Source organism: Cyprinodon tularosa, unplaced genomic scaffold (assembly GCF_016077235.1).
Source record: "Cyprinodon tularosa strain WSP-4 unplaced genomic scaffold, ASM1607723v1 ctg1074, whole genome shotgun sequence".
Lineage (NCBI taxonomy): Eukaryota > Metazoa > Chordata > Actinopteri > Cyprinodontiformes > Cyprinodontidae > Cyprinodon > Cyprinodon tularosa.
The window spans coordinates 295,488-358,584 of NW_024037865.1; the positions used below are offsets into that span (position 1 = coordinate 295,488).

At 39.6% G+C, this 63,097-nt stretch overlaps 2 protein-coding genes and 1 non-coding gene across 3 annotated transcripts; 2 read left to right on the forward strand and 1 right to left on the reverse strand.

Annotated features, from left to right (window-relative positions):
• The first annotated feature begins 5,700 nt into the window (after positions 1-5,700).
• LOC119786708 (gastrula zinc finger protein XlCGF8.2DB-like) lies at positions 5,701-7,304 on the forward strand. Its single transcript, XM_038290197.1, has one exon. The coding sequence runs from the start codon at positions 5,784-5,786 to the stop codon at positions 6,954-6,956; it is 1,173 nt and encodes a 390-aa protein (XP_038146125.1). The 5' UTR covers positions 5,701-5,783; the 3' UTR covers positions 6,957-7,304.
• Positions 7,305-29,291: 21,987 nt separating this feature from the next.
• On the forward strand, positions 29,292-48,831 carry LOC119786692 (gastrula zinc finger protein XlCGF57.1-like). Its single transcript, XM_038290170.1, has 3 exons — positions 29,292-29,347; positions 41,860-42,099; positions 46,601-48,831. The coding sequence occupies exons 2-3, from the start codon at positions 42,018-42,020 to the stop codon at positions 47,932-47,934; spliced, it is 1,416 nt and encodes a 471-aa protein (XP_038146098.1). The 5' UTR covers positions 29,292-29,347; positions 41,860-42,017; the 3' UTR covers positions 47,935-48,831.
• An 8,650-nt stretch (positions 48,832-57,481) lies between these two features.
• Positions 57,482-57,554, reverse strand: trnar-ccu. Its single transcript has one exon. It is a non-coding gene; the product is annotated as a tRNA-Arg (tRNA).
• Positions 57,555-63,097: the final 5,543 nt, after the last annotated feature.

A 63,097-nucleotide genomic window follows, 5' to 3' on the forward strand; every position in this document is an offset into this window, starting at 1 on the left:
ACTCATGTGAGAAATATTTTTTACCATGACACATGAAACTAATTACCTTGAAAAGAGAGATTTGTTGCTTCACGTAGGAAGTCCCAACAGTGAGAAACCACATGAATTAACAGTAGAGGCCTTTTCCATGTTTGACTTGTGATAAAATGTTGGATCTAGAAACTCCTTCACCTCATTACATGAGAACCTGACTGATTAAAGCCTTTTTTCAAGTTTTCAGGAAAACTTTTTCATTAACAGCAGAAACTATTGTCTACTTAATACAGATGTTTTTTTTGTTTTTTTTTTTCCATTATTTTCTGTGTTGGATGTTTCCCTTTCATGTAATTACTTTTAGATGGATGTGGTGATTGGCAATATCAAACCTCCTGGAGTCTAAAAATGTATATGATTTCTCTGATATTTTCAGAGAACCTAAAGCTGTACTATAAATTGTTTCATGGTATTAAAATGTTCAGATGACGATTTAGGGAATGTGTCTTCCTTTTTTGTTCAGTTCCAACCAAACATTTACCCCATTTACACCACCCTTGGAAAAACTGTGCCGAGACCGAGCTCAGTAACTGAGATAACTTATCGTGTGTAAATGGAAAGCAAACTGACACAACCGAACCGCGCTAACTGAAGACCAGTTCCAGAGGTGGGCTCGGCTCAGTTTTTCCCTGGCTCAGTTCTGTGATAACAAGAGCGAATTCGAGCAGAACGCGTCATCTCCGTCTGGCTGCACATCCCGATTCACACTCCATTCCAGTAGTTGGCGGTAATGCTCCTCCAGAAACAGAAGAAGAACAACTTCTTCTTCAACTATAAACAACAATCAAAATCTTCACCACGCAACATTTTAAATAATGGCATTTTAAATAATAACACCGAAGTACAGCAATAATATTCAAGCATAACTTTCTGAATGTGACGGGCGCCGCCATTTTGATTTTCTTGATTCTCTGCTTCTTCGTCTTCTTCGTCTTCTTGTGTTTTATGGTGGTTGGCAAACAACTTTGGGTGCATTACCGCCACCAACTGCTTGATTTCCTCCTTCAATACTGGCAGTAATACCGCAGATCGTCACTAGGAGGCGAGGAACCGAGATAGCGTGATGTGTAAACGGTCGTCAGAACCGAGCTCGGCCTGGTTAACTGATCAGAGCTCGGACCGGTTTGGCCTGGATCGGTTTTTCAAGGGTAGTGTAAATGGGGTAATTCCATGAGCGGGATCATATTTGGTATAATCTAATAATCTTTATTTAGAGCAGTGCTTAGCTGGATATGTCTAAATGAACGCAAGGGTGTAAGTTTGTGATGAAAGTTGGTGGGGACACTTGGGTGTGGGCTCATGGAGCTACAGTTACACTTTCATTAGGCTAATTTCCAACAATTAGCCCAAACATATTTATTGAATGCTTTCCCATTCAATAAATATGAGAACACAAGACCACACCACACTCATATATTTATAGATGTTAGAGAGATGTATTTTAGTTCATTACAAATATAGGGCCCAAAAACATCAATGCAAGAAAAAATAATTGATAAGAGCTTATTCCAATGCTAAAATTGATATATCATGCATCCCTAGAAGTAAAATTTCAATTCCGTCCAGAAATAAAAGTGGATATGCTGCATTTTAAATGTAGAATAGCATATTTTTTTGTTGTAAACTTTGTGGTTGGAGATATATTTTATTGCGTATTGCATATCCCAGTAAATGTGTTTCACCTTTAAATCTGCAGCTCTCCCTACTTCTCTCTGTGCTCTGTTTAAAAAGATTTATGAACTTATTTACTAATATAATGATGCCAGAAACACAATTTCAAGATATATAGAAGCTCTGCAGTCTGAAAACATGTTAACCTGTACCTGTGAGTCATGGTCTTTTGAGAACCCAAGATTCAGAGAAGGGAGGATGAAGCAGGAAACCGTAGAACACAGGCTACAAATCGCTAACCCTGTTACCACTATACGCATAAAAGCTGACACACTCCGTTTGCTGTAGGTTTGTTTACCTATACGGCAGGTGTACAAAACGTGCGAACAATCACGATGCGCAGGTTATCTTTCAACGTGTGACTTGCACCTCGTTTCAGGTTTAGATAGATACAAATGTTTTCTTTAACTTCTAAAAGCTCCTGATGGATGATTAGATCACTAACCTTTCAGAAGGTTGAATTAGCTGAATGCAATAATGCTTGTGTATGGAACAACTGTCAAACAAACACACAAAAGACAAATGCAGTGTTTGGATATCTGCTCAGAAGTGGCAAAACTGGCAGATAGGCTGTATGATTAACGCAGGTTTGACAGCTAAAGTTTAAAACTACCACTCTAAAATTATCTCTTAAACACAGTTTATCAACAAAGAAAAGACTCAGACAAAATATAGCTGTAATTCAAAGAGCATCCACCAGGGGGAGACAGAGGGCCTTAACCTGGTAAATTAAAAGTGTGCTGACACATTCACGCCACCAAGTGGCATAAATGGGCATTACAAAGATTATCATTACCTGAGAACAGATTGGCTGATTGGGTTCCTGTCTGGAGGCTACCTGTAGCAGAAAAGTACACTGAACACCAGATGGGGTTTTGTTCTCTAAGAAATCTGTGCTGCAATCAATTCACACTTAGTTCTACAGTTCTATCAGAATAACAGCAACTACAGAAACAAACAACCTGCTGAAGTTAAGATGATCAATACCTGGATCGGTGGGTGCCAAAAATTAATTAACAGGCCATTAATTTTCAATAAAGGCAACTACATTCAGGGGCTGCAACAACCACTCAGTTTAGGTGGAAAATGACTAGTGACTCAGGAATGCATTAAACTATGATGAGGCTGAAAGACCTGTTAGCTTAGCTGGCCCCAAGGGTTCTGGTTCTGGTCGGGTCATACTGAAACAAACAAAAGGTTAGCTCATGACGTAGAATTTAGCTTCAGCAACACATGACTCTCATCTGTGATGAGCATTAGCATTCAGTTAAACCTGTAACCATCAGCAGTTGAATCAGAAAGATTATTTCAAATAAAATCACCAACACGACTATCTATTCTACCTAGTTCACCTAAGCACAGGACTTATTAAGCATCAGATGGAAAGGAGGGGGAAATGCCGTTACTGTTTTTGGTACGGTAGCGTGAAGGCCTTCGACTCGGCCCGGTTTCTGCAGTCCATTCTTTGGTCCAGTCCGTTCGTCCAACAGCAACTCAAAGAGATTTGGATCAATCCGATGCAATAATAAGAGGTGATTTGCAAGGGGGTTAATTTTATAACTCACAGTAGCACGGACGTCTCCCTTTTAGCTACGGTGGTAAGCTTGTAGCCTCAGCTTTTAGTAGCACTGCTTTGGCACTGCTCCGTTCCAGGCAGTCACGGTCTGGCAGCTTCTAACAGCTTCTTCGGCGAACAGCGAATAGCTCTTCTCTGTCTCTGCTGCAGCCGGATTCAGGATACACTGCGTTCACTCGGCTTGAATCGCTGGAAGAATAAAAACACTGCGTTCAGCTCCTTCTGAATCGCAGGAAAAAGGCATTCTGACTCGGCCCAACAAGCGCAGACTTCTCCGGAGGGATTTGGTTGCTATGTAGCGTAGCCTTCAGCTGGGAGCGCGTTGCCTAGCCTTTTAGCGGCACAATGCCACTGGCAAAATAGGAAGCTAATATGGGAAGTTAGTGTTTTAAAAACCTATGCCGGAGGGATGTGTCTTCAGAGAAGTAGTTCTAGTTTCATCGACAATGTATCGCAACAAAGCTCTCACACTGCATAAAAAACCCACTGTTTGTGCACTTAGACTTAAAACAAGACAACTTTGTTCTCCTTTTGTATATGTACTGTGTATACAAAACAAAATTTGGTTTTATGCAGCTTTCAGACAGTAAATATGCAGCAGCTTGGTAGTGACATGAACATTTCCATTTCATAAAGTGCAGCTGTGATCTGATGTAAACAGTGTGGGAGAGAAAATATGGTGTAAAAACGCATTGATATGGAAGCAAATGGTGGTATATGGTGCAAAAATGCAGTAGAAAAACATTTTTGAGTTGAGTTATATTTGGAGTCCTGGTTTGTGACTTGATTCACAGTTTTTTTCAACAGTTCATTAGTGTGATGGCAGTGGTGGAAAAGCTGTTACAGAACCTGCTGGCCCTGCAGCGAATGCTACAAAAAAATCAACTGGGCACACACATCGTTCAACCAGATATAATAAACCTATACACATATTTTGTTTTCAAACTCCACTGAAGTTTATTTCACACTTCAGGTTGCAACAAAACAAACTACACCATCTTTCCAGTGGAACACTTTTGTGTAACTGTATTTTTTTCATAGTTCTATACTGTAGATTAGAAGAGGATTCTTTGTTGTCTGTGTTAGTTTAAAAAAATAATATATATTTTTTAATTTGTAACTATATTTAACTTTGCTATCATCAATACATTAAGAAAGCCTCTGTGCAAAATGGAGTGAAAACATTGAACAGCTCCCTGAGTTTTTTCTTTGTACTTGAGGCCCCGTCCACACGAAGTCAAACCCTGGCCTAAACGCACACATTTTTCACCAAACCAGCCTCTTATCCATACGAAGCTGGGGTTTCGGGGGTCTGTAAACGATCTTTTTTTTATTCAGCCTTCAGAGTGGGAAGATTTTGAAACGCCGTTTTCGCGTTTCCATCTTTAAGCTCTAACCGCATTTTTTTTTTTACTCGCATGCGTCATAGCGTCGCCTCTAAACACGCATTCGCGACACAGTATCACAACAACAATGGTGCCGTACTGTGTTGAATGGTTGCTGCTCATGCTACTCACCCTGCTGTCGGGCTTACAACAGAATCTTCTTCTTCTGGAATATCTCCAGGAAGAACAGAGCAATATCGACCACATAGTTCAGCACCTGAATTTAACTGAACCACGAAAATGGACCCGCAGGTCAACCATGTATAAATATTAGTGCGCATGCCCAACATTTCGTCGCCTATTTTTGCTTTGGCACCACAGCGCCACTTATAGGCCTGGCATACATTTTGCAGCGTTTTCATGGATTCGTGTGGACGATCACATTTATTTTACGTCTCCGTCTTTACGACAAACGTTCTGGAAAATATTAGCGTTTCGTGTTCGTTTTGACTTCGTGTGGACGGGGCCTTAATCCTCCCATCTTTTCAGTGGCTGTAGTGAGCCTGCTTGTTGCTGCAGATCTTCTCAAATCTGGGTTGCAGTGTCACAACTGTCCATTATGCTCAGTCAAGCAAGCACTGTTTTTTTTTTTTCTTCATTCATCCATACCGCTTCCCGCGCCCCCCCTGCAATGGCATTGCGCCCCCCCTAGGGGGCACGCCCCATACTTTGGGAACCACTGCCCAAAGGACTAAATCATGATAATCTAATAAAAACAAAAATAACTCCAATTGGGGGAAAAGTTAAAAAGATTAAATGTGGTTCATTTAATATAAGATCTCTTTCTTCAAAAATTATAAATACTTGATTTGTGATAATCACATTGATTTATGTTGCCTTACAGAAAAATTTATTTCCAGGGTGTTTTTATCTAGATAGATCAACACAATGATGATTAAAGTGAAGTGTCCTTTATTTAACCACCTATACAAATTCTTTCTGCTGTCTTTGTCTTTTCAGACCCCCTTCAGGATTATGTTGGAAAAGATGAGGATTTCTCTGACCAGCAGCTCTGTAGACAGGAGAGGAATTCCAGTTTGGACCAAGAGGAACCAGAACCTCTGCAGATAAAAGAAGAGCAGCAAGAACCAGAACATTCCTGGACAAAAGAGGAAACCATGGAGCTCCCCATAAGTGAGCAGGAAGAGCAGCTTGTTCTGAAGCAAGAGACAGAAGATACATGCAAGGAAAATTTACCATGTTTGACATGTGGAGAAAACTTTCCAAAAAAAGAGCATTTAATGATTCACATGAGGTCTCACACAGGTCAAAAGATTTATGAATGTTTCTCCTGTGAAAAAATTTTCACAACAAAATCTATTCTTGATAGACACATTAGAACTCACACTGGTGAGAAGCCTTTTTCCTGCACGATTTGTGTTAAAAGTTTTTCTCTAAAAGGTCATTTGACTGGACACATGAGAATTCACACAGGTGAGAAGCCCTTTGAATGTCCGTCCTGTGGAAGGAGCTTCACTCAGAAATCTAATCTTGATGCACACCTCAAAATACACACTGGTGAGAAGCCTTTTGAATGTCTGTTCTGTGGAAAAAGCTTCACTAAGAAATCTAATCTGGATACACACACCAGAATTCACAAAGGTGAGAAGCCTTTTACTTGTACCGTTTGTAACAAGAATTTTACTGTAAAAAGTAGTTTGACAACTCACATGAGAATTCACACCGGCGAGAACCCTTTTGAATGTCTGTTTTGTGGAAAAGGCTTCACCCAGAAATCTAATCTAGATACACACATCAGAATTCACACAGGTGAGAAACCTTTTGAATGTCTGTCCTGTGGAAAAATATTCACTAACAAATCTACTCTTGATACACACAATAGAATTCACAAAGGTGAGAAGCCTTTTTCTTGTACCATTTGTAACAAAAATTTTACTGTCAAAAGTTGTTTGACAACTCACATGAGAATTCACATAGATGAGAAGCCTTTTAAATGCCTGTCCTGTGGAAAAAGCTTCACTCAGAAATCTGATCTTGATAAACACATCAGAATCCACACAGGTGAGAAACCTTTTACTTGTACTATTTGTAACAAGAATTTTACGGTAAAATATAGCTTAACTACTCACATGAAAATTCATACTGGTGAAAACCCTTTTGAATGTCTGTCCTGTGGAAAAAGCTTCAATCAGAAATCTGATCTTGATAAACACATCAGAACTCACACAGGTGAGAAGCCTTTTTCCTGCACGATTTGTGTTAAAAGTTTTACTCAAAAACATCATTTGACTGGACACATGAGAATTCACACAGATGAGAAGCTGTTTTAGGTTTTAGATGAGAAGGTAATATGAATATTCAGATGACATTTATTCATGCATGACGTGGAATGATTTATATATAAGAAGAACATTTGTTTCACTGAAGTGGCAGCAGTTAGACGCCACAGAAATGAACAGTAGAAGCGTTTTCCATGTTTGACTGGTGATAAAATATCCATTTAGAAACCCCTTTGCTTCATTGCATGAGAAACCTTTTACATACAAACTAAATGGCCTGTACTTATATAGCGCTTTTTTTTTTCCAAGTCAGGAGACTTGACCAAAGCACTTTACACTACATTAAGTCATTCACACATTCATGCACACACTCAAGGTGGTAAGCTGCCACAGCTGCCCTGGGGCTCACTGACAGAAGCGGGGCTGCCGTACACTGGCGCCACCGGGCCCTCTGACCACCATCAGTAGACAATGCAGGTGAAGTGTCTTGCCTAGGGACACAATGACACTGAAAGTCGGAGCCGGGGCTTGAACTGTGAATCCTCCTACACCCGACGCCACTATTGCCCTTTTGTTTCTAAGAGCATTAAAAAGCATAAATTAGTGTTACTCATTCCTGTATAAACCCTGCCTAACAAAACAAAGTTTATATTCACAACTTCTTGCTTTTTCTGTAATAAAGCAAGTTTGCTGGCCATACAACAAGTAATTGAGAACTTATAGAAGTTTAATTTGAGAAAGAATCCAGACCAACCCCTACTGTGACAGTTTGGCACATTTTTTTCTAAATGAATTTATAATAAAAAAAACAAAAACCTAAAGTTTTATTTTTGGGACTAAGAAACCTTTAGCTGAATGATAAGCTATATATATATATCTATATATATATCTATATATCTATATCTATATATATATATATATATATATATATATTTATATATATATATATATATATATATATATATATATATATATATATATATATATATATATATATATATACTGTAGATATATATATATATATATATATATAGATATATATAGATATAGATATATAAGTGCTGTCAATCAATTAAATTTTTTTAATCGCGATTAATCGCATCAATGCCTGAGTTAGCTCGCGATTAATCGCATTTTAATCGCAAATTTTTTTTATGATTGAAAATCATTTAAATACTCTCGATGACATACAAAAAATACATACAGGCTAGGTTTGTGCCAATGTTCTTTTTTTTAATGAAAACAGGTCACAGACACTGATTTATGCCATAGAAACATATGGCAAGAAGATGGGGAGGCATGTAGCAAAAAATAACAAATATGTAGCCAAAAAAAGGCCCTGAAAACAGGCTGATGTAAAAGACAGTCTTTACAGTCAATACAGTCTTTTGAACAAAGACAAGCATTTTACCCTACTGCTATAAAATGTAGTACAGTTAACATTAGATGTTAATTAACCAAGGTAATAATGAACAATTTTCAATCAATACATCAAAATCAATAGACCGACATCACTAGATGGAGGTAGTCTATGCTCTAGAAAGTTACTTTTCAGCCTCTTAACAAAAATGAGAACACACACACACCCACCCACCCACACACAGACACACCCACCCACACACACACACACACACACACACACCCACATGATACCGACCTGTGGCGTACACAGACAGCAAGAGTGCCGTAGCAGATTCCATTTCACCTCAGTAATCTGTTTTCTCAGCATATTTCAGGTTGCTACTAGTTACCAGACACTCAACTTGTTTGTTGGTGGTGGGGCTTAAAGAAAAGGCACTAGCGTCACCCAGTGTATGAGCGTCTTTTTTCCTTGAGGAGCTCCGCTCTCGAAGCCTATGAGAAATGCATAGACTGGGGGAAAATAGCCCCGCCTTCCCGCAGGCTGCAGCGGGATGTACTTGGAAAATTGTACCATAAAACCACATAGCGTTAATCTCATGTTAAAAAAATTATCGCCGTTAAAATGGCCTTGCGTTAACATGATAATTTTGACAGCACTAATATATATATACAGGTATAGATATATATATATAGATATAGATTTTTTTTTCTTTTTTTTCTCTTTTTTTTAAGAGATCAGCTGCAAATGATCAGAGTTTTGCTAATGCATTGTCTTGTTGGCTTTTTATTAGCAATGCATTAATCAGCCCTGCTATGTGTGTTGTTGAGCCATGCCCACAAAAAAATATGCTCAATGCCAATATTAAATGAAGTATATCATCTGTAGAGGAGTCTCAGATGAAGATTTGGGACATATATAAGTGTGTGTCAGTCTCAGAGTTAGTCAGCTACAAGCTAATTAATGTTTCAAAGTAGCTCCAGCCACCTTGAAAGGGGGTGCTGGGATTATGGGGTTAAACTACGGGACATCAAAGAACTCAGTTTAGAGGCTGGAGTCTGTAGTTCAGGTAAATTGAAGTCCTAAAACAATGAAACATATTTTTGTGAAAAGATAAACAAGATTAATGTTATTTTTACTGATCAGTTTGAACCTGCTTTCATTTGGTAAAAAGCCTTTGTCTTAATAATGTATTAAAGAAATCTGTCTCTCCTCTAGACATGTAAGTTTTTTCTTTTTAAAGATTTTTTTAAAGCATAATTTTCCTTTAAACTAACTAATAAATTTGTTCTTGATTGCTGTAGATGTTCTATTTACCTGCTATGACTGAAAGTAACTGTCACCCAGTTTTTACAACAGATTTTATGTATTATATTCTGCTGTGGATGTTTTAATTATTGTAATCACTTCTAAATTGATGAACGAGCAGCAATAAAAACCTCATGGATTGTAACAATTTGCTTCTTCAAATGGTTTGATATTCGTTAGAAACAATCTTTTTCCATGTTTTTTCTGATATTTTCAGACAAACTAAAGTAAAAGTAAATAGTTCTGGCCAAACTGGCCATTGGATAAATCCTCCTTTGCTTGTTGGAGAACTTAGATTAGGAAATAATGTAGGTACGTATTCTGGCCCAGTTGGTTTGGCACCTGATAAAACAAGTGTTTCAAAAGGCAAGGTGGCCAAAGTTTGATGGTAGGGCTGAAGAATATGGACTCTGGGAAGAACGGATGCTGTGTTGTATGCAACGTGTCGGATTAAAAGAGACTATTCTGAACGAGCCTGGTGGACTGCTGACAGTTGAGCAACGAGGCGAGAATGAGAAGCTGAATGCTCATGCTTACTGCGCGTTAGGTCCATTACTGGACAAAGTTAGTTTGGGACTGATATTCAGAGACTGTAAAAGCAAGGGGCACAAGAGCCTCCATGTGCTGAGAGAGCACTACATTGGCAAAGGTAGGCCATGGATTGTTTCATCATACTTTAACTGACCTCGCTGAAGAAAGCGGAAACAGAGACTGTGACACAGTACATTATCCTGGCAGAGCAGATCTTCACAGCGCTGTAGGCGAGGCATTGAGTGAGGGGCTGATGATGGCAATGATTATGAGGGGACTTCTAGAGAAATATTAACCATTTAGGCTGATGGTAACCCATGGTTCAGCGGAGATGAAACTGGCAGAGTTCAAGGCGAAGCTGCGAAACTTTGAGGCATCTGAGGATGCAGAGCTGGTAGCCGAGATAGCGGGAGAAAACGTGCTGAAAGCACTGAAGAAAATGACATCGCCAACACAGCGGTGTCGTTTTCTTGTCGTTGGCAGTATGAAGAAGAGGGACATCGAAAAGATAAATGCACAAGGACAGTTTAGTGCAGTTCCTGCAAAAGCACAAACCACAGCAACAAAGCCTACAGGAAGAAAGAGTGTACACAAATGTCCAAGTGTGTTCACTCTGAAGACAGCGGCGGTGGCAGCGACAGCAGAAGGGGCGGTAACAGCAGCAGAGGCTGTGGTGGTACCAGTGGCGGTCGGGCAGCGAGTGCTGGCGGACGGATCGAGCAGGGGCGTGCATACATAGACACTAGGTGGTGCTAAAGCACTAGGAAGTTTGCCCTTTATCAAAGAAAACGCCCTTTTGAAACTCGTTGTTTTATTTATTTATTTTTTTTATTACTAATATTATTAAGATTTTACTGAGGTCGGTTTTGAAATGATCTTTTGAAAACCTGAGCCATTAAAAACGACTGAAACAATGCCCCGAAATGACCCACCTCCTTGCGCACACCCGACCAGCCTCTCTCTCTTCCTTTGTCACGTGAACTCGCGCGGTCGCCCGCAGGGCATGCCAGATGCGCAGCATCATAGCAGTTTTCAGATAGCAGGAACGGTCGCTGACAGGCTGCTTCTCCTGTGCACCATTAGCCAGGTAATATACAGATCAAGCTCAATCATTTTGTTGTGCATTAAAATGTCTCATTCAGCAGCACCAAACAAGCATTTTTGCCGACTGGTCACCTGATAAACTAGTTGTGTCCTTGTAAGATGCTATTTTACTTTTTATATTTTGTATCCATATTTTTTATCTTAGGTGTATACATTAGTCTATTTTATTGCATGACGTATACCCACAGTTTTTAGATATTTTTATAATTTTATATACGTATTCCATATTATATGTTTCATGTTGCACGATTGTACCACAAAAAATTCCTAGTTTGTGAACTCCTTCACTAACAATGGCAATAAACCTGATTCTGATTCTGAAGGTTTTACACTGTAGCCCAAGTCAATGACAGATAACGTGAGGACGAACACATAGGCTACAAATAATTTTGGTAGAGTTTGCAATTGCAAATCTACAGTATGGAAGAGGATTAGGGCCACTGAAAAAAAAAAAATAAGTTAACTGATTTTTAAATTTTATTTCAGTTTAGTATGGGAAAAAACTCAGAATTCTGACTTTAATCTCATAATTCTAACTTTTTTCTCATAATTCTGACTTTTTGCTGAGAATTCTGACTTTTTGCTCAGTATTCTGACTTTAATCTCAGAATTCTGACTGAATTCTGACAATAAAAAAGTCAGAATTCTGACTTTTTTCCCATGTTAAACTGAAATAAAATTTAAAAATCAGTTAACTTTTTTTTTTTTCAGTGGCCCTAATCCTCTTCTGTACAAATCTATGTGTTAAGAAAAACGTTTTCTGTTGTATAGGTTTTGTTAGGCAACATAAATTAACACATTTTGGTCTCTTTACTGTCTTAATTGTATATTGATTTAGTAATTGCAGCACAATGCCAAGAAAGGAGGGTTAATCGTATTGAAAAATCTTAAAAGCTGTTCACATTTTATTTTTAAGTGGTTTGTAGGCTACCATAAGTCATATCCACGTGACAAGACTTCCAGTCATGTTGCCCTAATAGCCCATTATTTAAACTAATGTGGCATATTTGTTAAAGCTATTATTATTATTATTATTATTATTATTATTATTATTATTATTATCATTATTATCATTATTATTGTCATGATGGTTGTTATTATTATATTGTAGCCAGTCACAGCAGGGAAGTTCTATACCATCAACATCTACCAGGACAGGAGATGAGGAAGAGTTCAGGGAAGACACAGAGACAGAAAAAGACCAGGATGAGGGAGACCAGATGGATGAGGGAGAGCAGATGGATGAGGGAGAACAGCAGGATGAGGGAGAGCAGATGGATGAGGGAGAGCAGATGGATGAGGGAGAACAGCAGGGTGAGGGAGAACAGCAGGGTGAGGGAGAGCAGATGGATGAGGGAAAACAGGGAGATGAGCCAGATGAAAGAAGTACGCTTTAGTCTGTTCTGTTGGTGATGTGACTTTTTTCCATTGAAAACTCACGTTTAGAGAATGTTACAAATAAAAGTCAAATTTCATTCAACATGCGTTTATTTTTTTTTTTATAATTAAGTGTTCCACGTGCGCTAAAAAGTGCCCTTCCCCCTCCTCCTGAGCACCTGCCCCCCAAAATGTCTGTGCACGCCTCTGGGATCGAGGCGCGGGGGCCCGCAACAGACAACTTTACATTCCAGGTAGAGACCAAGGACACCTGCAGGCCAGTGCAGCGGCGGCAGATTGAGGGAAAAGGGCTGATCATTGACACAGGCGCAACATCCCACATGTTGAATGACAGAAGCTGGTTCAAGATCTTCGACAGCTCATTCAAGCCAGAGGGCCACAGCGTGGAGCTGGCTGACAGGAGGCGGACATTCGGGTTGGTGGAAGGCAGAGGAGACGCATGGGTGTGTCTTGTTGACAGCGACGGACGAAGATGTACTGTGACTCTCAATAATGCCCTGTACATCCACTGCAAACGGTGCCAAGGTACTCTTCGAGGAAGGTAACAATGTTCTTGTAGCACCTGATGGTGCAAGATTTAACATTCAATTGTGTGACAGAATGTACTGCTTACAAACCTAGTATAATTAAAAGGATGTGTGCAATGTTAGCCATGATATCCAAACCTAGCACGAGGTTATGGGGCATTGTAACTATGAGGACAAACTGAAATTACAGGATTTAACCAAAGGCATGCACATTAAAGGTGCAAAACACAAGTCTGATAAGGAATGTCATGTGTGCATAGAGGGGAAGTTTACTCAAAAGAGAAAAAGAAATGCAACTGAAAAGGTGAAAACACAACTTGAGTTGGTAAGCACTGATCTAGCTAGTCCAGTGACCAAAGGTTCAATCGATGGTTATAAATACATGCAATCTGTCACAGATGTGTGCACAGGAGTAGTTTTCGCATACTTCCTTAAAGCAAAGAGTGATATCATACAGGCTACTGAAAAGTTCCTGGCTGATGTAGCGCCTTATGGCAGCATGAACTGCATCCGGTCAGACAACGGGGCCGAGTTTACCAATAGAGAGTTTAATAAACTCCTAAAAAAGAACAAAATCAGACATGAGACGTCCTGTCCTTACTCTCCATACCAGAATGGGATAGCTGAGAGGGAAGGGCGCACTGTTTTTGAGATGCATTGTGTAAGCTTATTGGCAGTAACGTACCTAAGACCTATGACATTATGCTATACAGGAAGCAGCCTACACCAGAAACAGATTCTTTAACAAGCAAATTGGCACAACACTGTACACAGCACTGACGGGGAAAACGTGTGATCTAGCCAAGATGCACAAATTCGGGTTAGAGTGTTATGCGTACATACAGTACAAGGGTAAACTAAATCCCAGGTGTGAGAAGGGTCTTTCGTAGGGCATGACAAGGGCAGCCCCGCCTTTCTAGTTTACTACCCCAATAAGGGAAAAGTGCAGAAACACAGACTGGTTAAATGTATCCCTAAGAACACATGTGACAGCGAGACTCAGACACAGGAATTAGGATTTGACCTCATTGAAAATACTGAGAAGACAGACACATCACATCCCAGCACTCAGAGCATAGACGTATAGACTGACATTTCCAAGCCCCAGAGAATGATGGCGAGGAGCACCACAGGGTGACACCACAGGCCCCAAGCAGTGGGAGATACCCCACTAGACAGCATAAGCCCCTGAGTTATCTCAGTGATTCATACATTCACCAGTGTTGACTATTGCTACCAAGCAGTGGGTGGTGTGCCATTGACCTTTAAACAGTCTATGGCATCACCACAGGCAGGTAAATGGAAAAGGGCAATGGATAAGGAGATGCAGTCTTTAGAGGAGAACCAGACCTTAACCAAATTGCCAGAAGGGAGAAAGAAAGTCAAAGGTAGGTGGGTATATGCTATTAATGGGGGCTGCGATGGACAGGAGCAGTATAAGGCCAGATTTGCTGCAAAGGGGTATAGCCAGAGAGCGGGAATAGATTATGGCGAGAAATTGTCCCCCATGGCCAAAATGACAAGTGTTTCCTTAGTCATGCAAAAAGGCAGCTCAAGAGAACTTGCTGCAACACCAAATGGACGTAAAGACAGCGTATATACACGCACACATAGACCGAGACATTTACATGGACCAACCTGAAATTATGGAAAAGTGGGATACAACCTAGTGTGTACTGTCCTACAGATGAGAAGATAGCATATGCTATGTAAGCGTCTGATGGATTATAAATATGTTAAGTACTGTATGTACTGTACAATTTTTCAATTTAATTCTATGTTTGTTTATTCTGATTGGTAAAAGCTGTACAGGATACAAGTCACTCATAAGTGGGAGTGTTAATATGTGTAATATAATATATGTGTATGACTGACTGAATGTATTCTGTACTGTGCCTGTGTCTGTTCCACACCACAAGGGGGTTCTGTTGAGTTGCATGAGACCCCGCTGCCAAATCTGATGATGAGAAGCTGGAAGAGCAGTTTGTCTGTTTGCCCTCAAGGCTGAAGAGAGAAGTTGTGCCGTCTACCTTTCTGGTGTTGCACTATAGGACTCCTGCTGTGTGTTAGTAGTACTCCTGCTGACAACGGACTATGTGTTTTCACCCCTCAATTCTTACTTTTCATGGCTAAAAAATTACCTTTGGTGGATTTTTATGACACGTACATTTATTTTATGGGAAATACATCTGGAGGTTATTTTTCTGTGGAATCTTATGGAGAAAAAAAAAAAAAGAATGTTTTTACCATGATTAGTCAACACCCAAGCCGGTAGAAGAGGTAAACAAGTAAGAGCTGGAAGTTATGAATCATAAATTGATGACAGAAACACGTCAGCATCAAGACCAGATTCTAATATCTCTGCAGTGGGACTATAAATCTGATACAGTACTGCTGTTGAAGCTCTTCGAAAATGTTATTAGCTCCCAGGACAGCAGTGAGAAGTGATGGAGGGTTATTGTCACTGGCTGATTTAAATTATAAATATAATGCCTGATTCTCAACGATCAATTTAGTTCATGGTAGCCTCAGTAATCCTCCAGTTCCTAAACTTAAAAATGCATTTATTGAAGGAATCAATATAATAGACGAAAAATGCAAAAACATATTTTTTAAGAAAAGTATTAAAAAATATCTTATATCATAATTCAATTTAAATCCTTTTGCTTTTAAAAGAATACTCAAAAAAAAAAAAAAAAAAAACGTGCATTGAGAAATAAATATCTTAAGTTTGCTATTCTGCCTAAATATAAATAAATTCATTTTTAGAACTTAAATGTTGTAGTAAAACCCAAACAATTTTATTCTCAGTTCATAACTGGTTACTCTATAAATCCTTAAATATGATTTTATTGCCCAAGATAAACAAATAGAATTTATAATTAATAATATAATTATTAAGGTCATTTTTTTCATATACAATTCCAAAAAAGTAAAGAAAAAAAAAAACAATCCACTGGACTTTACTAAGATTCTAAGTTTGAAGGCAAACTTAGAAACGTTTCTAAGTTTTTATTTATTTGTTTTTTATTATTATTATTATTATTTATTTTCTTTTTTTTTTTGTCCTGTCCAGCATCATAGTAAGCAGAATGGTAGTCTGGTTGCTTTATTGTGTTGAACAGATTTTGCTTTGCCAAGGGGAGCTTGGGGGTTCCCCTTGAGAACCTATTTATAATTTTATTAATTAATTTTATTTCTTTAATTACACATTTTTATAGCAACATTTTACATCATATCGCTGGGCTTGACAAAACGAAACTGAAAGAGGCAATGATAGAAAGTGGAACAGAGAGAGATAAAGGAAAAAACAAAAAACAAAAAGAGTGATGGAGAGAGAGAGAAATAGAGAAAGAGAGAGAGAGAGAGAAAAAAAAAAAAGGATACACTCACACAGTACCTTGGTGCGTCTATACAGGAACCCCTAAACATCATTCCGCGAGCCCCAAGCCCCCGCCGCACCCCGCCACCCCTACCACCGTCCCCCATCCCCAGGCGCAGCAGAACAGGCGCCCCCTGGGTCCAGCCGACCCCCCGCAGCGTGGCCAGCCGTGACCCTGAGCCCGCGGAACAGCCACCACCCTCCCCCCCAGCAGCGCCCGGGAGGCCAGGGCATCAAAGGATCCCGTTTCCCTCAACCCCCCGCTCATGGCTATGTGTAAAATGTGTGTTGTTTGCGGTTAAAACTGAGAGGCAGTGCTAAGCCATGTCAGGAGCGGGGCCGCGCAGACAGCATAGCCACCTACCCGCCCCCCCCCACACACACACTCCGCGGCCCGCCCCCCAGAGGTGATTGTGAGCTGTTGTTGTTTCATGTGTCCAGTGTCTAAATGCAGTTAAAAAAACTGGGGAGCAGGTTGTCTCGGCATGCGGCGAGCTAGGGCACGTTGATGCCCCCCTCTCAGCACCAGCCTGAAGTCCCCTCCCCAGAGCCCTATATGTGTGTGTGAAAAAGAGCGGGGGGGGAGAGGAATCGGGAAGGAAGACCAGCGGGGTGTATGAATTCCCCCCTGGAGTTTAAGCCGTTAACGGCATTAAGTACCCCTGCCCCCCGGGACCCCCCCCCCAGGGCAGAAGAGGCCAGGCACGACCGCCCCCAGAGCCACGCACCCAGCACCGCCGCAAAAGGGCCAACAGTGGCCCCCCAGGGGCCCCCGACCACCACCGCCACAGAGGAGGGACAGGGACGGGAATGAACGAGGACCGCGGAAGGACTAGGGCCCACAGGCCCCCCATCCTCAGGTCCCGTAGACCCCCCCCATGGGGCAAGGACGCCAACCACCCATACATCCTCACACACAACAAGCACCCACCCTTCACTCCAGCTCTCGTCCACTCCAAGCACACCCCACTCCTCTCCACCTGCGCAGGACCAACCCCCAGCCCTACACCCCAACCCACCACACAGCCCTCCGCCCATCAACAACCCTCTCCCACCCCCCCACCCCACCCCCCCACACTCCCCCCACAGGTAACCACACACGCACCCCCCCCGCACATCCAACCCCCGCATCCTCGAGGCCGCTCTCCTCCACCAACATTAAGTGATGGAGCTAATCACAGGGGACCAGAGGGAGTGGAATTCATCTAACTGATTCTTAGAGAAGGCAGACATTGATTCAATACTGATGTGGTCTACTAAGAAATTCCTAAACTGGCTGATACTCAGATTATTTTTGGATTTCCAGTTTCTAAGTTTGAAGGTAATTTGCTTCCCATTCAGGAAGTTTTTTCATTTCAAAATGTCAGAAACGGTGCTGAGTTTGAGGTTTAAAACAAAGCCTTAATCTGGCTTAGAAAAAATGCAAATTGAACCTGATGATTGAGAGCCCCTTTGGAATGGGGGTCGTTTGGTTTCTTTGTTAGCCTGTAATACCCGAAACCTGTCTATGTCTCTAAAAGGGGGTCTTTAAAGGGAATTGTTTGTCTGGCTGAAGAGGCGAGCTGCTCTGTTCCCCTGTAATGGGGTGGGGGTTGCAATGATAGTGGGAAGGAATCAACTCAATTGCTGAATTGTAGGTTTTTGAAATGATTATCACCTGAGAATCTTCACCAGCATATTTTTCATACACAAACATTGTCTTACCAAAACTCTTGCTACAATTATAGGATTTAAAAATGAATGGTTGTGCACCCCCGCCTGTATCTGTGACAGATTCTTAGTATTGATCAAATAAAAAAGGTAATAAAACCTGTTGTGTGAAGGGCTTTGAGGTTTGTTAAAGAACATTCTTGTAATAACCCAACAGGAGAACCAGGGATCAGAGCAGACATTGATTGATGTTGGTAGTAAACTTCAATATAGCAGAATCTGACAATTAACATCAGGCAAGTGCAGTGTGTTGTCCAATGACACAGAGACATGGAGCTGCAGATTGAACAGACCAATCCTCCTGAGCCAGTAGCTTATGCTACCATAGGGAGGACTGAAATTGCTGCTGCAAACCCAGAAAGAATTCACAGTGCCTCTTAGCTTTACTCAGATTATGTTCCTGAATGCTTTTAGTTTCAGCCTAAATATGTAAAAGCAAACTGACTTTTTAACCGTGGTGTTAAAAGTACACATATTTGTTACTTAGGTAGAAGTATAGATACTGAGCGGAGTGGTATATGCTGTTCAGTGCAGCGAGGAATGCTCTGATCTTTATATTGGCGAAACAAAACAACCTCTCCACAGACGCATGGCCCAACACAGAAGAGCGTCCGCCTCTGGACAAGACTCCGCAGTACACCTACACCTTATGGACAAAGGACATTCTTTTGAGGACCAGAATGTCCATATTCTGGATAAAGAAAATAGGTGGTTTGAGAGGGGCGTGAAGGAAGCCATCTTTGTTAAGGGAGAAAAACCAACTTTAAACAGAGGTGGTGGACTCAGATTCCAGCTTCCAAAAACATACAATTCAATCTTAGACATGATCCCTTCCAGATATCACCAAACCCCCCACCCCATCACAGAGGAACGAGGGACCTACCCGCCCCAGCCGGTGAACAATACCTCCGTAACGACCAACCCTTAACAATCATAGACAGGTTTCAGGTATCGGTCTGTGACAGTGTACGTCACTTCCGCAAAAGCGCAATTCATTTAGGGTAGTTAGCGCCATTTCTGTGGTGAAGAGACAGCAGCAACAAACAAAAGAAAACTAACAGAGAGCAGACGTGTTCTAGTTGCTTCTTTGGAAATAATGGGACACTGGTGCTGCGTCAAAGGATGCAATAGTAATTCTAAACAGAAAACAGCAGATGCGGCCTTACGGTTTTTCGTATTCCCCACTTGGAAAAAAAATACGGACCGCAGACAGAGGACTTAACAAAGAGGCGTCGGGCTCCGTGGGTCGCTGCTGTAAGAAGGAAAGACATCACGTTCCATAAAATATCTCCTCATGTTCGTGTTTGCTCTCGGCATTTTCACAAAGGTAAGTCCTTATAAATATACACTAATAGAAATCAACACGCTGAAATGGTTTGCTTATAAAGTTGCAGGAGTTCATGTAAACCTACTGAAACATGCTGTGGAAGAGAAGCGGAAAGTGATGTTTGTTTTATTTCTTTTTTAGACCGCTAAAATTTAATAAATAATGCATTATCTGTATATAATCATTTACACAATCTGCAATACAAATATATTTGTTTTATGAATAAATATATATAAATACAGTGTACATATAAAAACACTGTACATACCCACTCGTCAGCCAACTCAGTGCATTTATTCATCCTGTGCAATCTACTTAAGTTTATTTATTATAATCCTTTGTTCGTCCTGTAAGCTTTTCAGTTTATTTATTTACCTCTGGCCTTACTAGTCCGATGTACTTGTGCTGTTTCGGTATAGCAAATTTCCCCACTGTGGGAAACATAAGCCTATCTTATTTTATAACTCATCTAATCTAATGGGCTCTGTTATTAAGGTGCTTTATATAGTGTTTTGAATAGATGTGTAAAACACTCAACCTTTCATCTACTTTGCAGGTCAACCCGCATATGAGATGATGGAGACTGACCCAGACTGGGCTCCATCCCTGCATCTGGGCCACACTGACATCAGACCAACAGACACAGAACGCTCTTTAAGACGTGGTTATCGGGAACAGCTGAAAAAGAATGCCCTGCAAGCAACTGAAACGGGGCTCCATCAGGCTGATGAAATCCTTCAGCGACAGGATGAAGTTACACATGAGGCGACAGAGAACCCTAACCAGCAACAGACTGACACGCAGAAGGCTGCTGAAAACGTTGGCCGGCCAAACACCAAGGATGACACAGAAGGTGGTCGTCAGGAAGGACAGACAGAATGTAACCTGTGTGTGCTCAGGTGTGCAGAGATGAACCGTCTTTTGGAAGAAAACAGAGAGCTGCGGCGTGAACTTGATGAGCTGCAGATCTCTGATTGCTTCTTTGGAGACAGTAATAAAAAGGCAAGTACTATACGGGTCTACCTTTATGGCTTTGTTTAATTTTCTGCTGCCTCTCATGTCTGCTCAAAATAAAATTCTCAGTCCATTTCAAATGCTTCTGTTAACCTTCATGCGTCTGAGATTGGATCTCCCCTCAAAACATCTTGCTTATCTCTTCCGTGTTTCACCAAAGACTGTGTACAGAACATTCAATGAAATGCTGTCATTTTTATATGCAAATCTAAAGCGTGCAATTGTGTGGCCAGATAGAGACACCTTGCACAAAATTATGCATCATCAGTTTGTGGAGGCCTTTGGACATAGAGTCACAGTGATTATTGACTGTTTTGAAATTTTCACAGAGAAACCAGCTAATAGATGAATGCAAGATCAAGTACTGTTTCAACTTTATTCTTCTTTTTTTATTCTTCTTTTCACACAAATAGAATTTTGCTTTTTTTAAAGTTACTTTTGAAAAATAACAGCAAAACAAATATAAGTTTCACCATCACTTCAAATATTAACAATGTTTCTGAGGTTGTAAAAATGTGTGTACAATAAAGAGTGGATTTGAAATTTGAAACAAGTGTTGTTATTATCTTTTCAATCAAGCAGAGAATTTATGAAAATGCAATACAAAATCTCAAATACATAAATAATGCAGAACAGTGCAAAGCTTCAAATGTTTTACTTTTTCTTCCTCCCTCGTATATAGCAGATTGCTCTTTAGATTAAATTAGAAGATTTTCATTTTCCCTGGTTTGTTTTCACTGTGGTCTGTGGTCTTCAGTAGAGATATTACCTAACAGGTGATATCTGTGAAGAAGACTGCAGATCCCAGTGAAAACAGGCCTGGATAAAGTGAACAGCAAATACAGTGTGCAACTTATCAATGTGCAAAAATTATGACAAGTTTTTTCATTCAGTCTGATGAGCAGCACAAACTGCTCTAATAACTGCAGCTATCTGTGCAACTGCCCACAACATCTGCCTTGTCACTGTAATAATAATATATAATATCGTTCCCTAGCAGCTTTAGAAAGTTTGTCTGGGTAGGGTATCCGTTCAGTTTTCTTGTTCTTTTCCATTTAACTGATAATCCTCACTGCTGGCAGCGCTCTCCTCTTGTTTTCTGCTGTTTTGTTTTTCTTCCGCTCACCACAAAAATGGCGCTAGGGGGCGTGTCAGTCACGTGTCTGACAAAGACCGATTACAGGAGACAATCCCCCCCTTAATGGCAATCCCCCCTTTAACGACCGACCCCTAGAATCATAGACAGGTTCAGATATTACAGGCTAACGATGGAACTAACGACCCATTCATCGGTTACCATTGCATGTTTCCAAGCGATACAAGGCGTTGTCTATATAAGACTCAAACTCACTGCGGATCCAGACATTTGAATTGAGAAAGCTTCCTGGAGAGGCGGCGAAACGTCTTCAAATCTTGAAAACCAAGTCCAGTGGATATTTTTTGAATTTTTACGGAAAAAGTATAGATACTGCAGTTTAAAAACACTCTGGTAAAAGTTGAAGTATCAACTTGACCTCTTTACTCAAGTAAAAGTGAAAAAGTATGTACTCCAAAAAACTACTTAAAGAATAAAAGTATAAAGTAACCTTTAAAAAAGCAGCCAGATGCCACTATATGAATTGAAAGCTCAATTTTTCGACTATTTTGAAAAATTCATTGAGATAGGGCCAAGGATGAGGGAGGTCTTGTTGATATCCATCTCCTGATACGCTCTCGCCTGTGTCCGACCTTTCAGACATTTCAACATCATTTTCTGAATCCCACATTGTAGCATGGTATAGACAATTTATGTTAGCAGTTTGAAGAACACCTGCTTGCTTCTGATGATTTCCTTTAGCTAACCAAGGAGTGTTTATGTTCTATGACTCATCCAATCACACTAGTTTTCACTAGATGTGGATGGTGCCAATGATCTGCATTAGATGGTGCACATGACGTGAAACAGATATTTATAAACATTAAACTGAAGCAAAGAGTAACAAGTAACGTTTGTTTTAAAAATGTAAGTAATAGAAAGGACAGTTACTTGTGTGAAAACATAGTGAGTAGAAGTCAGAAGTAGAAAGAAAAATAAGTAATGGAGTAAAGTATAGATACCTAAAAGGTGTAGTTAAGTACAGTAATAAAGTATTTCTGCTTCGTTACTTGACACCTCTGGTTCTTAGCCTTTTCTTTGGCTACGTTCACACTGCAGGCCTTGATGCTCAATTCCTATGTTTTTGTTAAATCAAATTTTTTTACGTTGCCGTTCATATTTCCAAATATATCTGATTTGTATGTGATCTCCTGTTCAAACTGCAGTAGAGGACGTAATGACATACTCTTTTTTTCTGGAAGTAAAGGTGGATGGTAATGCCGGCGCCCATCTAGCGATCTTTTCCAACCATAAAAAAACAATCTTTTCAATATAGTTAAACATAAATACTGCTCTCCGCATCATCATCTGCCATGGTTGTTGTTTTTCTTGCCACTTCTGCATAGCAACACGCAGAATAGTGACCTTTGTTGGGTATTAATGACATTCAGGTTGGATTCGTTCAGGTACAGGTCGCATTTGAAAAGATCAGATTCGTATCGGATTCAGGACCACATAGCCAAGTGGCCTGGGTCAGATTGGAAAAAATCGGATCTATGTTGTTCAGACAGCCATGAAAAGATCAGATCCAGGTTGCATATGGGCAAAAAAATCGGATTTGGGTCACTTTAGGCTGCAGTGTGGGCGTAGCCATAGTTGCCCTCTGGCGTTGGTCTCCTTTTCCCTCACTCCCTTCTAAAATCCTTTCCTCACACCTGCTCCTAATCAGTTCATTAGTCCTGTCTTTGTCTGTGGAGCTCCTCCATGCTGGTTCCTCAGCTTTCCCTGGCTCCACATGCTTGTTTTCCCCGATGTCTCCATGGTTCTGGTTTGTTTTACATGTTTATGTTGGATTTTTGGATTCCTGCCTCAGTTGTTTGTGAACATTCAATTAAATCTTCAAAAACTCACCTCTGCCTCCCCGCCTCTGCATTTGGGTCCTCAAAACCTCCACTCAACCTGACAAGTATGTTCTCCACCACAGTTACAGCATTTAATTTCCCACATTTTCCATATTCATGCTCTCAAGCACGCCAATCCAACATCATTGTTTTCCTTTGCATACAGCTGCTATATGACCCCATTTTGGGCATTTGAAGCATCTCAGAGGCAGAGGATTGTAAATTTCCACATTGTAGCTGATGTAACCAATGAAAACCTTACTGGTTAACTGCTCCTTTTCAAATTTGATTAACACAGATAAGCTTTTACACCTTTCTCCATTTCTTGTTGCTTTTAACTGTTTCACTTCTTTTACTTTTACATCACTTATGTTTTCTATAATCTCTTTATCAGATACTTTTAGAGGAACTCCTCCAATCACTCCCCTGCTAATCCTTTAGTTCTCCACCAAGCTGCACTGAACTCTTTTCTCCTCTATCTTGTTGATCTGTATGGCTTTGCCTTGTTGAGCGCTGAGTCTGCAGTTGATTAATAGGTCTCCACTATACAGTATTTGGCACTTTGGACTTCTCCTACAAGTTTATTTATCAAATTTATTAATTGTGCCAGATTCCAATCTGCAAAAGAGTCTGCCTGATTAACTAGTTTGAACATGACTTTGTAATCATTTATTTTTTCCATGGAATTTCTAGATTGATCATCACTTGACTGTTCTAAACTGGATTCCCCTTTAACTGAACTCTGCTTTTTCTTGTTTTTTTTTACTCTACTTTCTTCCAATCTTCTTGATTTTCACTATTTCCTCCTTCCATCCCACAAGAATCGCTTCTAGTTTCCTAGCTACTCACAACCCAGGACATTTCTCCACAATCGACCTAGAAACACACGCCATTAAACGTAGGTTCTGCTTCTTCCTGTCTCCTGTATGATCCAACCGGGCACCTCTCAAACTTCTTTCAATCTAGTGATTATGAAAATAGCGCCCCCTTCATTTCTGGAGTGCGATTGTCCCATTTTCAAATAAGGTATGGGACTGACAGCGGTCCGCCCCGCCCCTTCCTGTTTGCTGCAACGAGGTCATTCTCCTTTTTTTCGGACTATCAGCTATCCAGTTCAATGGAAAAGAATGCAAAGATTCGAAGAACATTGAAAATTACATTTTTCATTTTTACTCTACCCTCTATAACTCCATTTTATTGGGGATGATGATGATTCAATATTTGACCAAATCAAAGAATTTACTCCACAAATTGATAACTCCTGGAAAAGCTTATATAACTCTGATTTTAGGATTGACGAATTAGATGCAGCTATTGGCAAAATGTCCATGAACAAAATCCCAGGAACAGACGGCCTCACAGCTAATTTTTATCAACATCTTTTGATTGATATAAGGGAAATCCTTTTTAAAGTTATTAAAGAATGTCTGGAGAATGATGAACTGACAGCAAGTATGAAACGGGGCTGATAATCTTAATTCTTAAGTCTGGTAAAGATCAAAGGTTGTTGGACAACTTGTGACCGATAACTTTGCTCAAAGTTGATTATAAAATATTCTCAGGAGCCATTGCTGTTAGACTCAAAAAAGGCCTTTCAGCAGGTATTAGTGAATCAATATCTGTTTTTTTTTAAGGAACGTTCCAGACTTAATAGACTATAAAGAACTGATACAAAAAGGTTTTATTCTTTTTTTAATTTTATTTTTATGAAGCATTTGATTCTTTGAAACACATTTATGCTGAAAACTCTACATCAGTTTGGATTTGTGATAGATTTATAAAAGGGATTGCAATTTTATATTAGTTCAGTTAGCTATGGAAGTTATGGTACTCGCTGTAGGTTTGAGATTAAAACAGGTATATGACTAGATGTGGATGCTCCCTATTAATTCTTTCAATACTTATTACGAACACTGGTATTTCAGTCTTAAATAAACAAATTAAAATTCGTCCCATTAGCTGATGCTACCACTCTATTTTTATAAAATTAGGTCAATTATAGATCTATATCCAATCTTCCTTTCTTATCTAAAATTCTTGAGAAAGTAGTTGCCAAACAAGTTTGCGATCACTTACACCATAATGAACTTTTTGAAGAGTTTCATTCTGGCTTTAGAGCTCATCATAGCACTGAAACAGCTCTGGTGAAAGTCACTAATGATATTCTCATGGCCTCAGATAATGGACTTGTATCTGTGCTCGTCCTGTTAGATCTCAGAGCTGCATTTGATACAGTTGATCATAATATTCTTTTAGAAAGACTTGAATATTTTGTTGGAATTAAAGGAACAGCAATAGACTGGTTTAAATCTTATCTATCTGATCGATTTCAGTTTGTTGCTTCAATGACAAATCTTCCTCATGCTTAAAGGTTACCTGTGGAGTACAACAGGGATCAGTGCTAGGACCATTTCTCTTTACTTTATACATGCTCCCAATCGGTAGAGTTATTAGACAGCATGGGATTAATTTTCACTGTTTCACAGCAGCTTTATCTGTCTATAAATCCAGATGAAGCTAACCCATTACATAGATTACAGACATGTCTTGAAGACATAAAAACCTGGATGACTCTTAACTTTCTCATTCTGAATGCAGACAAAACAGAAGTTATAGTCTTTGGACCAGAGTCTTTGAAAAAGAAGCTGATTAGCCATTTACTTCATTTGGATGGGAACTTTTTGGATTTTGTGCCCAGTACAACCTAAAGTGCTTTAAAAACCTGTATAACACACTGCTGAATTCTATAACCTGTCCTTTTAGATTTCCAGTTAAAAATATTTAGGTATACTCAGACCTTTACCCAATACTGAGGTAATTGCAAATGGATTGGATTCAGATCCAGGACATTAGATGAAATAATAGGACGTTGAGGACTTTCCTCTTAAAATAACTTTTCCCAAATCAAATTAGAAGACATTACCTTTTAAAGGACTTTACAGCAGATCAGATCATTAAAGCTAAAGAGATGGAATTCAAAATTATCAATGAAATATAACCAACTAAAGAATTTCTGACATCAAACTTTAGATTAGAAACAGAATAATGTTTATTTTGTTGGAGAAAAGTTAAGAATTTGAAACATTTATTCTTCTTTTGTGAACCTATTTTTTTTTATTCTGGACAGATTTCCAAAGCTTTAAGAACATTGTTTTGTTGCCACTATCTGACACAATCATTTTATTTGGTTTAGTAAGTGAAAATAAGGCCCTTGAACATTTAGGAAATTTTCTTATACAGATGGGAACTTTTTTTATTCATAGATGTAGGTATTTTAAAATAAAGCCCACTTTTAGCCATTGGAAAAATGACTTTGATTTATATTACAAGTCTCAGACACTGATTAAACCCAAACCTGTTAAATTATCATTCTTGTTAAAACACTTTGATTTGATATAAGACTGCCCTTTGTTAATATATTTTTTTAAATTATTTACGATAGTACTGTTTTTGTTATTTAATTTCTGTCATATTTCAAACGTATAAGCGATGTGATGGTGTCTTGTGATTAAATGGTTTAGTGTCTTTATAATTTATTTGCTTATACAGGTGCTGGTCATAAAATTAGAATATCATGAAAAAGTAGATTGATTTCAGTAATTCCATTTAAAAAGTAAAACTTGTATATTATATTCATACATTACATACAAACTCATATATTTCAGATGTTTATTGTGTTTAATTTTGATGATTACAAATGACAACAAATGAAAATCTCAAATTCATCATATCAGAAAATTAGAATATTGTGAAAAGGTTCAAAATTGATGGCCCCTGGTGCCACACTCTAATCAGCTAATTAACTCAAACCACCTGCAAAAGCCTTTAAATGGTCTTTCAGTCTAGTTCTATAGGCTACACAATCATGGGGAAGACTGCTGACTTGACAGTTGTCCAAAAGACGACCATCGACACCTTGCACAAGGAGGGCAAGACACAAAAGGTCATCGCTAAAGAGGCTGGCTGTTCACAGAGCTCAGTGTCCAAGCACATTAATAGAGAGGCGAAGGGAAGGAAAAGATGTGGTCGAAAAAAGTGTACAAGCAAGAGAGATAACCGCACCCTGGAGAGGATTGTGAAATAAAACCCATTCAAAAATGTGGGGGAGATTCACAAAGAGTGGACTGCAGCTGGAGTGAGTGCTTCAAGAACCACCACACACAGACGTATGAAAGACATGGGTTTCTGCTGTCGCATTCCTTGTGTCAAGCCACTCTTGAACCACAGACAGCGTCAGAAGCGTCTTGCCTGGGCTAAAGAGAAACAGGACTGGACTGCTGGTGAGTGGTCCAAAGTCATGTTCTCTGATGAAAGTAAATTTTGCATTTCCTTTGGAAATCAAGGTCCCAGAGTCTGGAGGAAAAGAAGAGAGGCACTTCATCCACGTTGCTTGAAGTCCAGTGTAAAGTTTCCACAGTCAGTGATGGTTTGGGGTGCCATGTCATCTGCTGGTGTTGGTCCATTGTGTTTTCTGAGGTCCAGGGTCAACGCAGCCACATACCAGGAAGTTTTAGAGCACTTCATGCTTCCTGCAGCTGACCAACTTTTTGGAGATGCAGATTTCATTTTCCAACAGGACTTGGCACCTGCACACAGTGCCAAAGCTACCAGTACCTGGTTGAAGGACCATGGTATCCCTGTTCTTAATTGGCCAGCAAACTCTCATGACCTTAACCCCATAGAAAATCTATGGGGTATTGTGAAGAAGAAGATGCAATACACCAGACCCAACAGTTCAGAAGAGCTAAAAGCCACTATTAGAGCAACCTGGGCTATCATAACACCTGAGCAGTGCCACAGACTGATCGACTCCATGCCACGCCGCATTGCTGCAGTAATACAGGCCAAAGGAGGCCCAACTAAATACTGAGTGCTGTACATGCTCATACTTTTCATGTTCATACTTTTCAGTTGGCCAACATTTCTATAAATCCTTTGTTTTTATTGGTCTTCAGTAATATTCTAATTTTCTGATATGATGAATTTGAGATTTTCATTTGTTGTCATTTGTAATCATCAAAATTAAACAAAATAAACATCTGAAATATATGAGTTTGTATGTAATGTATGAATATAATATACAAGTTTCACTTTTTAAATGGAATTACTGAAATCAATCTACTTTTTCATGATATTCTAATTTTATGACCAGCACCTGTAGTCCGATGATGCACCATTTTATGGTTTGCCGGGTTTCTGTAGGACTTTATTTATTAAGATGTTGTGTTGAATTGAAATGAGTATAAAAGTTGTCCTTTCATTGTTTGTACTCTCAAAGATTTGCAATAAAAAAAAGAAAAAAAAAGGAATCCAGTGATTAAATAGAGTTCAGTGATGTCATTTCCGGTCATGAGTGAGTGAAAAAACAGAAAGGATTTTGCGGCATTTATTCTCAGGAAATACGTGATTAATATTTAACACATTATAGTTACATATGTTTACAATTTTTTCGGGAGGGAAATGTATTTTAGGTATTTTATACAAAATAAAATCGAGGGTCACCCCCCGGAAGTAGATGTAGCTGCGCATGCGCAATGAGCTGCTTGTAGGGATCGGGTAGCATTAGCAGCATTAGCTTAGCTTGTGTGTGGAGTCATTGTAGAGAGGCTGATAATCTGGGAGTGTTTGCAGTGAGAATGTCTTCAGTCCAGCTTCAAGGAGAGTTTATCACCGAGCAGTTAACTCCTGCTGAAGAAACATTCACGGAGTTTAAAGGGAGTTTGGTCAATTCGGAGGAAAAGATGGACGATCAACATCTACTGCTGGATTTCACCAGGATCCCCCAGATCATCTTACACCGGATAGGTAGGAAACACCTGATAGAAACGATTCCCTGATGATGCACACTGTGGATTTTAGCCTCATCTGATTGGAAAACTGCTTAGAGGAGATCAACATGCTAAGCTAAAGCTGAGAGTGTGATAGATTAGCTGCTCTAGAACCGACTGTTTATGCAGCCTGTAGAACAAAAGGCAGAAATAGAGAAACAATCAGATTAAATTGTGACAAACGGGGTCTATAACACAGATGATAGGAGAGATTAGGTGGCTGCAGGGTTGCCCGATTAAAACAAACAAACGAGTCAGAATAAATGTCCTCATTTCTGGCATCAGACCTATTAATCAGGTGTTTGATGGATTTGAATAATGTGAAGTGTTGTGATCAAAAGCCTCATTGTGAGCAGGCAGCATCTAAAAGCATCTGAGTCTGCAGAGTCCTGAAAGTTGGGATCCAGGTGGATCTGGAAGAATATGGACTGTAAAACACTCCAACACCTGGGATGATGTTTAAATCCATAAATTAGGATTACAGTGCTTTAAATTGGGATTTCTAATTATCATTCTCATTGCTTCATGTGGCTGTTATGACACTGCCATGGTTTCACAGAACAAAAACAAAATCATTGTACATTCTTTTGTCAAATGAAGAAACCAGGCCCTACTAGGCCATATGCTAAATAAAAACATACACCTTGGTGAAAATTCTAGCTGCATTCAAAAACAACAAAAACATGAAGTGCATTAAGCATGTGCATCAGTAAAAAAAAAAAAAAAAAGTTGTGCTATTCTGTTTTTCACAAGTTGCGAGCAGGGAAGACAAGTGTATCCACCATCTGAGGTTTTAAAGCGTCCATCTAACAGGTCACAGTGTCCCCTGAGCTAAATACCCTCTCAGAGGGTGTGCTGGTTGCAGGGATGCACAAATAGCACTTTGGGAGGCCGCCAAATCTGGGGAAATTCTTTTCATTTGCCTCCCACCATTGCAGTGGGTCCATCCTGCTGTCTGCATCTGCTGCTATCACGTAGTTTTTAAGTTCCCACTCAACTATTTCTCTGTCATTGAGTTCTGAACTGGATTCTGATTTCTTAAAGAAGCTTCCCTAGGACTTTTGTTTTCATTTCTTCAGGTCAGCATCTCCTGCCTCTGCTTGTTCTGATGCTGCTTCCTCTGTTCTCTGATCCGTCCTCCAACATCTCAGACACTGCGCTCATTGCAACATCAAGCAGTTCCTCATTAATCGGATCGTTATACCTTTCGTCCAGGTATCATTGACTGTCATCTTCAGTTCTTTGGTGAGCCGTGTTTCATCGTTGGATGGCTTCAGAATCTTTGTTCTGAAAAGTTGCAGCCTCCGCTTTAGATACGACACACTCAGATAATTTTCACTGGAAAGTGAATCAGTGAATTCCAGTAGTGGATTTAATGGTGCTCAAGGGGGCATGACCTGTCTTGCATAAATGTGTGTGCTTTAATAGGTGGACTTGTCTTAACCCTCTCAGGCTCAAATTAAGTTGTAGTTGCAGGAAAAATCTGACGTTTGAAGAAAATGATCATATGGGGTAACAATATACAATTCAGACTTTTTTGAGAGAGACCTTCACATGCAATGAATTCTGGGATGTTGCAGATTTGCAACAGTGGACGGGAGTGGTAAATTAACACTGAAGACTGAATCTGATATGAACATTAACTTTATTTGAATGTCAACAACAACAAACAAATAATTAACAGAACAAAATGCGAAAAAAAAAAATTCTCTCACAAAATTAGAGACAACTTTTTCTCAAACTTTTTCTCCACCGACATCTCATCACCTCTTGAGAAGGTTGTTTCTGTTAAACTGTTGCTCAAAATATAGGCAAACTAGTAGATAAAGCGTAGCATCCATTGGTACCTGTTTGGGCACACGTTGCAGATTCACAACATTGAAATCGAGATGCCTCTGGTGAAAAACCCAGAGGTGATAAAATCTACTAATTGGCGTGTGTCATATCTATACATATTTATGATTCATCTTATGTAGTATTGATTTCAAATTGATGGAAATTGATAGTGATACTTACATGAAATCAGTGCTTAGAAAATCTGTTTCACTGACACCAAGGACTCAGCCATGTTAAAAGTGAGTCAGCAGTGCGATCTGGTGAGCTGGGGAGAAACTGTTTGTTGCAAATACACAACTAAGTCCTTCTGTTTTACTTCTGAGTAACAAAAGCTCTTAAAATATGGATGTGGAGTAACTAGATAAGTGGCATTTAGCTGTTGCAAATCTGCAACATCTGCCTGGAGAGGGTTAAATGCTGAAACAAATATCTGGTGTTTCCTGTTTTAGTAGCTAAGTTCCTTCTTCATAGTTTGCACGGTGTATTACTTTGTTTTTCGTCTGACTTCAAATACCCAAAGTACCTCCAAGTAGCAAAACTTCTCAGACCCTTCTTTTCAACGATGCCGTCCTTCTTCTGGGCAGTATTTTCACTTGATTCCTGTTCAGAACTCCCATCAACAGAGTTCTTGCTCATTTTTAAAGTCTTAGAAGGTTTTATGGTTTGGCTGGAGAAATTATTTGCTGCAAACTTCACCACGGCTTGCGCTACTACTCTTCTACGTGTGTGGCTCTGTTCCAACTGATTGGTTATGTGCGGAGCTGCTTAAATGTGGTTTGGTCTTTGAAAACTTTTTTTTTTTTTATAAGGCGTCGACTCTCTCACATCGCGAATAAAATTGAAATGATAAAATCGTCCAGCCCTACCCTCTAGTCACAACTTAATTAAGGTGGGATTGTTTTCCAGTTTGTTTCTTAACGCTTGTCAACGAAGAGTCTAAGCAGTAATTAAACTAAATTCAGTTTATTTATATAGCGCTAATTCTGAACACTTCATCTCATGGCACTTTACAATTCAATCAGATCATACAGTCAAATTGATCCAAAGGTTTCTATCTAAGGAAAACCGGCTGATTACATCTCCTCATTTATTCGAAGGCAATCCCTCACACTAAGCATGCTTGTAGCGACAGTGGAGAGAAAAAAACTCACTTTTATCTCGGGTTCGAAGAGACAGAGGCAGGAATAGAAAAAGAGGCAGAGCCTAACCCATTAGTCACAACTTAATTAAGGTGGGATTGTTTTCCAGTTTGTTTCTTAACTGTTTTAAATGAGCGGTCTAAGCAGTAAATCAATTCAATTCAGTTGATTTATATAGCGCCAATTCACAACACATGTCATCTTAAGGCACTTTACAGTTCAACCAGATCATCCAGTCAAATTGATTCAAAGTTTTCTATCTAAGGAAAACCAGTTGATTGCATCAACTCATTGACTCGAATGCAATCCCTCACACTAAGCATGCTTTTAGCGACAGTGGAGAGGAAAAACTCCCTTTTAACAGGAAGAAACCTCCAGCAGAACCAGGCTCAGTGTGAGCGGCCATCTGCTGAAGCCGACTGGTTGTGTGATATTTTACCTATAGGTTATGAATGTATGATTAACTAGAACTGGAGTTGTAGTTGATTTTTTTGAATCATTCAAAATCGGGGTAAAACCAATTTAATGTTCTTAGTTGAATAATTATAACTATAATCTGCTTACTTATCAGGATTTTGGGCCTTTCACATCCGGGTGGCTTCTGGACCGGCTGTTAAAATCCAGTTATTCCCACCAATTTAGTAACTTAGGTTAGGCTATCAGCAGAGCCATTAATTACCAACCAAAGCAATATTTGTCTCTGTTTATTCAAATGTCATGTAAAGGAGGGTGAATCTGGCCTGAGTGATATACCATCCTCTGTTCAAACCTGCAAGATAAACAATGATGTCTCCAATCTGATAATCCAAGATTACAGAAATGTAACACCTATACAAACTAGGGCTGGGCGATATAGAAAAAAAGCTTATCGATAAAAAAAAATGCATATTGATCGATATCGATAATTATTGAAAAGATTTGAAACCATATTTTATGTGCAGGTCTGCCTGGACTTTTTATAATATGCTAGGGTTAGGGCTAAATGATTTAATTTTAATAAAAAACACAAACACAGACTTCGAATTAAATCTTTATTTAACCAACTTTTTTAACCATAACAGAATTGTTTTAAAGAAGAATAAAGAAGAATAACTTAAGAGACCTGAGTTATGTTATTAAATACTGACTGACTGACTAACTAAAGTGACCAAAATAAATATAACAAATAAATAAATGCCCCCCCCCCCACCGCCGCCGCCGCCCCCGTTTCCTGCTTTAACCTGAGTTATTACTTTGAAGTTGCTGGCCCCTCAGCATTTTTCTCTCAATTGTTAGAACTACGTGGGAAACTGCCCAGAACTGAAAATATATATATATTTCCCGAAGATTCCTAGGAGGAGAGCCGCGCCGGGGCCTACACAGCTCGTACTCCTGTGGGTGTGAGCGGCTGAGATAAAAAAAAAAAAAAAAGTTGGTTGTGTTATCAGACTTGGTTTTCACTGGTTCCCTACACATTTTCCAGATGACTGTGGTTTGTTTTTTGTCCGACTTGCCATGACCGAAATACTGCCAGACTGCCGAATTATAAAAACCCTTCTTTGAAACAATTTCCTCCGACTCTCCTTGCTGCATCTTCATGTGCTCTGTGTTGTGGTTTGAGAGGGCGGCGCTTGGTGACGGCGTGCCTGGGTCCGCGATTGTGATTGGTTGGGAGGAAGCAGTGACTAGCATAAACCTACATGCTAGGCTACAATGAGAAGGAAGGAAAACTGCGTTTCTTTTTTATCGAACTTTTATCGACCCTCTTTTTTTCTATTGCGCCACACGTCTATCGATCGATATATATCGTTATTGAATTATCGCCCAGCCCTAATACAAACACTACTATACTAGATAAATACCGTTAAAACAATGTAACTTCATTCAGCTTATAATGGTTACTTTTACCAAATGCATTAACAATATAGCATTGTAGCACCTCAGTAAAACTACATTCAACTAACCTAGTTAGATAAAGGAGGGAGGATGCTTTAATGCAGAGTCAACAGGGCAGGATCAAGATGGAGGTCCCCTACCATCACTTGGAGGTCTGGAGTGGGGAAGCAGGAATCAGGCTGTAAAACTACCGGATGGTGGATCACGTGACTAAGGGGGAAGGGTTCGACTGCAATGCAGCGTATCTTAATTTACAAAATGGCTGTTCCTATCCTACGAAAGATAAGGGGGGTTACATATCTCCAGACAATAGACCATAAAACTCAGAAAAAGGATCACCCCTAGAATGTGATTACTCAAGGTTTTACTGGGTCTACAATCCTCCATTACTCTAGTACCCTAACCTTAGCACAAATGGGGAAAAAAACAAGAAAGTCGAGATGAAGGAAATCACAAACTCATTCACAGCAAGTCACACCACACTCATTCAAAAAGCTCTTTAAAAAACCGTTAGGATGTAACATCAGCATAAAGAGTCTAAAGTTCAAATAAACGCTTTGCAAAACCTGACTTAACTAGCTCGCCCAAGCTTAGCACCTTATTCAAAGCATCAGATGGAATAATAGAAAGGTTTTACTGTGAGATGATTTGCAGGTCTGTCTCTAAGGAGGAGTGGAGGCAGTTTCGGATGTCGGCTTAACGCAAATCCGTCTTCCAAAGCCGGTCGGTTCTCAAGGAAATTTCAGATCAGTCTGATGCAACAACAAATTATTTAAATTTTTTGGAATGGAAAAAGAGGGAAATAACCACAGACTGTATTGATGCAAATGATCCTGTCCCTGAACACAATGTTATATTGCTCACAAGGGAAGAAGAGAGAGAGGACTGAATGTCTCTGATATTCACTATTGATTTATTAAAAGGGCAATAAAATGATTCTATAGGTTATTTGGTGCTGGTCCTTAAGGTCTGTGAATAGGGTGTGTAACATTGGTTGGGCTGAAAATGGCATATTTGTTGTTCTATGAGCCCTAATGCAAGCCTGGTTATGAGCCCTAATGCAGCCTGTTTAAAAGCCCTACAATGAAATGACAGGTTTTCTTCCTTTTATGGTATGATCATGAATATTTAGATGAGCTGTGCGCTGATTGGTTGGTTTACAACGAGCGAAGCTGCTGAGCAAAGACGCATCATAGCAACAAGCACTCACTCACTGAAACATCAAATTGATGATATGGTAGACGTCCTCTTTTTATCGGACATGTCCTACTTTTTATACCTGAAAAAATGTCTGGGAGAATTTCAAAATGGTCCGGGATTTTGGTCGACTACAGTGCAGCACGTAGTCGAAACACACAGGGCACTCAAACCGAGCCGTAAGCTCTGAGGCTAGTCTGGGAACCCGGGCGGATGGGGGCAAGGAGCCGGCCCTGGAGCTGATGGTTCGGTTCGAATGCCCAGTCCAGTCCAGTCAGCGGCCTAGGAGCCCACGCGCCCCTTAAAGAAGTTTAGCAAATCCTGCTTTGAACTGACAAGAACTTGAAAGCTGTCTTCGGTAAAATGCTTCGAGCAAATGAACAGCTGAGCATCAAACTTTGCAGGGATATTCTGATACACAAAAATACTCCATGCCTGTCGAGTCTTCGGATCCTTGGGAAGACTGTTCCCCTTTCTCTGTGCAGCCTGGATCACTGCGTTTACACCCGTGGTTCTGGCTCATTTTCAATAGAGAAACTGCCTGCTTTGTAATTCTTGTAGAACCCAACTGTAGGCTAAACAGCTAAACCGGTGTCTTACATCTTCCTCTATTCATGTTCTTGGGCCAGTGAACTAGGGCTGTTGTAAACGAATATTTTAGTAATCGAGTAATCTATCGCTTATTCTTACGATTAATCGAGTAATCGGATAAAAAAATTTTTTAAAATAAACTATTAGCAAATCTGCAATAACACCAGTTAGTCCAGATCAGTCCAATATCTCCTTTTTGAGCATCCCTAACAGTTAAATGTTTGTAGTTTGGAAAGTTTACTTGTAACAGCAGTTTGCTTTAACCTGAAGAAAAGTTATAAAGATATTAAATTATATTCAAATAATAAAGTGGCAGGCTCACAAATATGCTTATAAAAATGTCTATACTCCAGCTTTTAGTTTATGTACTGTATTTATCTTCAGTGAGTAATACACATACACATAAAAGAACTAAGTAAACAACTCATTTAACTCTAACATTTTATTGATAACGCAATAACATTAAACCTCCAGTAAAGTTTCAAATCAGTAGTACAGCAAATCTCTTGCTTTTTTGTTCTAAAGTTCAAACAGAAAAAGATAAATAAAGAAAATACTTGATTTAAAAATAAAACAAGTTTAGACAAAATAGTAAATACTGCATTTTATACAATATATTTAAGTCTAAGGTGCAACAAATTCCTTGCTTTTTTCAGTGCTAACAAAAAAGAGTAAAAAAATATTAATTAGCTTTAAATAGAAAAGTTAAGGCAAACCAGAGAATACTGCCTTTTATACATTCAAATTATAAGTTTCAAATCTGAGGTAGAACAGATTTCCTGAATTCTTAACTGCAAAAACAGAGGAGAAATAAAAAAAGAATTAATAGAAAAGATTACTAAGGCAAAATAGTAAACACTGGCTTTACAAAAACAACTTGAACCTCAACAAAATCAACTTGGATGTTCTTAAAGATGGAATAAAAAAATATCTTAAATCCAACATATACTGAATGTTATTCAATATACATTTCTTAAATGCTCCAACACACAGGTGTGTCTTCTTTAAGCCTTAAAGAAGACTATGGTTGCTGTGAAGGAAAGTGAGCATGTCGACATGTTGTGAACTGAGGCTTGCCCTGCGCTTCGATGCGATGTTCCCTGCTGCGGAAAAAAGCCGTTCTGATGGTGTTGATGTTGCTGGTATACACAGAAAGAACTTTGCAAGTTTTGACAGTGTTGGGTACCGTGCTGCATTTGATTTCCACCATAGAAGTGGGTTCTCCCTCTTGGACAGTGTATGCTCTCCAAAGTACATCATGACTTCCTTTTGAACATCTTGGTTCAAATGCTGTTCCTCATCCTCCTCATAACTTGTGCTGGATTCTGAAGAACCCAGTAGATTGCTGAAAAATGTGTAGGTGTTCTGCTGATGCTCTACAGGCTTGTCTTGGGCATCAGTGGAGACCTCATTTTCACCTGAATTTTTCTGTCTCATTTTCTTTTTGACATCAAGGACCATTGTTTGAACCATGCTTTGGATCTTAAAGGCTTCATCTGGGGGCAAGAACTTAAGTTTCTTAAATCTGGGATCTAAAGCAACAGTAAGTAAAACAGTATTTGAGGATTGAGGCTGACACATAAATAGTCCTTCCCATCTTGTTGTGATCTGTGCCATCACTTCAGCTTGGTATGACTGAGCTGGTGCTGTCTCAAAAACTTGGGTCTGTATGGACTTCTTGAGGCTTTGCACAAGTTGTGGAAGTGCAGAAAGAGTAACGTAGTCTTGCCCACTCAGAAACACTGTTGCTTCTTCAAATGGCTGAAGAGCCTTGCTTATCTCCTCTATAATATTCCACTGCTCTGGCTTAAGATCAAGGTAGTGTTTTCCTCGTGGTGTCAATGCTGGGTCAGATAGTGCAGCAGTTATCGGCCATCTTTGCTCCAGCAGCCTACACAACATGTGGAAAGTACTGTTCCAACGAGTGCTTACATCTTGTATGAGCATGTGTGATGCTGTGCCCATTTGCTGTTGCTTATCCTTCAGCTTTGTGCAAGCCAGTTCACTTTTTTTAAAATGTTCAACAAGACATCTTGCAGCTGCCACACACTTTGAGATGCTCTGGTTGCTCTTCAGAGCATTCTGTACCACCAAGTTCAGGGTGTGCCCTGCACATCGCACAGATGCCCACTTATGCTTTTCTGCCAAAATCTTCACTGCTGCTACAATATTGGCACCATTGTCATGGATGACAGCTTTGACTTTCTCAGGTGGAACATCAAACTTTGCAATAACCTCCTCAAGCCACTCTGCAATGTTTGCTGCTGTGTCTTTCTTCAAGTGGCATTGTTGTCAGGGTGTGGGACTTCATTTTCCAGTCCTCTCCAAGAAAGTGGCATGTCACTCCAAGATATGCCTCTGTGGCAACACTTGTCCAAATGTCTGCTGTGAGAGCAATGCTGTCTGTCTCTTTTAGGATGTTTTTCAATTTGTCTTTGATTTCTTCATACTTTTTCTCCATCATTTTTACAAAGTAGGTTCTGGAAGGAGGGGTATAATTTGGATTGAAGGTGGAGATCATCTTCAGGAATCCTTCATCTTCCACCACGGACAGCGGTCGCATGTCTGTGATGATCATATTTAAAATGCTGTTTGTGAACTCAGCTGCTTGAACAACCGAACATCCTGGAACCCTTTGAACAAAGCTGTCCAACGTATGACTCTTCGGTTCACTGAAAAGAAGCACAATGTAATGATTATTTGTTTATTCCTTGTTATGAATTAAATATATTTCAAGTGCACTAATTTGGATATTATAACATTTAATATTATTAAGTTGGAATCTGCACTGACAGCTCATCTGCCATGATAACAGCTTTAGTTTCAGTTTTATTTTATTTATGGATTTAAGGCTTTCATTTATGTGTGAGTTTTGAGGATGCTTTAATTAAAAGCATTATTTTTAACCATCACAGAAAAATCTAAATGCAGTGAAATGTTTTTTTATGTATTGGAAAACAGAATGTAATCTATATGTTAGGAAAAAAATAAACTTACTCAAAATGTAAAGGTTTGAGTTTGTACAGAGTTCTGCAGCCTTAACTAGTCATGATAAAATGCAAAAATGTTGCTATTTTTATTAAAACGATGCTATTATTTATTCTTGATTGCTTAGGTATAAACAAATATAGAATTACTACAAAAAATATTAATAAAAAATTTCTAATTCATACATAACAGTAGCGAGAAGAAAAGACTAACTTTTCAGGATGGAAAGACACCAATAAATAAATGCTTTTCAGCTTATGCCTGTAATCTGTTGCTGCGTATTTTTATTAACAAACTTACATTAAGTCCTGCATAATTTCTCTCAGTTCCACCCTCACATACAATTTACACTACACCCGGTTAAGTAACCGCTATGTTTAGATGTAACGTTAGCAAAATAATGTGCCTCAATTTACATCTATAACATGGCAGATTATCACACAACGTAGTTAGCAAAGAGAACATAAACGTTAACTGTTGGCAACCGTGTACGAGTTGGATGCATCTAGCGGGTGTTTTCTCTTTAGATGCTGCAACATTGATGTCGTGCTGTTGTGGTACGCCAATTCTGCTTTGCAGTGGATGCATTGCGCTGTGTTGTCCTTTCTGTTTAGCCTAAAATGTTCCCAAACTTTTGACATTTTTTGTCACTTTCGGGGTTCTCCTTCTGAGCATTCTCCGCCGGTTCCCTCCATAGCTACAAACTTAGCACAAGCGCTCCAGGCGCTAACGGAAGTGGTAGCGTTGTGCAACACAAAAACCCTCCGGCTAGACCAGTGTGCTGCGTATTTAACAGCATTGCTTATTACAATACAATAAATTTAGCGAAGCTTCGAGGCAGATAAATTTCCTCGAGGATTTTTTGTAATCGAGTTACTCGATGAATCGTTTCAGCCCTACAGTGAACCAGTGGGCTGGTCTGTATGTCCATTTCGCGGCGTGACAAAAGTACAGGCCAGAACCAAATAAGGCAACATCCCTGAATTGACGTCAATTCAGGGCTTCGTTTGGATTCACTCGTTTTATGGTGGAAGTTTAGAATTGTGAGATTTGCAGAGAAAGGAGGTGCTGATGGGGTTTGAACTTCTCTGTACTTCCATTTTACCCACTGAACTATCGTTATTTATCTATGACAATGGAAACTTGGGTTTGCATTCTATGACCCCTTTAAAGTTATTTATCTGAGGAAATGGAAGAAGCACATTCCTGGATTTCACACTTGATTTTTGTTTAAATATTAATAAATATGTAAAAATGGATGAAAGCATCACTGTCCCTGTTTCCTTTTTTAATTTTGTTAAAATGTATTTATTTTATCTATCAGCTGGTAATGTCCCCAGAATAGATTGCAGAAATTTGGTCACCTTACTGTGGGTAAAAAAAATCACTGGGAAATAAATTGATGGTAAATAAATAAAAAAAATTACAGTCGAAATCCCTCTTGCGTTTGTCAGCCAATGCTAGCAATGAAGCGCTCTGAAACTTAGGCTATGTTCACACTGGAGTCTGAAGTGACCCAAATCCGATTTTTCTGCCCATATGCGACCTGGATCTAATATTTTCATGGCTGTCTGAACAACACAGATCTGATTTTTTCCAATCCGACCTTGGCCACTTGACTCTGTGGTCCTGAATCCGATACAAATCTGATCTTTTCAAATGTGACCTGTGTCTGAACAGCCAGATCAGATTCATCCGGCCTGAACGTCATTGATACCCAAAGAAAGGTCACTATTATGCGTCTTGCTACACAGAAGCTGCAAGAAAAACAACAACCGTGGCAGACGATGATGCGGAGAGTAGTATTTATGTTTACACATATTGAAAAGATTGTGTTTTTATGCTTGGAAAAGACCGCCAGATGCGCACCTGCACTACCATCCATCTTTACTTCCGGAAAAAAAAGAGCGCGTTGGCCTGTGACGTCGTTGCCTCCACTACTGCGCATGCGGGACACTTGCATTGTATGACTTCAGTTCACACAGGAGATCACATACAAGTCACATATATTTGGAAATATGAACGGCAACGCAAAAAAAATCGGATTTCACAAAAAAATCAGAGTTGAGCATCAAGGCCTGCAGTGTGAACGTAGCCTAACAGTATTAGCCAATCAGAAGAAGAAGGGGGTGGGTCTTAGGAAAGCATGTACCTCCTCTCCTTTGTTGCTCAAGTCGCCAGATAGATTGTGGTACAGCGCTAAAGCTCTACACGGAAAGTCACCAGGCGCAGTTATGGCTCCATTCAACAGAAACGTTTAAAAATTCAAAAGATAAATAAATGAAACCTTGTGTTTGAAGAGAAGGACGATAGAGAGAACAGATTTGCATGGAGTGGTCACAGTGCACTCCATGGAAGATGTCACAACCATAGATAAAGGTCAAAAACATAAATGGCTGGAGGAGACAGGGCGAGATGGCGAGCCATTTAGCGCCTGGTGCAGGAAGGTAGGTGAACCAGGCGATTGCTTCTGCATGCTGTCCTCCAGAAACTCATAGCAGCAAAACTGGATATCAAAAGAAACATGGTACATGCAAGTATTAAATATAGATGCACTTTTGCCATCTTCTGGACGTTTTTTTGTATTGGATTTTCAAAAGTCAAATTTAGTCTTCAATCATTCAAGTGATTTCTTATCCCATGCCACATTACTCACTCATTTGCCAGATAGTAACTGTGGTGTTGGATGTAAATGCTTTACTTGCTTTAAACAAATTTAGGCCAAAATAAACTTTATATCTTCAGGTTGCTTGACAGGATCCACATGTTCGTCAAACTAAATGACAGAGTTTGGTTCTTTTATGTGAGGTGTCCTTTATTTAACCACCAACAGAAAGTCTTTCTCCTGTGTTTCTCTTTCCAGACCACTTGCAGGATTATGGTGGAAAAGAGGAGGATTTCTCTGACCAGCAGCTCTGTGGACAGGATAGGAATTCCAGTTTGGACCAAGAAGAACCAAAACCTCTGCAGATAAAAGAAGAGCAGCAAGAACCAGAACATCCCTGGACAAAAGAGGAAACCATGGAGCTCCCTATTAGTGAGCAGAAAGATCAGCTTGTTCTGAAGCAGGAGGCTGAAGGTACAGGAGACGAAGCCTTCCCAGGTAAGAAGATTTATGAATGTCTGTCCTGTGGAAAAATGTTCACAAAGAAATCTAGACTTGATAGGAGCATCACAATTCAAAGCCATCTACAAACCTCTTAAAAGCATTCCTGCGTTATCATTTGTAAGCATCATTTTCTCTTTCATTTTGATTTAAAAAAAAATGTCCCCATGGCCTCCTTCACTCAAACGGTGGTCAGTTCATGACACTTGATCATCAGTGTTCAAGAGTTTAGAGCGCAACAGGTGAGACACATCTCAGCTGGTATTCTCTTCTTTTCGTAACACCAGTTCAGCAAAAGGCTAAAGGGCTTTTCCACCTCTTTCTCTAAATCTTCTCTGCTCTTCTTAAAAAACAATAGCATTCAGACACTTCATAACTTGTTTATTATTCCAAGATAAAAGATTTTTTAAACTCCATTTTGGTTTTGTGAAAGCCCTTTAAGCCTTGTGAAACATCAATACAGAGCCGTGGTAGGGCTTTTTTTTTTTTTGCATCCGGCCCACATATTTAACCTGACATAAGCCAAATTAACACGTAGTTCAATTCAGTTCCTACAGTGTATCAATCTGGGTATCGTTCTGTAGAACATGTTAGCAAAAGGAAGGGACATTCAGTACAATTCTTTGAGCTGATTGGGTACCCACCTCCCATGTCGAGCTTTCAGCCAATCACAGCCGCAGTAGCAGCTGAGAAATATCAGATTTTTGATTTGTGTTACGATGTTGTGATTTTATGTTCCATGTTCATCCGGGTTGGATGCCAAGTTAATGTTGTGGATTTATATTCTATTCAATTCCCAGCCAGCTGCGAATTTATATTTTTGATACTTTAGGATGTTTACTTCCCTCCATGGTAGGGGTGGTAAATATCTTATTTAATCAGATATTATTTCGGCTGCTATATATTTTTTATGAACACACGTCCTACTAACTGTGTGTTAGAACAATAAATGAAAGAGTGATTCGAGCTCTAATCATTGTCAAACAGTTAATTCTGCACATACATGGAATAAATTCACCACAACTTCTGTTCAAAATATAAGAGTTTATTAACAAAAATCATTCAAACATATTTCAGTTTAACACTCTCAACTAAGTCTAGTAAAACTCAACGAAACTAAGGCCCCGTCCACACGAAGCCAAACCCTGGCCTAAACGCACAAATTTTTCACCAAACCAGCCTCTCATCCATACGAAGCCGGCGTTACGGGGGTCTGTAAACAATATTTTTTTTATCAGGCCTTCAGAGGGGGAAGATTTTGAAACGCCGTTTTCGCGTTTCAATCTTTAAGCTCTAACCGCATTTTTGTTTTTACACGCATGCGTCATAGCGTCGCCTCTAAACACGCATGCGCAACACAGTATCACAACAAACTACTCACCCTGCTGTCGGGCTTACAACAGAATCTTCTTCTTCTGGAATATCTCCAGGAAGAACAGAGCAATATCAACAACATAGTTCAGCACCTGAATTTGACTGAACCACGAAAATGGACCCGCAGGGCAACCATGTATAAATATTAGTGCGCATGCCTAACATTTCGTCGCCTATTTTTGCTTTGGCACCACAGCGCCACTTACAGGCCTGGCATACATTTTGCAGCGTTTTCATGCATTCGTGTGGACGATCACATTTATTTTACGTCTCCGTCTTTACGACAAACGTTCTGGAAAATATTAGCGTTTCGTGTTCGTTTTGACTTCGTGTGGACGGGGCCTAAGCTAACTACTATGTACAAAGAGGAAGGGAAACATGGTTGAAAACCATATTAGAGTTTAAGATGGATTTTGTGTTTGAAACCAAAGTTTATCTGGAATAATTTGGGATATGATCAAATTAGCTTTTCACTAATTTTAAAGAAATTGGAATGTTTTCAGACCAATTCACAATGCAAATCCATGAGGTGAATAAAACATTATTTGGCCAAATAATGTTTTATTGAGTGATTTGCTTAATCAAGAACCAACAACCTTTAGTTAAATGATTCTTTACCCTCTTTGAAATAGCTAGCAGTGAATAGACATCAGGATTCCAGTAAATGACTCTTGGTCATACTTGCTAATGGAAATGTAATGAGTATCTGAGGCAGGGGTGCTCAAGTTCAGTCCTCAAGAGCTACTATCCTGCAACTATTTGATGTAACCGTTTTTAACACACCTGAATCAAATGAGTGGCTCGTTACCACGCCTCTGCTGAGCTAAAGGAGGGGATTAAGGCTTTAGATTCAGGTGTGATAGAGAAGTGATTCATGTAAAAGTTACAGGATGCTAGCTCTTGAGGACTGGACTTGAGCACCCCTGATCTGAGGAACACATGAACACTAATGTTATATGAGTGTTAAACCCTTAGTGAATAAAGCTTGTCCAAGCTTCAGCAACAGCTATGAACATGTTACTATAACATAGCATTGCATGCAGTCCATTCTGTTACCTTTGTCTTTACTCATCAGTAAACACATGAAATGCTTTACATCATCAAAAGACATATTGTTTGTTTTGTCCCTAATCGTGCCAAATGTCCATTTGGAAGGTTGAGTTTCCATCCAGCTCGAGTTTAGCAGGCAGGCTAAATAGCAAGGCAGGCTCTCTCTGTCTCAGTGTCTCACAGCAGGGGTCCGCTTTGTCTCAGTGGCTGACATCAAGGCAGGCTTTCTTGTCGGGTCTGACTTATCCTTGATGATTCTTGAGATCTGGGGCCCCTTGGGCCCAGATCCAACAGTGGTGGAGAACCAGTGGACCTGCACCCCAGCCAGCCCCATGGGAAAAGAGAGTGTTCTGTGGGTTTGTCTGTCCTCATACAGGGGGGCGGTCTGTGGCCCCGTCCACACGAAGTCAAACCCTGGCCTAAACGCACAAATTTTTCACCAAACCAGCCTCTCATCCACACGAAGCCGGCGTTTCGGGGGTCTGTAAACAATCTTTTTTTTATTCAGCCTTCAGAGTGGGAAGATTTCGAAACGCCGTTTTCGCGTTTCCATCTTTACGCTCTAACCGCATTTTTTTTTTTTTACACGCATGCGTCATAGCGTCGCCTCTAAACACGCATGCGCGACACAGTATCACAACAACGGCGCCGTTGCTGCTAATGCTACTCACCCTGCTGTCGGGCTTACAACAGAATCTTCTTCTTCTGGAATATCTCCCGGAAGAACAGAGCAATATCGACGACATAGTTCAGCACCTGAATTTGACTGAACTACGAAAATGGACCCGCAGGGCAACCATGTATAAATATTAGTGCGCATGCCCAACATTTCGTCGCCTATTTTTGCTTTGGCACCACAGCGCCACTTACAGGCCTGGCATACATTTTGAAGCGTTTTCATGCATTCGTGTGGACGATCACATTTATTTTACGTCTCCGTCTTTACAACAAACGTTCTGGAAAATATTAGCGTTTCGTGTTCGTTTTGACTTCGTGTGGACGGGGCCTAAGACTTGCCATATAACTGAAACGGGGGGGTTGGGGGGGGGGGGGGGGGTTGGGGGGGTGTTTGTTGGGGTTGCAGAGATCTTAGAGCTGCTTGTGAGCCAAACTTTTATCCTCTTCTCTGGTCATCATGTCAAGATTAAATATGGACACTGGTTCCCAATGTCCAAGAACCATGATCATGGCATATGGCGCAACAACAATGTTAACTGATAGATCAACTTCTTACGAAATTCGGTTGAAAGGGAACACACAAACATCTTTTCAATCTACAAAGGCAAAAATCCTTTCGCACATTTTTCTAAAAGAAATAGAGGATATTCAAGCTAAAACAGTCGCAGAAATATTTGTTTAGCTTTAGCCTTGTGCCTCTGGTTGACATGTTGTCGTTATACACGTCTCTGCATTTCAAATAGTTCAAATGGAACAATTGGCTTTTTCATTACTCTATGGACTTAAGGTGTATAATGTGCTTATTAGCCATATTGTAAGGGGTACATTTAGTCTTTTTTCCATACTTTTAAATATTTCTCTACTAATTGTCTAAGGAGTTTGAGTCAGAAGGTTTACAATCTAGCTCTGTACTGAGGTCAGCGAAGACAGATTGCTAGAAAAAGAGTTCGATTAGGCCAGAATGCGATGGAGCTCTGGCTTTCTAGAGTGTGCCTCCCTTTTCTTTTAGCCTTCTGTGATAAATGTTTGTGCATATCCTCGGTTCTCCAGCAGCCTCTGGGAGAAAGGCATTGTAAAACCTGGACAGTTCAGCTAAAAATTAAATGTAAAAAAATGTAAAAATAAACATTTCTTTAATGGTTAAGAATCTGCAGGTAATCCATTCATACAGATTTTAAAGCTTTGATGATAAAAGTGGAGGTCTTAATCTTGCCAAATGGTGGAGCATTAACCAGCATTTTATGAACAGTGATTGTGGCGTCAGAGCTGCAGTGAATGCTAGAAGATGCAGTTCTAGTCTGTTTGTATGTTGTTGGATCAACAACGGGATGATTAAAGTGAAGTGTCCTGTCTTAAAGTACAATAGAAAGTCTTTTTTCTGTGTTTGTCTTTCCAGACCGCCTGCAGGATTATGTTGGAAAAGAGGAGGATTTCTCTGACCAGCAGCTCTGTGAACAGGAGGGAAATTCCAGTTTGGGCCAAGAGGAACTAGAACCTCTGCAGATCAAAGAAGAGCAGCAAAAGCCAGAACATCCCTGGACAAAAGAGGAAATCATGGAGCTCCCCATTAGTGAGCATGAAGAGCAGCTTGTTCTCATGGAGGAGACTCCAGATACAGGGGAGAAACCTTTCCGATGTATTACATGTGGAGAAAACTTTTTAATAAAAGAAGATTTAATAGTTCATATTAGAACTCACACTGGTCAGAACATTTATGAATGTCTGTCATGTGGAAAAATCTTTCTTGAGAAATCTAATTTTGAGAGACACATCCAAATTCATACAAGTGAGAAGCCTTTCAAATGTCTTTTCTGTGAAAAAAGCTTTGCCTTAAAGTCTCATTTGACTAAACATGTGAGAATTCACACAGGTGAGAAGCCGTTCTCCTGTACAGTTTGTGGCAAAAGTTTTACTGAAAAAGGTAATTTGACTGAACACATGAGAATTCACACTGGTGAGAAGCCTTTCCGATGTCTATCCTGTGGAAGAAGCTTCACAACGAAATGTAATCTTAACAGACATATCAGAATTCACACTGGCGAGAAGCCTGTCAAATGTCTTTCCAGTGGAAAAAGCTTTACCTTAAACTCTCACTTCAGTGCACACATCGAAAATCACAAAGGTGAGAGGCCTTTCAATTGTATGTCCTGTGGAAAAAACTTTGCCTCGAAGTCTAATTTGAATGAACACATCAAAATTCACACAGGTGAGAGGCCTTTCTCCTGTACGATTTGTGGCAGAAGTTTTACTCTAAAAAGTAATTTGGCTAAACACATGAAAACTCACACAGGTGAGAAGCCTTTCAAATGTATGTGTTGTGGAAAAAGCTTCACTTTTAATTATGATCTTAACATACACATGAGAACTCACACTGGTGAGAAGCCTTTCAAATGTCTTTTCTGTGGAAAAACATTTGCCTTAAAGTCTCATTTGAATGAACACATCAAAATTCACACTGGGGAGAAGTCTTTCTCTTGTACGATTTGTGGCAAAAGTTTTACTCTAAAAAGTAATTTGGCTAAACACATGAAAACTCACACAGGTGAGAAGCCTTTCAAATGTATGTCCTGCGGAAAAAGTTTCACCTTTAAATATGATCTTAAGACACACATCAGAATTCACACAGGTGAAAAGCCATTCTCCTGTATTACTTGTGGAAAAAATTTTACTCAAAAAATTTGCTTGACTAAACACATGGCGACTCATGTAAGAAACATGTTTCATCTATGACACATTAAACCAATCTTAAAATTAGAGATTTATTCTTTCACATAAGAATTCACATCAGTTAACCCCACAGGAACGAACAGTAGAGGCCTTTTCCATGTTTGACCTGTGATGAAATAGCTGTGTTTCTGTCAGGTCTAACATCTAAAACACTGTAAAACAAGGAGACAAAGGCACAGAGTCAGAATTATTTTTACTCTCGAGGAGAGTAGGAAGAGACCGTGCAGGTACATCTCCAACCCACTCTGCCGGTCTTTAGCTTTATCCTCGCTATTTATTAAAGTCAGGGGGGGCCTAGTTACACAAGCTGAGGTTGCAAGAAAAGAAATACAATTCAATTTGCAGCCTCAGTGAACAGGTCAATTTGCATTTAAATATCTTGCATTCAAATGAACCTCCTGGTTTTGTTAAGCTTGAGCAATACTTCCTGAGAGTTGACCTATACTGCTTGTGCAACACCTCTCTGGAACAGTGATATGTCACACATTATACATCATAAGAACAAACCTTAAGTATCTTATACATAATTATTCCAACAGTTTCAATCCAACAAAAATGTGAACTTTAAGCAAACTTATCAAAGAAAAACAAAAAATGGCAATTTGAATCAGAGGTGTTTCTATTTGGTTTGAAGCAAATTATCCAACTACAGCCAAGAGCAATGTGAACATAGGGGCTGCAATATACCAATGACTGCAGATCAATAATGGAAGAAAGTTTGAATGAATGATGAGGATATGACTAAAAAATCAAATCCTTTTTGTTTTGGTCATCTTGGACAATTATGATTTTAAATGAAGTACCGTAAATCCTCTAAAATTGGCCTGTATTCCATTAGCAGCTGGGTCCCTAATAATGGTCTGTCTCACTGTCGCCAGAGGTAAATACTGGCCGGACTCTTACAGGTGCTGGTCATAAAATTAGAATATCATGAAAAAGTAGATTGATTTCAGTAATTCCATTTAAAAAGTGAAACTTGTATATTATATTCATACATTACATACAAACTCATATATTTCAGATGTTTATTTTGTTTAATTTTGATGATTACAAATGACAACAAATGAAAATCTCAAATTCATCATATCAGAAAATTAGAATATTACTGAAGACCAATAAAAACAAAGGATTTATAGAAATGTTGGCCAACTGAAAAGTATGAACATGAAAAGTATGAGCATGTACAGCACTCAGTATTTAGTTGGGCCTCCTTTGGCCTGTATTACTGCAGCAATGCGGCGTGGCATGGAGTCGATCAGTCTGTGGCACTGCTCAGGTGTTATGATAGCCCAGGTTGCTCTAATAGTGGCTTTTAGCTCTTCTGAATTGTTGGGTCTGGTGTATTGCATCTTCTTCTTCACAATACCCCATAGATTTTCTATGGGGTTAAGGTCAGGAGAGTTTGCTGGCCAATTAAGAACAGGGATACCATGGTCCTTCAACCAGGTACTGGTAGCTTTGGCACTGTGTGCAGGTGCCAAGTCCTGTTGGAAAATGAAATCTGCATCTCCAAAAAGTTGGTCAGCTGCAGGAAGCATGAAGTGCTCTAAAACTTCCTGGTATGTGGCTGGACCTCAGAAAACACAATGGACCAACACCAGCAGATGACATGGCACCCCAAACCATCACTGACTGTGGAAACTTTACACTGGACTTCAAGCAACGTGGATGAAGTGCCTCTCTTCTTTTCCTCCAGACTCTGGGACCTTGATTTCCAAAGGAAATGCAAAATTTACTTTCATCAGAGAACATGACTTTGGACCACTCACCAGCAGTCCAGTCCTGTTTCTCTTTAGCCCAGGCAAGACGCTTCTGACGCTGTCTGTGGTTCAAGAGTGGCTTGACACAAGGAATGCGACAGCAGAAACCCATGTCTTTCATACGTCTGTGTGTGGTGGTTCTTGAAGCACTCACTCCAGCTGCAGTCCACTCTTTGTGAATCTCCCCCACATTTTTGAATGGGTTTTGTTTCACAATCCTCTCCAGGGTGCGGTTATCTCTCTTGCTTGTACACTTTTTTCGACCACATCTTTTCCTTCCCTTCGCCTCTCTATTAATGTGCTTGGACACTGAGCTTTGTGAACAGCCAGCCTCTTTAGCGATGACCTTTTGTGTCTTGCCCTCCTTGTGCAAGGTGTCGATGGTCGTCTTTTGGACAACTGTCAAGTCAGCAATCTTCCCCATGATTGTGTAGCCTATAGAACTAGACTGAAAGACCATTTAAAGGCTTTTGCAGGTGGTTTGAGTTAATTAGCTGATTAGAGTGTGGCACCAGGGGCCATCAATTTTGAACCTTTTCACAATATTCTAATTTTCTGATATGATGAATTTGAGATTTTCATTTGTTGTCATTTGTAATCATCATAATTAAACAAAATAAACATCTGAAATATATGAGTTTGTATGTAATGTATGAATATAATATACAAGTTTCACTTTTTAAATGGAATTACTGAAATCAATTTACTTTTTCATGATATTCTAATTTTATGACCAGCACCTGTAATACAGGCCGGGGCTATAATTAGAACCAGTGCTGTTCCTGGGCATTCCTGAACAACTTGTGATAGTAACATACAAGTACCACAGGGGGGCAATGTTTGCTAAAGAATCCAAGCCATTAGCATGTGAAGTCCCATCCTTAGCACAGACAGTGCCGCAGACAGGAGTTCGGCCTGTTTTATTTTTATGATATGAAATTGCAGAAAACAACTCGTTAAGGTGGAACAGCTAGAAGAGCGAGGTGTGTGAGAACGCTGGGACCCTTTTTCCCTTTTGGCTTACACATGAAAACTCACACTGGTGAGAAGCCTTTCAAATGTCTTTTCTGTGGAAAAAGATTTGCCTTAAAGTCTCATTTGAATGAACACATCAAAATTCACACAGGTGAGAAGTCTTTCTCTTGTATGATTTGTGGCAAAAGTTTTTGATGTAAATGTTTCTTTGTATTGTCATTAAAACAGTTTGTTTCCTTTAAATATTTAAGATGGCATAATCATTAAATGTACGATTGCCAGGGGATTAAAAGGAAATGATGTAGATTCTCTCTGTATTTTTCTTTTTTCATATCAAAACCCTGTGAATTAAAATCTACTTTGGTCCCTGAGCAGCAGTGACCAGGGGGCAAATTGAAGAAATAAAGCCAAATTTGCCAAAGTAGAAATAAAAATGTTCTTTCACTTTTTTGGAGCAATGAAGATTTTATTTATGTGTCTAATGCATAATTCATACTAGATGGAAACCTTGTTTGTCTAAACCACAGGTGTCAAAGTCGTTCCAGAAAGGGCCGTGTGGCTGCTGGTTTTCTTTCCACCCAAGCAGTAGCACACCAGACTCCATTCATCTCATCAAGGTGAATCTAGTCTTAACCTGATGACTTGATGGGATGAATGGAGTCTGGTGTGCTACTGCTTGGGTGGAAAGAAAACCAGCAGCCACACGGCCCTTTCTGGAACGACTTTGACACCCCTGTAAACCATTCCTTTAGTGTACCTTAAGTTAGCTTGTCTGACTGCTATATTAACCAATATGATGTGTTGAACTAGATCTGCTATTTTCAAAACTTTTGTGAGACACTTTTGTATGAAGTAAAGCATTAATTCACAAAAAAAGCTTATTTGAAGTCTATAAATCAGTTTTCTGCCCAATAGCAATGATGAACTGCATGGCAGCATTCTATACCCAGCTATGGTAGTATCTAGGCTACAGCTGTCAGTCTGGTAAAAAAAAAAAAAAAGAAATTAGGTTTTTAGTTGAAACTGTAAAGGTTCACTTTTTTTGTAACATAAAACCAACTAAAACTATCACATATCGTAATGACTAAAATGCCACTAAAATTAATACCGGTAGTTTTCGTCCTGAAGTCTTAGATGGCTTTCAAAAACAACACTAATGATGAAATGGACAAACCCGAGTTTGGAATCCGAGAACCAGTCAAAGCCCAGTGATCTGAGATCCAAAGACAACCCTTAGGGGAGAATCAGAGATCCATAATAATCTGGCACTAGTGACTGGTCTAGAGCTGGTTATATAGTCAGATGAGCAGGTGAATCTGATGGATTGAATTCTGAAATGTTTATTGTATTTTCTGTGGTGGATGTTTCCCATTAATGTAATTTATTTTCTAGATTGATGTACTGAGCAGAAATAAAAAAAGATGGATTCCAAAATCTCATTTGGTTTCTTATAAGTTACTTTTTCTATCTATACTCTGATATTTTCAGACAACCTAAATCTGTAATATAAATTGTTTAATTGTACTAAAATGTTCGGATGATGATTATGGAACTTTGCTGCAAGTTATTCTTTGTGTTCATTGTTTGTTAAATTATTTAATTTTTAGCTTAAGCAGATGAGTTTCTATATGTTAATTCTTGGAAACAAAGTCGAAGCTGGTAGATGAGGCTTTAATAAAAATCTGAACCAGTAAAATTCATGTTGATCCATCACCGGTTATGCTGCGTTCCTTTGGTATTTGGAGCTTCTAAAATACAAGCCAGGAACTCCCCTGATCTAAAATCTCTAGAACTGGAATCTCAGAGGTTCCTGACCAACCATTTATCTTTCACATAAATTCTAAAAATGTCCAAATTATATAAATGATGCTCTAAGTTAGGGGTCTGCAACCTTTCATATTCAAAGAGCCGTTTTGACCAGAGTTCAACCACGTAAAAGTTGTGTAGAGCCGCAAAATATAACATGACTTTTACTAGAAAACCTTTTTTTCTTTTAATCTTATATAGGAAATTAGTTGTTGCCATCTCAAACAATCAAAAATTCATTTATTTTTAATGTTAAAAAATATAATTTACAAGCTAATTAGGGATGCACGATATTGGGATTTTGGCCGATATCCGATATGCCGATATTTTAAAACTCATGTAGCCAATAACCGATATCGATACCGATGTTAAAGCTGGACAGAAATAAGTAGTCATTGAAAATAGCAGTTTTGTTATCCATTTCTGACACTTTGAAAAATAATATACTCAAATATATTTTCATATGCTGATATCAAATTAATTTTTATTTAATTATTTTTATTTATTTTTTTTATTTATTATTAAAAAAATAAATAAATAAAAAAAGTAAAAAAAATAAAAATAAATAAATAAAAAGTATATATATATAAAAAATAAATTAATAAAAAAAAAAAATAAAATTAATTTTTAAAAACACGGTATCGATCTATTTTACTTTCAAAATCTGGTGAAATTTCATCGTTCTGTTACAAACTCGTGATATTTTGCAAATTCTTGTGAGATTTTGTTAGTAAAATAGGTCGATACCGCGTCAATATATCAACATATAAAAATATGGCAACATTTGGTGAATTTTTGGGGGATTTCGTAGCATAACGATGACATATAGCAACATTTCATTAGTAAAAGAGATTGATATGGTGTTTTTAAATGGCAATATATCAGCATATGAAGATATTGGGATATTTTAATCGATCAATATTTTTTCCTCGTCTTTACACTGGAAAAATGATCTAGAAATAAGTAAAACTTTCTTACATTAAGTGTATTTACCCTTGATTTGAGTAGGTAAATGAGATAGTTTGCCAATGGAATGATTATTTTTACTCTTAAAATAAGGTAATTAGATAATATTCACTTTAAATAAGAGAATGCAAATGTGTTTTCTTATTTTAAATCTAAATTGTCTTGTTTCATTGGCAAAATGTCTCTCCTCAATTCAAGAACAAATGCACTTATTTTAAGAAAAAAATGACTTATCAAGATTTAGTTTTTTGCAGTGTAGTAGTTATTAAGTCTGTAAAAAAGACGTTTTTGAGGAAGAAGAAGTAGCATTTTATTATAATTTTTTTTTTAGACTTTAGAAACTTTAGAAAGCTGATCGAATATCAGGTTAAATATCGGTGGGGTGGCCGATGTCCGATAATCAGTTTTAAGGCAGATACCGATAGGGGGCCGGTTATATCCTGCATCCCTACTTAAAACATATTTCTGGTTCTTTTAATCTCATTCTTTTCCATCTTATAAAAAACACTAAAGCTATTGATACCGGTATATATTAAAGTAAATTATTTAGCTCTTTATATACATTTTAGCCACTATTAAGAGCCGCTGGAGAGGGTCCAAAGAGCCATATGTGGCTCTGGAGCCGCAGGTTGCAGACCCCTGGGGCCTGTTTCAGAAAGGAGGTTAAGTGAAAACTCTGAGTTTGTTAACCCTGAAATGAGGGAAACTCTGGGTTTTCTGTTTCAGAAAGGGAGGTAAGTTAAACCTGAGAAAGCAGAGTAAGTCAAGCCTGTTTCTGAAAGAGGGGTTACTTATACTCAGTGTCAGTTACCATGGCAATTTACTCTGTGAACCTAACCTGGTCGGGAGCAGGTTTTCTTCAGAAAATCCGGAGTTTATTTTGGTCTCCTCCCCTTTTTTAAAGAGGAAGTGGTGTTTAAACACCTCATTGATTCTTTGGGGACATACAGTATTCATTGCACACATTTCAGTCACGTAGAGCGCATCAAAGGGAATAAAATGGCATGTCCTTTTATGGATGATCCTGTTTGTAAAGCCAGGTAGCTACTCTACTCCCATGATGTGCTCAAGGCTTACCTGCTTGAAGTATGTTTTTATATTTCATTTTCAGCTGCTGCCATGTTCTTTTGATGCCTGCAGGATTGCACCTATCCATGAAAACTAAATTAGGTTTAATAAAATACTGTTCTTCCAGTTTCACCTCTGATATTATAACAGTTGGGTAAGTTACTCTAAAACAGTTCTTAATTACTAACTACAAATTTTATCTTCAACAAGTCTAATTAGATTAATGTATTAATTACTGTCTCTAGAAAGTATTGGTCTAATTACTAATTTGTTTTACTTACTTATTAATTACTTTCTAAATCCCAAATCAACCTCAACCACTTGAACAATACAAGAAACTGCACCTCTAATGCTTTCAAATAAACAATATTCAATTGCATGAATTAATCTTAAATTGACCAAAGTGTGTAACTAGAGGGAGAAAGTTCAAATCAAAATATACCTTTTAAAATTTGATATTAAATCCACTATTGTTTTATAGTCTTTAATTTAATTACAGTATTTATATGACTTAGGTAACTTAATTCATTACACCCAACACTGTATAAAAGTACCGTAATTAAAATCTAAACTTACGCATTGACTCGAGCAGCTATTTTCACCCAAGCTAACTCTCTCTCCTTCGCCGCTGCAGCCATGTTGCTTTTTAAAAAAAAATACATGTTCAAATTCTGCATATGCTTGCATAAGCACATCCAGTTCTGCTGGTGAGAAATATGCACACCTTTTTTTGTCTGACGCTGTTGCCATGGTGACTCGTAATATCTGTGCTCCATTGATAATGGCTTTTTATAGTTGTGGTGCACGCGCTTAACTCGGAGTCAGTCAATTTAGAGTTGATTGAACTAACTCATTTCAGCTGTTCTGAAACCCAAAACTCAGAGTTTCCAATCTCAGGATAAGTCAACTCAGAGTTCAAGTTTTAACTCAGAGTTGGTTGAACTTCCTTATTGAAACAGGCCCCTGGTCTAGAGCATTAGAGTAACTCAGACAAATCTGACTTACATACATGCATTGAAGTGTATATACAGGTGCTGGTTATAAAATTAGAATATCATGAAAAAGTAGATTGATTTCAGTAATTCCATTTAAAAAGTGAAACTTGTATATTATATTCATACATTACATACAAACTCATATATTTCAGATGTTTATTTTGTTTAATTTTGATGATTACAAATGACAACAAATGAAAATCTCAAATTCATCATATCAGAAAATTAGAATATTACTGAAGACCAATAAAAACAAAGGATTTATAGAAATGTTGGCCAACTGAAAAGTATGAACATGAAAAGTATGAGCATGTACAGCACTCAGTATTTAGTTGGGCCTCCTTTGGCCTGTATTACTGCAGCAATGCGGCGTGGCATGGAGTCGATCAGTCTGTGGCACTGCTCAGGTGTTATGATAGCCCAGGTTGCTCTAATAGTGGCTTTTAGCTCTTCTGAATTGTTGGGTCTGGTGTATTGCATCTTCTTCTTCACAATACCCCATAGATTTTCTATGGGGTTAAGGTCAGGAGAGTTTGCTGGCCAATTAAGAAAAGGGATACCATGGTCCTTCAACCAGGTACTGGTAGCTTTGGCACTGTGTGCAGGTGCCAAGTCCTGTTGGAAAATGAAATCTGCATCTCCAAAAAGTTGGTCAGCTGCAGGAAGCATGAAGTGCTCTAAAACTTCCTGGTATGTGGCTGCGTTGACCCTGGACCTCAGAAAACACAATGGACCAACACCAGCAGATGACATGGCACCCCAAACCATCACTGACTGTGGAAACTTTACACTGGACTTCAAGCAACGTGGATGAAGTGCCTCTCTTCTTTTCCTCCAGACTCTGGGACCTTGATTTCCAAAGGAAATGCAAAATTTACTTTCATCAGAGAACATGACTTTGGACCACTCACCAGCAGTCCAGTCCTGTTTCTCTTTAGCCCAGGCAAGACGCTTCTGACGCTGTCTGTGGTTCAAGAGTGGCTTGACACAAGGAATGCGACAGCAGAAACCCATGTCTTTCATACGTCTGTGTGTGGTGGTTCTTGAAGCACTCACTCCAGCTGCAGTCCACTCTTTGTGAATCTCCCCCACATTTTTGAATGGGTTTTGTTTCACAATCCTCTCCAGGGTGCGGTTATCTCTCTTGCTTGTACACTTTTTTCGACCACATCTTTTCCTTCCCTTCGCCTCTCTATTAATGTGCTTGGACACTGAGCTCTGTGAACAGCCAGCCTCTTTAGCGATGACCTTTTGTGTCTTGCCCTCCTTGTGCAAGGTGTCGATGGTCGTCTTTTGGACAACTGTCAAGTCAGCAGTCTTCCCCATGATTGTGTAGCCTATAGAACTAGACTGAAAGACCATTTAAAGGCTTTTGCAGGTGGTTTGAGTTAATTAGCTGATTAGAGTGTGGCACCAGGGGCCATCAATTTTGAACCTTTTCACAATATTCTAATTTTCTGATATGATGAATTTGAGATTTTCATTTGTTGTCATTTGTAATCATCAAAATCAAACAAAATAAACATCTGAAATATATGAGTTTGTATGTAATGTATGAATATAATATACAAGTTTCACTTTTTAAATGGAATTACTGAAATCAATCTACTTTTTCATGATATTCTAATTTTATGACCAGCACCTGTATGTAAAGGGTTTTACGAAAGGCCTCAGAAGAATTGTGGAGTGGTCTTGTTCAAAAGAATCTTCAAATGCCGCTGACATATAGGATCTTCACAGAATGGCATTTAACTTGTTTACAGTCGAGCACGGATAAAGGAAACATTACTGATGCCCACTAATGTAAATACCAGAGAACCTTATTGGAAGTGTGAAAGTCAAAGTGCTGCTGCCAACATTAGCACATGCTAAGAGTAGCAGGCCCATCAGCTGAACACTGGCATTGGTGTTAAGGATATTAGTAGCAGTCAGTAATGTCATGTGGCAGGCAGGTTTCCATTGGACCTCTGTGCTTGTATTTACCCCAGATGGGACTCGAACCCACAATCCCTGGCTTAGGAGGCCAGTGCCTTATCCATTAGGCCACTGGGGCAGGTACAGCAGATGTCCCATCAGGTGAAAAGCCGTACGTGTAATTCCTGTGCGAACAATGAGTCACCGTCTGAAAACTGGCTGCACAGTGAGTCGACAGTGCCTGCAGACCTTTTGGGGATTCTTGCTGCACTATGCAGCGCATAGCTCTCACAACCTGAAGGCTGTGACTTTGACCCACACACTTGGCATTTGTTTTAGCTTGACAGGAACATTCATTCGTGCTCTTACATGACCATGGTCAGCTTTTGGCTGGGGTAAGGCAAATAGCTCAATAGATAACAAGTGTGACGACCTCATCTGTCTTCTTCTTTTGTCTGAAATCTCTTTGTGCTTGCTCACAGTCCTCTGCTCAATCACCCAGTCACACACTTCATGCAGATGGAGCTTAACATCATTTCTTGATGGTTTAAATTGTAAAACAGAAGAAAAAAGATGCAGTGCAAAGAGTCTGTCATTGGTAAAGGACACAAGTCTCAGAAAATTCCCTGGAGAACTTTGACTGAAATGCAGGCCTTGGTAACTCCACAAAAGGAAAAGGGAACTCCTGCAATTGAGTTTTGCTGTTTGAGAACTTTTCACTCTTCATCTGAAAGGCCTTCTCAGCTAGTAAGGGGATTAGCATCACAATGTTAATTTGTTCGGGAATGGCCATGCTGCACAGCTCAAGTCACATGCAAATTGAAGTCCCTTAACAATCAGGTGTGGTAAGTGTTGTTTTTTGCCTGGTTCCATGACAAAATGCTTATTGCCTCTATATGTAAGGACTTTTGAATCAGTCTAAAGCTGATTGTGTTGTGTAGGGCCAGTTGTGTAGGGCAGGATGAAAAAGTGCACACATTCTTACCACAGGCAATGTGAAAGAATAGCTTAAGATTTAGCACAACCAGTTTTTGAGTAGGCCAAAGGAGAGGACAGGATCTTGTTGCAAAATGCATTCTCTAGCAGAGGGTGGTTTCGGTCCACCGACCTCTGGGTTATGGGCCCAGCACGCTTCCGCTGCGCCACTCTGCTTGACTGTGTCTCAGTTTTCAATAAGGGAGCCCAATACTTTAGTTTTGGCTTGGTTTTGTTATGCCATAAGCCATGATATCAATTCATTGTGATTTTAATTTTGAACATTTGTGGAGAAAGACGCAGTTTAGCTTGGCTGCACCAATCCCCAAGAGCTGCAAACCCCCTCTCCAAAACCCGCCACCAGACACTCCCACAGGAACATTCGATCCTAGCCCTACTGTGCTTGGCAAAAAAGATTAACTGCTACATGCTTTTCCTATTGTCTACATCAATGGAATTCCAGAGGCTATAGAGCCGGGCTATTCAATTGGCGGCCCCAGGGCCGGGTCCGGCCCCTTTGGGTTTTTGTACCGGCCCCTAGAGTGTACTGTGATTATTACATACTGATAGTCTTACACATAGTGCATGAATATCACTAACTGCACGTTCTCTCGTCCAGTAGGGGGCGGGATGCGCACGTTTAAGTCATGGTGGAAAAACAGGAATACAAAAACAAATACCTGTTTTCCTCGGACATATATTTTGGGAGACCGCACATGACCAAACAAAAATCACCATTCACGGCGTGCTCTAATTCAATTCTCTGACTTTTATCTGTCAAGCGTGAAGGATTGGCTAACAAGACAAAATGTCTCTCTCTAGCTTAAAAAAAAGAAAAGTTGACTCGGAGAACAGGCAGTTCAACAATGAATGGACAGAGAAATACGCGTTTATTTCAGTTGATGCGAATCCTGTGTGCTTAATCTGCAACGAGTGCCTCGCCGTGTGTAAAGAGTATAATTTAAGAAGGCATCACAACACAACGCATGCTAACTTCAACGCTACTTTCCCACCGGGCTCAGCCGCTCGGAGGCAGAAGATTTCAGGGCTTACATTTTGTTATGAGCAAAGACGTCGCATATTGTTTCGGGCCTGTACGGATCAAGAGAGAGCAACGGCGGCATCGTTACGAGTGGCATGGATATTGGGAAAAAAGAAAAAGCCGTTTACAGACTCGGAGATAGTCAAGGAATGTATGCTGGCATCCATTAATGAGGTGGTAACAGATGAAAAAACCCGAAAAAGCGTTATTGATTCGATCAAGCAAATTCCAATATCTGACACGTCAAATATGAGGAGAGTCGAGTCCCTTGCCTCGGATGTTTTCGAGACACTTTTGGACAAGCTGAGGAAGGCTCAGGTGATGTCTTTGGCCGTGGATGAGTCGACAGATAACGGTGATGTTGCGCAGCTGTGTCTCTATGTGCGATTTTTTTGATGGAGAATGTTTTCGCGAGGATCTGCTTGGACTAATTCCTCTGGAAGGGCACACCACTGGTTAGATTTTATTCACCAAAATTGCTTCATCCTTTGAGGAGAACAACTTGGATTTGGCGCGCGTCAACATGCTGGTGACGGATGGCGCGCCCTCGATGGTGGGCAGGGATCAGGGGCTTGCCGCGAGGATGGCAGCCGTGGCTCCACATATGAGATCGCTACATTGCCTCATCCACCAAAGCCTTCTGTGTGCCAAACTCAGCGCTAAGTTAAAAGAGACCATGGACTCTGTCATGGCAATTATAAACTTTATCCGTTGCACCTCCAGTTTACAGCACCGCCTTTTCCGCCAGCTGTTAACTGACATGTCTGCTGAATACAAAGATTTGCTCATTCACAATGACATTAGATGGCTTAGCAAAGGAAATGCATTGAAACGTTTTTGTGAACTAAAAGAGGAGATTCTGGTGTTTCTCCAGTCTTCAAAAAATGAAAAAAGCTGGCAAGTTTCTGTCTCTGATGGGAAATGATGATTTTAATGCCACTGTTTGCTTTTTGAGTGACGTTTTCCATCATTTGAATCAACTCAACATGGAGTTGCAGGGCAGGGATAAAACAGTCTCAGAACTTGTGGAGAAACTTCATGCTTTTCTAAGAAAGCTCTCACTCTTCTCTGCTGATCTTTGTCCTGGGAAGATGCTCCACTTCCCCACATTAAGGAAATCTGGTCTGCAAATTACTGAGGTGATGTCAGGCTTTATTGACTCACTGAAAAACAACTTTTCCACCAGGTTCGATGATTTCAGCATCTCCAGCGAAGTGGTGAGATATGTTAAGGACCCTTTCTGTGTGAATGTTGAGACAGACTTTGCATTGAAAGGAAAGGAGCTAGTACCATCATTGGATGAAGCTTTTTTACAACTGGAACTCATTGACATTCAGTCGTCAGATGACTTGCGACAGTCATTGCAGCAGGCAGGTTTTGAAAAATTCTGGACTCATGTAGTCAGCCAAGAAAAATTTCCACACTCAAGGGGTCTTGCACTTTTTCTTATGACAATGTTTGGCTCAACATACACTTGTGAGTCGTCATTCTCACACATGAATGCCATTAAAACTCACAATCGCATATCCCTCACTGACCAGCATCTGCAACACTGCTTACGCATTGCCCTGACAACATATACACCTGACTTCACTGCTCTTGCTAAGTCAAAAAAATGCCATTTCTCTCATTAGATGCAAATGTTGGCAAACTACATGCAAAGTGACAGTCATGTTAGTCAAACAAGTAATGAGGATTGATTTTTGAACAGTATGATGCAGTTAACATGTTATTCACCTCATAATATGCACTTAATGTTTTTTTTTATATGGTATGGCACAACTGAACTGAATATTGAGGTGTCTGATGCAATTTCAATATAGGCAGATAAAGGAAAAAAAATATAAAGAGAGGTCAACTAAGGGACTGTTACAGTGATTTTTTTTCTCATGTTAGCAGGGCTAAAATGGCTGAGGTGATTATTGTTGAAAGCAGTTTGAAATGTGCCTTGATAAAGTTCACTGTTATGTTGTTGTAATTAGAAGCATACTATGCAGTTTTGTTTTTTATATTTGTTGGTGCACTTGGAATTGAAGTTGTTTGTCAGTTAAATAAATGAAAATGTAAACAACTGACAGTAGTGATTTATGTGTATATGTTGTTCTGCATTTACAAAACAGAATATATTGACTTCAGTATGTTGTAATTTCTTTTTTTGTTGCCGTGATTACTCATATTCTCTGGCCCCTTATTTTGCCTCAGATTCATGAACTGGCCCCAATTCCAAATTAATTGAATAGCCCTGCTATAGAGGATGGGCAAGAAAGTAATTTAGACATGGGCAGGATGAAAAAGTGCACACATTCTTACTGCAGGAAATGTGAAAGAATAGCTTCAGTTTTTGCACAACCGGTTTTTGAGCAGGCTAAAAGAGAGGACAGGGTCTTGTTGCAAAATGCATCCTCTAGCAGTGGGTGGTTTTGGTCCACCGACCTCTGGGTTATGGGCCCAGCACGCTTCCGCTGCGCCACTCTGCTTGCTTGTGTCTTAGGTTTCAATAAGGGAGCCCAATCCATTAGTTTTGGCTTGGTTTTGTTATGCCATAAGCCATGATATCAATTTTGGCCACTTCTGAAAGATGTCCGTTGTGATTTTAAATTTGAACATCTGTGGAGAAAGAGTTTAGCTCGGCTGCACCAATCCCTAAGAGCTGCAAACCCCCTCTCCAACCCTCCACCAGACACTCCCACAGGAACATTCGATCTCCCTCCTACTGTGCTTGGCAAAAAAGAGTAACTGCTACATGCTTTCCTATTGTCTACATCGATGGAATTCCAAAGGCTATAGAGGATGGGCAAGCAAGTCAATTCAGACATGTTTCTTTTGGGGAAAACAAAAGCAACATGTCTAAATTGGCTAGCTTCCTTAACCCCTGTTAAGGACAACTACTCATCCAGCGCGCTGAAGAACCAGATTGCAGCAAAGTTTCTGCAAAGGCTGTAACAGTCTCTCTGAGTCTAGAGCATTAGAGTGACTCAGACAAATCTGACTTACATACATGCATTGAAGTGTATATATGTAAAGGCTTTTAAAAAAGGCCTCAGAAGAATGGTGGAGCGGTCTTATTCAAAAGAATCTTCAAATGCCGCTGAGATATAGGATCTTCACAGAAGGGCATTTAACTTGTTTACAGTCGAGGACAGATAAGGGAAATGTTAAAATACTGATGCCCACTAATGTATCTAGCATAGAACCTTATTGAGAAGTGTGAAATCAAAGTACTGCTGCCAACATGAGCACATGCTAAGAGTAGCAGGCCCAACAGCTGAACACTGGCATTGGTGTTAAGGACAATTAGTTGCAGTCTGTAATGTCATGTGGCAGGCAGGCTTCCATTGGACCTCTGTGCTTGTATTTACCCCAGATGGGACTCGAACCCACAATCCCTGGCTTAGGAGGCCTACCTCGCTCGCGTTAGTCTGCATTTCTCATCCAACGAGCTTCGCCCCTCTCCATTCTCACATTGGACGATTGACCAATGGCGCACCAGCTCACAATGGACCGAGCCTATCGGCGGCCGAGCTCACAATGGAACTCCGCCAATCACCGCCACGATATCCGGAACCAATCAACGTCCGAGCTTACAATGGATACAGGCCAATCACCGTCACTCTGCTTGAGCCTACACATCCAAGCTCACAATGGACCTCGGGCCCAAACACCGC

Coding starts and splice junctions, on each gene's coding strand:
- LOC119786708 (XM_038290197.1), top strand. CDS start 5,784: ATGGAGCTCCCCATAAGTGAGCAGGAAGAGCAGCTTGTTCTGAAGCAA.
- LOC119786692 (XM_038290170.1), top strand. CDS start 42,018: ATGGAGCTCCCTATTAGTGAGCAGAAAGATCAGCTTGTTCTGAAGCAG. Junction 42,100..46,600: donor AGGAGACGAAGCCTTCCCAG/GTAAGAAGATTT, acceptor TTGTCTTTCCAG/ACCGCCTGCAGGATTATGTT.